The sequence below is a fragment of the Vigna unguiculata genome, chromosome 11 (genome assembly GCF_037176805.1).
Source record: "Vigna unguiculata cultivar grain cowpea cultivar isolate G323 ecotype 2 chromosome 11, ASM3717680v1, whole genome shotgun sequence".
NCBI classification, from domain to species: domain Eukaryota; kingdom Viridiplantae; phylum Streptophyta; class Magnoliopsida; order Fabales; family Fabaceae; genus Vigna; species Vigna unguiculata.
The window spans coordinates 31,942,656-32,014,744 of record NC_140802.1 but is presented as its reverse complement, the minus strand read 5'-3'; the positions used below and the strand labels follow the sequence as shown (position 1 = coordinate 32,014,744).

The window sequence follows — 72,089 nt, the reverse complement described above, 5'->3', positions numbered from 1 at the left end:
TAATATTATCAAATATTCAATATTAGAAGTATGGTTGTTTCTTTGATATCAAATACTTTGAAATAAATTATAATTTTTTACATTTTAGATTATAATACCAAATAAAATTTAATGAGAACCAAAACATTTATTAAATTTGCAAACATTAATGAAACCTAGTTGATAAACTTTAAAAATATATTTTTTAAAAACTATAAAAGGAAAAAATATTTTTTTTAAATATAAATGGAAAAAAATATTTAAATTAAAATATATTTTAAATGTTTGTTTACTTCAATTTTTTAAATTATAATGAATCTATATTTTATACACTAATAAAAGTTATAATACATCACTTGATCAAAATGACGCAAAGAACAAATAATAAACATAATAATAAAATTTTAACATAGATCTTGTATCTTTTGAACCACAATATATGTTGGATGGTGGTAAAAAAATATTCATGGCAATTACATTAAATTTTTATATTATAGTAAATAAAAATTATTTATACAATTACAGTGAAAAATTAAAGTAATATTGTAATGAGTTAAAAAATAAAAAATAAAAAATAATTAGATAAAATTTATCGAAATAGTATTCTACATGATGAAAATAAAAAAAAAATTAAAAAATTAAAAAATTATCAAATGTGTGTCTTATAAATAATTTGGAGACTATTGGAAAGAATCACACAAAAGGAAACAAATATATAATTAAGGGTATGATAAGATGAAAAATATCTTAGAGATCTAAGAAAACTTTTCAAATATCAACATATATACTCGATGGTTGATATAAAAATGACGCAAAGAACAAATAATAAACATAATAAAATTTTATCATAGATCTTGTATCTTTTAAACTCCAATATATGTTGGATGGTGATAAAAAATATTCATGACAATTACATTAAATTTTTATATTGTAGTAAATAATTATTATTTATACAATTGTAGTGAAAAACTTAAAGTATGATTGTAATGAGTTAGAAAATAAAAAATAATTAGATAAAATTTATCGAAATTGTATTCTACATGATGAAAATAAACAAAAAAATATTAAAAAATTAACAAATGTGTGTTTTATAAATAATTTGGAGACTATTGGAAGAAATCACACAAAAGAAAACAAATATATAATTAAGGATATGATAAGATGAAAAATATCTTAGAGATCTAAGAAAACTTTTCAAATATCAACATATATACTCGATGGTTGATAAAAAAAATGACGCAAATAACAAATAATAAACATAATAAAATTTTATCATAGATCTTGTATCTTTTAAACTCCAATATATGTTGGATGGTGATAAAAAATATTCATGACAATTACATTAAAATTTTATATTGTAGTAAATAATAATTATTTATACAATTATAGTGAAAAACTTAAAGTATGATTATAATGAGTTAGAAAATAAAAAATAATTAGATAAAATTTATCGAAATAGTATTCTACATGATGAAAATAAACAAAAAAAATATTAAAAAATTAACAAATGTGTGTTTTATAAACAATTTGGAGACTATTGGAAGGAATCACACAAAAGAAAACAAATATATAATTAAGGGTATGATAAGTTGAAAAATATCTTAAAGATCTAAGAAAACTTTTCAAATATCAACATATATACTTAATGGTTGATAAAAAAATGACGCAAAGAACAAATAATAAACATAATAAAATTTTATCATAGATCTTGTATCTTTTAAACTCCAATATATGTTGGATGGTGATAAAAAATATTCATGACAATTACATTAAAATTTTATATTGTAGTAAATAATAATTATTTATACAATTATAGTGAAAAACTTAAAGTATGATTGTAATGAGTTAGAAAATAAAAAATAATTAGATAAAATTTATCGAAATAGTATTTTACATAATGAAAATAAACAAAAAAAATATTAAAAAATTAACAAATGTGTGTTTTATAAACAATTTGGAGACTATTGGAAGGAATCACACAAAAGAAAACAAATATATAATTAAGGGTATGATAAGTTGAAAAATATCTTAAAGATCTAAGAAAACTTTTCAAATATCAACATATATACTTAATGGTTGATAAAAAAATGACGCAAAGAACAAATAATAAACATAATAAAATTTTATCATAGATCTTGTATCTTTTAAACTCCAATATATGTTGGATGGTGATAAAAAAATATTAATGACAATTACATTAAATTTTTATATTGTAGTAAATAAAAATGATTTATACAATTATAGTGAAAAAATTAAAGTATGATTGTAATGAGTTAGAAAATAAAAAATAATTAGATAAAAATTATTGAAATAGTATTCTACATGATGAAAATAAACAAAAATAAAAGTATTAAAAAATTAACAAATGTGTGTCTTATAAACAATTTGGAGACTATTGGAAGGAATTGCACAAAGAAAAACAAATTTATAATTAACGGTATGATAAGACGAAAAATATCAACATATATACTCAATGGTTGAAAAATAACAAAAATTGTTTTAGCGAAATAAAAGAATTCTTGAAATGAAATAAAAGTTAATAATAATAAGTAAAGATTTTTTTTATATTACCAAGTAAATGAAATGTTTATGCTATTAAACACTTAAATTAAGAGTATTAAACATTCTCATGTGAAAGGAAAATATACAATAAATAAAAATATTAAAAAATAATAGAAATATTCAAATGTTAGACATAATTTTTTTTAATTGACATACATCATTTTAACATAATTACATAAAGATTATGATAAGATAAAAAATATATTGGAGATGCGAATGAGTTTCATGACAAACCAAATATTTAGAAGAAATAAAAAAAAAAATATATATATATATATATATATATATATATATATATATATATATATATATATATATATAGAGGGTTACTTAATTAATTGTGAATATTTTAATAATTTAAATGAGGATGGAGATATGGCGGGGACGAGTATTATGGCGGGGATATATTCATCCCCATCACCATCCCCATACCCAATTGAAAAAATCGGGGATTCCCCATACCCATACTCATACCCAGTCAATGCGGGGATTCCTTGTCAAAATGGGGACGGATTCGGGCAATACCCACGGGAACGGGTTTATTTGCCATCTCTATATATGACCAACGATATCTAATTTATTATATTAGAAAATAAATTTAAAACTACCAACTTGTAAATTATTTGAATATGTATTTAATCATTATCACATGTGTTAGGATTTTAAAATAATTTTTTTACTTTTTATTTTATTGTTTTAGAAATTTAAAACTTTTAGTAATCCTTTTCAAATTCATTGTAAATTGATATTAATTTTTCTTTTAATAAATACATATTTAATTATATATTAATTGTTAATAATATTGAAATAAAACTAAACAAAATCAAAATTATTATTGTTTGGATAACTTGGAGAGTTGTGTGGAACAACATAGTCTTTGCCTACTGAGTTGTGTGAAGACTTCTGGCTTTGCTGCCACAAGTTTTATCATCTTTTTTTGTTCTCATTGTCCTTACCAAAAGGCAAGAAAGAAATGGAAGCAGCATGGACCATAACTATGAGACTCATAGTGATACTTGTTCTGATATGGGCATGGAAGATTCTTAACTAGTTATGGTTCAAACCAAAGAGACTTGAAAAGCTGCTAAGAGAACAAGGCTTTCAATTGACATAGAGAAAAAGAAATTTTATAAAAAAGGGGGTTAAACTCATCCTAACCCTATCCCAACCCACATCACTTAGGACTTTTGGGGCTGAGAGATTTTAAAAATCCCCCATTAAGTGGGTCATTAAAATAGGGTTTAGTTTTAAAAAGGCTTGGGATTGACCAATGGGTTGTGGGTTAAAATGAAAGGTCTACTTACTGAATTACTAAAAATGAATTTCATATATTAAAATTTAATATTTAACCAAATCAATTTATAATCACATAGTTTTTATTAGTAAAAACTTGATAAGCATAATTATACTGTTAATAAAAAAATCATTAATTATTTAAACAATTTAACCATATAATATATATTTAGAAATAAGAATCAATCCTATTTTTAAAATATAAGATTAAAAATAATTTTGATGAAATACCTAAAATATAAATTCTATTAATATTTTAGAAATATTTTATTATTAATTTATTAAATTTATTAATATTTGATTAAGATTTAATTTTGAATTTATTAAAATTATGATTTGGTATATATAATTAAAATTCACAATTTAGTATTTTTAATATTGGATTTAGTTCATTAAATATTTAAATTGGTATAAGATATTTAATGTAGTTTTAACTGAAAATATATCATAAGATCTTTATCTCTTATGCAATGTATGATAGCAATAATTATTTCTCGATTTAGTTGGAAGTAATCAATAACCAGTTATGTCTTTGATTTATTTTAAATAATATTTTTTAGTATTTTAGTTTAGATTCAAAAGTTTATAAATACTTATTAATCTTATATAGAATATTTAGTTAATTCTCTCGTTCATTTCAATACTCAATTATATTTTCATAATCTTCATCAACAACTTGGTGATAAACCTTTAAACATACAAGTTCAGTTTTTCAAAAATATCATTCTTTTCATCGACACTCATTTTTGGTAAGAATAAATGAAACTATTGTTATTTCTTCATACAATAAGTAAATATTAATTATTTATTAATTATATAATTTATATGCTTTAATTATGATTTTCATTGATTCTTTAAACACATTTAATTTGTATGATTTCACATAGTGAAAATATAATATTTTTCTTGTATAGAATGGAATTAGATAAAAAGTGTTTTCAAATTATTAATATGATAGATCCTTTATACGAAAAGGAGTTATTGACTTTATTGAATTTGCATTTAATGGCTTTGAGGAAGGAAAGTTATTTCGTTGTATGTGTAGGAAATGCAATAATATTCTTTTTCGATCTAAAAAACCATATACGAGCACTTGATCATCATTAGGATAAAAAGGAGATTATGTTATATGAGATCTTCATGGAGAAGTAGCAACAAAATATCATGAAGACAGTGATAAATTAACTTGTATGAATGACATTCATAATATGTTACATGATCTTGAAAATGCTTTTAAAGTCAAAAATGCAAAAGAAAGAAAGGAAACATATTATACAAAAGTCCAAAATATAAAATGAGCAACCAGACAATAAAGTTTTATAAGGTACTAGAGGATGCTGAACAAGAATTATATCCTAGTTGCCAAAACTTCTCTAAGTTATCATTTATTGTTCAAATATTAAATATCAAATTTTGGCTTGAGTGCAAAAGCAATTGATGTCCTACTTACTTTATTAGAAAAAACATTTCCATATGGGAATAAAATTCATGCCTCTTATTTTGAGGCTTGAAAAGTCATTCGTGAACTTGGGCACGATTACACAAAAATAGATGCTCGTGTAAATGATTGCATTCTTTTTCGAGGTGATTATTTGAAATGGACATCATGTCCAACCTGTAAATTTCCTCGATATAAAGATTTGAATAACAAGTTACCCCACAAAGTTATGCGTTTTTCCCTTTAGCTCCAAGGTTACAACAACTATATGTATCACTTGATATTGCAAAAGAAATGAGGTGGCACAAAGATAGACCTTTTGATGTAGATGGGAAAATGAGACATCTAACTGATTCTATTGTTTGGAAAAGTTTTGACCTAGAATATCCATCATTTGTAGAAGATTCACACAATGTTAGACTTTGCCTAGCAAGTGATGGTGTCAATCCATTTGGGAAAATGGGTACTTCATATAATGTGTGGCCCGTTGTTTTAATTCCTTACAATTTTTCCGCTTGGATGTGCATGAAGGATTCTTATTTCATAAGGTCAACACTTATTTCGGGTCCTAAAGCTCCTAGAAATGACATTGATGTGTATTTACAACCTTTAATTAATAAATTAAAAGAAATTGTGGGAAAAAGGTGTAAAGACATATGACGCGTCAATGAAAGAAACATTTCAATTACATGCATCAATTTTGTGGACTATTAATGATTTTTCCGCATATGGAAATCTATCAGGATGGAGTACTAAAGGAAAATTTGCATGCCCTTATTGTAAGGAGGATACACGGTCCTTAAGTTTACCAAATGGAAAAAAAGTTTGTTATATGGGAAGTTGCCGATTTTTTGCGACTTCAACATTCTTGGAGAAATAACACCAAAGCTTTCAATGGTACTAAAAAAAAACGTCAACTCTAAGAAAATTATCCGAGAATGATATAGTTCAACAATATCAACAATTTGATCAGGTTAATGTTATTATTTTTTTCTACTAAATATTGATTCAGTTACTTTTATTTTTTTTATTATTTATTTAAATAATTATTAAATTTATATATTATTTTCTCTCTTTTAAAATAGAATTAAAGTAAAAGATATCATTTATTTAACTATTTTTTAAAATTTAAACATTACAAAAGTATACAGTTCAACAATACTAACAATTTAATTAGGTTATTGTTATTATTTGTTTCTATCAAATATTGATTGAGTTATTATTATTTTTTTATTATTTATTTAAATAGTTGTTGAATTTATATATTATTTTTTCTCTCTTAAAGATATAATTAAAGTAAAAGATATCATTTATTTACACATATTTTAAAATTTAATATAAAAATTGTTGATATCAACCGTATCAACAATTTAATTTTGTCAGTATTCAAATAAAAATTTATTTTAGATAACTTCAAATGAAGAATAATGTTATTTTATCTTTTATTTACATTAGTTTAAATTCACATATATTATCTACTATTAATTTTTAAATTTTAAAACAAATGTATAAATAATAAGATAATTAGTTATCAACCATAACGCATGTTTGTTGAATTAATTTTGTTTATTTCAATATATTATACTTGGAACTTAAATTTAAAATATTTTTTAAATAAAATTATTTTATTGTAATTACATCTTTCATTAAGAGAAATAATTTAATGTTTAAATTTTAAACAATATTTAAATAAATTATATCTTTTACTTTAATTCTATTTTAAAAGAGAAAATAATATATAAATTTAACAATTATTTAAATAAATAATAAAAAGTAACAATAACTGAATCAATATTTGGTAAAAACAAATAATAACACTAACTTAATTTTATGTTGATATGGTTACACTATATCATCTCCGTGATGTTTAAATTTTAAAAAATATGGAAATAAATAATATCTTTTACTTTAATTCTATTGTTAACATAGAAAAAATAATATATAAATTTAACAATTATTTAAATAAATAATAAAAAAAATAATAACTGAATCAATATTTGATATAGAAACAAATAATAATAATAATAACCTAATTAAATTGATTGTATTGTTGAACCGTATCATTTTCCTATGTATAAATTTTAAAAAATATTTAAATAAATGATATCTTTTACTTAATTCTATCTTTAAGAGACAGAAAATAATATATAAATTTAACAATTATTTAAATAAATAATAAACAAATAAAAATAATTGAATAAATATTTTGTAGAAAAAAATAATAACACTAACCTGATCAAATTATTGATATTGTTGAACTATATCATCTCCGGATAATTGTCTTGGAGCTGGACGCTTTTCTTTAGTACCATCGAAAGCTTTGGCATTATTTCTCTAAGAATGTTGAAGTGGCAAAAATCGACGACTTCCCATCTAACAATTTTTTTTCCATTTGGTAAACTTAAGGATCATGTATTCTCGTTACAACAAGGGCATGCAAATGGTTTGAAACCATCACATGCTAGGCCAAGTCTAACATTGTGTGAATCTTCCGCAAATGATGGATATTCTAATTCAAAACTTTTCCAAGCAATAGAATCAGTTGGATGTCTAATTTTCCATTGTCATCAAAAGGTTATCTTTGGGCCACCTCATTTCTTATACAATATCAGGTGATACATACAATTATTGTAACCTTGGAGCTAAAGGGAAATAATACATAACTTTGTGGGATAACTTGTTATTCAAATCTTTATATCGAAGAAATTTACAGGTTGGACATGATGTTGATTTCAAATAATCACCTCAAAAAGGAATGTAATCATTTATACGAGTATCTATTTATGTGTAATCATGCCCAAATTCACAAATAACTTTTCAAGCCTCAAAAAAGAGGCACGAACTTTATTTCCATATGGAAATGCTTTTGCTAATAAAGTAAGTACGACATCAATTGCTTTTTGCACTCAAACCAAATAAACATTTGATATTTAATATTTGAACAATAAATGATAACTTGGAGAAGTTTTGGAAACTTGGATATAATTCTTGTTTAGCGACCTCTAGTACCTTATAAAACTTTATTTTCTAGTCGCTCATTCTTTTTTTGGAATTTTTGTATGATGTGTTTCCTTGCTTTCTTTTGCATCTTTCACACTAATAGCATTTTCAAGATCATGCAACATATTATGAATGTCATCTATACAAATTAATTTATCACCGTCTCCATGATATTCTTTTGCTACTTCTCCATGAAGATCCCATATAACAATCTTTTTTTATCCGAATGATAACCAAGTGCTCGTATATTTAGTTTTTTAGACTGAAAAAGAATATTACTGCATCTCCTACACGGATAACGAAGTAACTTTCCTTCCTCAAAGCCATTAAATGCAAATTCAATAAAGTCAAGAACTCCTTTTTCGTGTAAAGAATCTATCCTATCAATAATTTGCATTCACTTTTTATCTAATTCCACTCCTATACAAGAAAAATATTATATTTTCACTATGTGAAATCATAGAAATTAATGTATTTAAAGAATCAATGAAAATCATAATCAAAACATATAAAATTATATAATTGATAAATAACGATTATTTACTTATTGCATGAAGAAATAACTATGGTTTCATTTGTACTTACCAGGAATGCTTGTCGATGGAAAGAATGATATTTTTGAAAAAACAGAACTTGAACTTGGTTTATCACCAAGTTATTGATGAAGATAGTGAAAATATAATTGAGTATTGAAGTGAACAAGAGAATTAACTAATAAGTATTTATAAACTTTCAAATCTAAAATAAAATACTAAAAAATAATATTTAAAATAAATCAAAGATATAATTGGTTATTAATTACTTTCCATTAATCGAGAACTAATTAGTGCTATCATACATTGCATAAGAGATAAAGATCTTATGATATATTTTCGGTTAAAACTATATTCAAATATCTCATACTAATTTAAATATTTAATATATTAAATCCAATAATAATATACTAAAGTGTGAATTTTAATTATATATACCAAATCATAATTTTAATAAATTCAAAATTAAATCTTAATCAAATATTAGTAAATTTAATAAATTAATAATAAAATATTTCTAAAATATTAATAAAATATTAATAAAATTTATATTTTAGGTATTAGATCAACATTATTTTAATCTTATATTTTAAAAATAAGAGTGATTCTTATTTCTAAATATATATTATACGGTTAAATTGTTTAAATAATTAATTATTTTTTTATTAACAGTATAATTATGCTTATCAAGTTTTTACTAATGAAAATTATATTATTATACAATTTATTTGGTTAAATATTAAATTTTGATATATGAAATTTATATATATTAGGGTTGGCAATGCGGGTCGGCCCGACTCGTTTAGGCCCAGCCCACATAAGGCCCGCACAACGCGGGCTGGCCCGTCCTACCCTTCATACTTTATGCGGGCCGAAAACACTAGCTCGTCCCGCATACCACTTGGTCCATGGACCCGCGGGCCGGCTCACTTTTTTTTTTTTAATTTTTTTAATTTTTATGATAAAACTTTCAATGTTTAAAAATTGAGAAATTTTAAGAAGTTCACAAAATTAAGTAAAGACTTTGGGAAATTAGATGATAAATTGATAATTCAACATTTTCATCATATTCATTCTATGACCTACACAATATATTCTTTAAATTTTAGCACATTAAAAATTATATAATATTTGTCTTTTCCAGTTATACAAGAATTTGAAACGTTAATGCAAGAGTCCATAAAAGAAGTAATTAATATACACAAGAGCAATTTTTTTTTAAATTTTATGCGGGCTTGGGGATCTATGCGGGCCGGGCCTATGCGGACCTGCGGACTCACTGCCCTGGCCCCTCCACATTTTTTCCGTAGGCCTGCGGGCCGACCCGACGAGCCAGACCCTAATTGGCATCCCTATTTTTAGTAACTCAGTAAGGCGCTTTGCATTTTGGCGCTTTTGAGAGCATTCACTCTCATAAAAAAATTATGATAGTTCTACAAAATATTTATCACTTTCATAGGACTCCACTTTCTCATTTCACCTTCGTTGACTTCTCACCTTCACTAGCATTTTATTTTCATCAGTGTTATACGCCTCAACTCCAACAAATTTCATCTCTAACGAAAGTCCATCTCACGCTGCATTCGATTCTAATAGGTTTGTCTGATATAATATATATATATATATATATATATATATATATATATATATATATATATATATATATATATATATATATTTAAAATTTGATAAAATTGCTTATATATGGTTTCTACTGTGTTATACATTTTTGCCTCAGTTTTTCTATGGTATCGCTTAAGCGCTTCATTTAGGATCTATGCACACCACATGCTTACCTTTATGCTTCTTTAAAACTCTTTTTATGATTTGAAATCAAGATCTTCCACCTACCTCTCCTCTTTGTATATTAAATAATATAGTTTTAGTTTCCTTTCACAACTCTTTTCTTAGCTTTGACTAAGTTTTCTTCCTCTCGGCACCTATGTGGCCTTTTTTTTCATATAACATGTGAATATGCTTAATAATTTTGATATCAATTAGATTTAGCAATTGTTTTGAAATTCTTAATAAAACATTTTGCGTGAGAGAACCTAAAGTTGTCAAATGTGTGTACTTTATCATGGTTTTAACTTTATTTAAGTGACAAGAAAGTATGTCTAAGTACGAAGAAGAAGGACTTCAAATAATTACAAACATTAAAGCAAGATTAGAGATTTTGGGATTACCATGTTTGGCTTATCCTTTGAAATTTTAACCCAATGTAAATGTGTGATGAAGAGTGTAGACCCGAAGAGTTGAAAGAGTATCAATCTTCAAATGAACAAGATGAAACTTATAATGAAAAGAAGGTACCTAATGATATTCTTACAATAATGTAAATGTTTTTTGTTTAATTCGATCAGAAATGTAGCATTTATGTTAAATTCATATTAAAAGTGTAAAAACATAGTATTTTGTTGATTGTTTCTTTTTAAAGAACTAATTTATATTTTCTTTAATTATTGTTTAATTGTTTTCTTACATTTGATAGATTACGAGACCATTAAAATTAAATTGTAAAAGGGTTAATGCCTCCGATCCATTAATGTTGGACAACTTGAAGCAAGTACATGTACATATGTAGCATGCTTTTGTAAAATTAAATCATTATTATGAACATTGTTATTGATTGACTTTTACTCTTTTTTAGTTGAACAAGTTGTTAAGCAAAGACGCGGACATACTATTAATTCCAAATTTCCAAAGAAAAGGAAAAAGTTAATGGTATTGGGGAAATGTTTTGACATCTAATTCCCTCCCACACATTTTAAGCTTTGCGGAAAACATGTAAAAAATTTTAAAGCCGAAGCAACTGCATGTTTACATCAAAAAGCTCCATTACATTAAAAATTATGACTTGGAAAGATATATCTCATGATGATTTAAGTGCAATGTGGAAGCATATGAAAGTTAGCATAGTTTCATTAATTTAAGTGTAAATTTTAATTTATATATTTACATATTTGTAATGTATTATAAAACTTATTTAGCAATTACTATTTCATAAATTTATGACTTTTAGGATGCATTTGGTTTGATGAAAGAAAATAAAGAGTATGCAATGAAACAATTGCAAAAACAATTTAGAAATAAACACCATCATCTTTATCAAGCATACCTTCAACAGAAAGGTAAACCACATGATGTACCACCTGAAGATTGGAATTGGTTAATAAATAACAAATGAAATGATTCTAAATTTAAGGTAAAGTTATTTTGTATTATATATCTTAAATTTGAATTTAATTTTTTATTTACTTTTATAGTATAACATTAAATTATTATTTTTTATCTATACAGGAAAGGAGCTTGAAAAACAAAGCTAGTCGGAGTAAGCAAGAAATTAAGTTAATTATTGGAACAAAATCAATTATTCAAAAAGCATTTGAAATGGTAATTATATTAACTTATATGTTTTTATTTTATTTAATCAACTTAGTTTCTTCGTTATTTAATCTAAGTTTGTGTCATTTTATGTTATTTATTTTTAATAGAATGAAGAATTGGGAAGTTATGAATGGCCAAGTGCAATAGATGTGTGGAAGGCTACCTATACCAGAGCTGATGGAACTTGGTGCATTCCAAATGGAGAAGAAATCATGGTAAGTAAAAAAATTCTTTTAATTTTTATGTCAGTTTACTTTTATTAGGGGTTATATTGTTGTAATATTGTTATTAAGGATTAAAAAAGTTCCTTTTTATGGTGGGAAGAGTACATATATTATGAGAACTAGTATCTCGAGTGAACGGTTATTTGTGTTGTGTGATTTCCTACAAGATCTATCTTTGTAGTATTGTTCCATCTCATTACTCTTCTTTGACTTTATTTATTATCGGAGACACCACAATAGTTATTATTATGTTTGTGATGTCCATTTCTCCTTGTGACGCTTTAGTAACTGTAGGTGTTTATGAATATAAATATCTCTTAAATAAGTTATTGCACTAATGTAATGTTCCAGTTTTCATGAACTATTGTTTGTGAAATATTGACTATATATGTAGTGAATTTAATTAGTTTTATCTGATTTTGACATATATTGAATGAATTTAATTTTTTTAGTTTTATTTTAATAGGTAAATTGTTCCTAATTGGAAACTAAGTAAATGTATTAAAATTAAGTAGTAGTATTATGCATAACTATTTTATGATGTGACTTTTAGAGTGTCATTGTATCATTTAATTTGCTTTATTATTTGAATCTCTATTTATTTTGTTTACTAATATTTATAACAATTTTATGTTGACGTTATGACATTTATAATGTTAACTATTTTGTAAACATTTTCTAGGATAATTTGAAGAATTTGTGAGAAGTGTATGTTGAAGAAATTGAAAAGGCACCTATATCAATGGTAAAGCATTTTGAATTTGTGCTAGGAACAAAATCAAGTCATTCCCAAGGTATAGATAATATATCAACGACAAAAGGGAATGTGGTGAAACAACTATTTCAAAGTCAAGTTCATAATGCACAGAAGAGAGCACAAGATTTAGAGCTAGAAGTGTTGAGTAACATTATACAAAAGCAAGAAGAGGCTAATATGCAACTTCAAGACGAATCACAATCTCAACGTGAGTTACTTCAAGTTCAACAACTTACTATGAAGAGTCAACAAGAGAAAATGAAACAAGAAATTGAAGTGGAGATGAAACAACAAATGACTACTTTATTGGGAGGCTTATCATTCAGTGGAGTGTCTAACCCTTTGAGTATTCCATTCAATGAAATAAGTTGTTTTAATTTAAAACTTATCATTAATATGTATATAATTACATCTTTACATTTTTAGATATTAATTATTTCTTTTATTTTTTTTTTGTGCAGGATCAAAATCTTTGAAGATATCACTATTTATTGTTATTTTTTAAATTTTTATTTCATTTAAATGTTTTGAAGTAGATGTAGGTACAATGGATATCATGTTTGGAGTCATTTAATATTTTTTTTTGCCCTTTATAATGTAATGGATATTTTATATTTTATATTTGATGTTTCTTTATTTTAATTGATATTTATTTTAACATCTTAAAATTATTTATTTATTTACTATGACATGGAAGGGATGTGATAATTACGTAAAAATGATTTATAATGATAATAATAAAATATTTATTATCAAAATAATTAATAATTATTGTAGAATATTTGAAATTGTAATGAGATTTTAAAATATTATCACAAATATAATAGTGAATAGAATATAATAGTGACAATTAAATACTAATGACTATTAATTTGTCATTGTTACCTTGTGTGTGTGATGGATTCTTGTCACTATCAATAGAATTACTAGTGACAATTATTATTATTACAATAAATCTTAATTTTAGTGATATTATATTTTTGTCACAATTACACAAAATTACTAGTGACAATTATTTTTGTCACAACATGTTTTAATATTAGAGACACTTAAAAAATTGTCACAAGTGCAATAGTGTCAAAAATTTACTAACAACTTAATTATTGTCACAAAATATTATTAGTGACAAATTTATAGGTTTTGGTGACAAATATTTATATCACTAAAATTTATTTTTCTTGTAGTGCTTGCATGTGGGGTCCAGGAACATCTCAACCTGATAGAGTATGTTGAGTAGTTGCCGCAGCCGGTTAGCGTATGCAGAAGTTGAGTATTTAATAATTCTAATAATTGATTTTTAATAAATAATTATGTTAATATTTGTAAAACTTATCTCCTTCTCACGAAGTTAGCACAAAAACAAAACCTCCTTCCTTTCCCTTTTCTTTCCTCTTCAATATATCCTTTCTCTCTTTTTCTTTCTTTCTTTCTTAACCACTAGTTGCTACTTAATCATAAAGGAAAACTTCCTCAACTCTTCTCTACTCAACCTTATTTAGTGGTAAGTGATGGTCCTTTTTTCCCTTCTTAATTGTTTTGGTTCACACATGCAAGAATCTTTTTCCCCTTGCAAGTTCACTTTTAGGTCTCTTGAAGGATCTTCTTTTAACCGTGATTCCAAAGAGCTTTTTGGGTTTTTGGTGTTAGAGCTTTTTGGGAGAAGGTGGAAGATCATTAGCACACCATAAGGCGAGGGAAGCTATTTTTTTTTATAGTAGTAAATTTGTCTTGCATGTTATAATTAGATAAATTGAATTGCTTGAATTGTTGTGATTTAGTGTGTTGGATTTGTGAGTGCATGTGAAATTGTTATGGTTTTTGTTTCTGGTTTTGGATGTTGAAAACAGGTGAAAATATGCTATTTTCACTCAAGTAAGAGAAATTTACCTCAAGCAAAAATAGCCAAACTTTTACTTTGCTCTCTGCTTGAATTTTAGCTTAAGCGAGAATCTTTAACTCAAGTGAGAGCCCCTTTCGCTCAAATGAGAATGTTTAGCTCAAGCGAGAGCCCATGTCGCTCAAGTAAGAGCTCTTGTCGGTCAAGCAAGAATCTCTAGCTTAGACGAGAATGTGTTAGAGTTTTAATTCCTTATTTTTTAACCTATGATTGACTGAATTAATTTTAAAAATATGATGTATGAAGTTATGCATGAATGATGTTAGTATTTTGAGACTTGACTTGATATGTTGTTGTAAAATATGTGAGTTTTTTATATTTGGAATTTGAGATGGAATCATTGATATGTGAATATGAAAATGTGATTAAGGATGTATATGATTGTGAAAGTATTATTGTGAAACTATGATGATAATGTGTTTGTTAATATATATATATATATATATATATATATATATATATATATATATATATATATATATATATATATATATATATATATATATATATGAGCATTGTATGTGTTTGACGTAATTTCATGGGTCTCATGGGAAGATTTTATGGTGGTATTATTTTTAATGTATATATTGGACTATGATTCATGTAAGGGTGACATCTTGAAACTCTAATGATCATTCACACTCAAATAGAGTAGAATGGTTCATGTGGTAAGAGTAACAAACGTCCTAGTCTAAGACAAGATAATGACCTTAGATGATCATGGATTAACCTTATGTGTGGTAAGGTGAAACCCATCGGCAATGGCTCTACAGAGCAATAGAGTCCACCATAAGTGCAAGTCTCTAGTGATTTGATTCCAAATGCATGTATCCAAATAATTGAGTTTTGTGTTCCCTATCTGTGGGCATTATTTGTAGTTGCCCGTATATGACTTATAATTGATATTATTTAAATGGTCTTAGGATAACTCTTTTGTATATTAGCTTACCCTTGCACTTTGTGGTCTTGTGTTATGTTATTCTTTTGTGATGATCACCATTCTAGTGGAGCAAAAATGCAGGTTTAGAGACATCTCTGAAGGATGAGAAGTTCGTAGTTAAAGTTGTTAGATTATAGCAAATGTATGAGTGATTGGAACGTTCAATATAAGGATACATTTGCAGGTTTGTTATTGTTATATGAATAATATATTTTTATAGTTTGAACTCTTAAAGGACAATATTAATATATTTTTTATTCCTTTAATTTTACCACCTTTGAATATTATTATCAAATGTCTTATTTTATTAATTTTATACAACCAAAATGGGATGTCAAAATATTTGACATTTAAATTTCTTTATAATTTTGTAAGATCGGATTTTATATAAAAAGAAAACTCCAATAACTTTATTACCAATACTTGGTAAATAGTTTAAATTCACCATTTAAAATACCTCTCTTTCTTTTCTTTTAATTTATCTTATAAGGATGTTTTCTATAAATTAATAAATTCTATTCATTTGGCCACCTTAGTAAAATAATGAAGACTTTCTATTTTATCTTTCTTTATGTAATTAAAGATTTAAAAAAATATTTCTTTTCTTATTTACTTATAACATATATTAAATTTTCATTTTTATCCTTTTCTAAGCGAGATAAAAATTTATTATACATATCTTCTTCTCCTTGTAAGGGTAACTTTCACTATTTTAACTTCTTGCACATATAAAAGAAAGTTTAGAACAACCATCTCATTTTAATTAATAAATCCGCAAAAAAAGTAAACCACCATTTATTTGATAATTTATTTTCTGTGTAAAGAAATTATATCATTTATTTATTATATTAATATCAAAAGTTTCTTCACCATCATCTTAACTGGCACTGAAACAACTCAAACAGCACAGATCGAACTCCTAATTAATACCTTTCACTAGAAACTTCTAACATAGTTTTCATATTAAAAACTTTCAGCCTAATCAGATTAAAAAAAAAACAAAAATAGCTAATTGTGCAAATGCTTTTCGCAATCACAATGTGATATATTAATTTCACCCTTTTCTTAGAACCAGACAACATAAGAAGAAAGTTTCGTGAAATTTCCCAAATTGCATATTCGAATAAAATGAGAATAAAACAAAGGAATAGATAGAGGCAGTGTCAATTAAGTAATGCCACTTTCAATATAAATATATCAGAACCACGTAACAGGGACACGTTTTCTTCTTATCTCTAACCTTCTCAGCATATCTCTGCGGAATCTAATTTCAATTTAAGCCATTCATTTTGTGACACAGTAACAATGGCTGCTGCTGCAGAACAAGTTCTGAGATTGCTTGATTCCTTCTGGTTTGAGGCTTCAATTCTCTCCAACAAAAAAACCCTTTCAATCTCTCACAGCAACAAGGTGGAGGAAGTGCTTCCTCCTGATTCAAAGCTTTCACTGGTTCCAACACCATCCCTTGAAGTTAGATCCTACAGTGATCAAAACTTGGACTCCTCATCAAGTATTTTGTGTGATTCTCCTTCACCGAATTCTGTGCTTACCCTGAGAAGGCTTAGAACAATCCCTTCTGAGAGGGAAATCATGGAATTCTCTAGTGGAAACTATGAAAAGGAAGGTGCAAACTTTAAGAGAAAACAGAAGGGTTTTGGTCATGGAAGAAGGCTCATCAGGAGACAGAGAACCAGCAAAAGCCTATCTGAGCTTGAGTTTAAGGAGCTAAAAGGGTTTATGGATTTGGGGTTTGTGTTTTCTGAAGAGGACAAGGATTCAAAACTGGTTTCTCTGATACCTGGCTTGCAAAGATTGGGAAGAGATGAAGATGAAGGGCAAGGTGATGATGAAAGTGTGGTTTCTGATAATAATATGCCTTATTTGTCTGAGGCTTGGGATGTTTTGGATCAAAGGGAGATGAAAAATAAAAATTCTTTGCTGAATTGGAGGGTACCAGCTAGGGGTAATGAAATTGACATGAAAGATAATCTTAGGTTCTGGGCTCACACAGTTGCATCCATTGTAAGATGATAATGAACAGAGTTTAGATGCAGTTTCTGAAGTTCTGATATTTTTCTTCATCTTAGTTTTTTTATCAGAATTAGAATTTTATCTGAGTTACTTATGTTGACTTTAACACAAAGTTAACATTATCAGCATTACTGAGATAAAATTGGAATTCTGATTGAAGAACAACACAGCAAAAAAAACAAAAAAAAAACTTGGAAATTGCTGCATCTACATTCTGTCAACACATGACATTTAGCAGAAGAAGAACAGAAAAAGAAAAAAAACTAAAAAGATTTCATCATGGGTCAGCAAATCAGTGATTGTAGATAGTACATATTGGCTTCTAGCTGTAATAAAAGATGTACATATTTTACAAGTTTTTGTTGTAGCCAATTTTGTTTTTTCATTCTTTCTCTAAGGTTAAGGCTTTGTTTGATGTTGTTGTCTCTGTCTTATTGATCAATCTCAACGCAAAATTGATTTGTGAGAGAGATACTTATGGATTGTGGCGTAAGCCTTGGTTATTGGTTGAATTTTGGCATCTTCATAGGATGATTTGTTTCTTTTTTTTTTGAGAATCTTGATTAGTTTATTGGAAGTGCTTTCAGAAGCTGAAATTGATAAAAGACACTTTTCATTGGTTTGTCTTGTGTTCTCAATAATTGAACAATGCAATTAGTGTAGTTGACACGAGGGTTAAACCAACCCAAGTGACTTAAAAAATGTTGTTTAGTGAATAACAAGAATGATGGAGTTCAAGTGGATGAGACACATAGAAAACAGAGAATCTGACCCAGAAAATGAAAATGTTTTAATATGTTAAAACGTGTTCTGATATGTCAATCTATTGGGACACTTTTAGGACAAAAAGGATGAATACAAGGTAAAATATTTGAAAAATAATTCAATTCAAACTTAATTAATAGTGATATTTCAAAATTTTAGGATAAAAATCAATATTCTTTTTGTTAACTTTGTTCAAGAAGACACTAATTTTTTAAGTTAAGGAATGCAATTTTTTTTCCCTTCATTTTGTTAATAAGAAACTAAGGTTAGAGAATATTGATCCATTTAAAACTAGTGCATTCTACGAACCTTGATGAAGATATACTCTTACAATGGTAATTAGAGGGGACTTTTGCCATTGAAGAATTATCGAGAAAAAAAAGTAGAAACGAAGTAAGTGAAAAAGAAAAGAAAAGAAAAAGTAATTAAAGAAAAAAAAATCAATTGAAGTAAAATAGAGAAAACAAATAGTTTTTTTAGATTGATTAATTTATTATTTTCTTAATTTGTTTATTGTTATTGAAGCAAGAAAACCCTAAAAATAGTGAGTATAACATCTTATAACAGATTATGAGAATAATCTCATCAAACTTTTTCATTTTAAAAAGCATAATTTATAGTTAATTATATTGCAGTAAAAAAGTTGTTTATGCTTGTATGATCCTTTTAAGAATCCACCATTTTTTTAATATGTATTTACAATTTTTACCAAATAATTTATCTTCTCCCACCCTCAACCTTCTCCCTTTGTTTCATTACTTTTTCTCATGTAAAAACGAGGCATGCTTCAAAATTGTTCTATCATACAAATTGAGTTAGCTACATTTTTAAATGAAAACAATTAATTGGTCATGAAATCTCTTTAAAAATAGGTTTCAATTATATTGTCAATTGGAAGAAGTTGAAGTGAAACTTCAACTTTCAACTTTTGGATATGTATGTCAAATCCTTGACCAAAACCCATTGATGGTGACTTGCAGTTCTGTAATAGCATAATTTGTGCAGTGATTACTTTTCAAAACAATGAATTATGCATAAAAACCTATCAATATGAACATCATCTTCTATCTTCTGCTGACTAAAATTAATGTTTAGACTTCAAATGTGTCTAAATGTCTCTGCTAAAGCTAATAGCATACTCAAAACATTAAAAAGAATAATCAATAATTGATAAATAATTTAAATATTTATTTATAATTTTTTTAATTTAACACCATTTTATAGTCTTTTAAATATAAAATTAGTCCTTCCAATTAATATAGTTTAACAAATATCTTCTACAGTCCTTTTTTTTTATAAACACCATAAAAGTTTTCATTTAGATGATTAACAATTACGCATATCTACATAACGATTTACTTTAATTTTTTTTATTTTTATCATAAAACTCTTAATTACATATAAGCATTTCATAAAGTTTGGATACAGTATATTTGAATACAGAGACTAAAATATATTGTTTTTAATTTATAAAAAGATCAATTTAAATTTAAAAGACCTTGAGAATCTAAAAACAAGTTTAGTTCTTAATAAATTAAGGGAATTTTTATATATATAGTAAAAGGGTTGAGTCGCGTGTAATGAAAAAACATTGTTATGGTGTTAAAATATTTCTGTTGCTGCTGTATTAATTTTTTGTGAGTAGCAAAACATATTTTGTTGTGTGGATAAAGACAATAATTATGTTGAGTAGTTGGTGAAAGAATATTCTAGTATCATATCCTAAGTTCTCCTATACAAAATTCTTTAAACTGAATTATGCAATTTGATAACTAAGAAACAATCCTCATATATCCTTTAAATGATTTGTTAGAAAAATACAATCTATGGGCTGTGTGCATGCATCAGTTCCACTTATTTTTAGTATTTGTTTAATCATTATCACCTTTTATGACAACTATTTTCTACTTATTTGCTTCAAATAAAAATATGATTATATATATATATATATATATATATATATATATATATATATATATATATATATATATATATATTAAAACCAGCTCATATGTTAACACACAAAGTCTAAAGATTTATCTGAAAAAACTACGAAAGTAAATGAGTCAAAGAAACAAGCAAATCATGATTAAATTGATTTTTTTATATTTTACTTTACAGATTTATTTTTGAATTAAATAAATTTAGGTTAACCGACTTACTGATGTATTGGTGGAACCTTTTTATAAATTAATAAATCATTTTTAAAAATAAATAAAATAATATCATTTTTTAAAAGTTTATATTTATTATAATTTATATTTACCATATTACATTATTGTATTTGAAATTAAATTTAAATTCAATAATGTTAATTAAATTTTAATATATATATATATATATATATATATATATATATATATATATATATATATATATATATTTACTTTTTATCTTTTAACTTTTTAGAATGGATCAAAATAACTTAATGACTCAAGAGGAGATCGAGTTAAATAAAAAAGTTATGGTCGCTAGAAAACAGTCAGACTAAATAACTTTTTTTCAGTTGTTCATTAAACCAAACTGAGCCAATCGGTTTTGAACGTTATAGTTAACGCTATATCCTTATGATTTATTTTTAAAATATAGTGTAATGTATGTTTTCAAAAAAGAAAATGCTTGAATATTCTGTACCTACCAAATTATTGAGAGATTACCTTTCATGCATTCAATAAGAAGATATTATTTTGGTAATAAAGAAACCAATATATATTTCTTTCCAAAACGTGTAGCCGGAAGTGTTTCAAAATTTTAATACAAGAAAGAAAACAAGTCCCGCAAATTATGTGCTGTTTGTTGTGGTGTCATTGACTTCATCAACTAAAATTTTCTTAGTCATTGACTTCATCAACTAACATTTGTTTAAGTTCGCATTTATTTAAATTCGTATCATATCATGTACACTACAAAAATATTTATTTTTAACGTTCGAAAAATGACGTCAGATGATGCTTAGATGCATAAAGCATCGACTTAACCCACGCAACATCGATTCTAATAATAAAAATTATATAAAAACAAAAATATTAATTTCCATCCACTTTAATAAAATGAAAAATATTATTAATTATACATAGTGTCGGTCTAGCCGACGCAAAAAATTGAAATCGTTGGCGTCAGATGACCGACGCATTTAAAATGCAATTGTTTGCATCGGATGGCCTACGCATATCTTTTAGAAATTAATAAAATGATTTTATTATTAGGTTAACTTTTTTATTAGGTTAATAAAATGGTAGCATCTGCTGGTTTGCCAGAGGTGTTAAAGGTCAGGTTGGGGGTTCGATTCCCACTGGCAACAACCCACCCAGTATGAATGGACGGAGAAAGGTGATGGGTTGGGGTGTATTGGGCTGCAGACCTAACACAATCGGTTTGAGGGTGGCAGGTGGGATGCTTGGTAAGCCCAAGAGGATCCGGGGGTGTTACAAACTATTGGGGTGAAGTAGACACTTGGAGTGGATGTCAAAGTTGTGTTGGCAGTTACACAAGGTCAGCTTTTTTTTTGTGACTAATTTTTTGGTTGATGGGTGCTTTAGATTATTTTTTTTCCCTGTATGATGGATTATGCAGAAAAGTTGGAAGCTTGTGTTAGTGGGTTCTGTTTTAGCTTCCCAACAAATAAGTAACTGTGAGGTGCGATGTTAGTGCTTGTGTGGGATACATATATTTTTTTTCCGCGTCCTTTGATTTAAAAATCATGTCAATGTAGACACATAGTAGTCGATTAATCTTTTTCTTGAGAGAACAATTTTGGGTCTCATCTTTATCTCTTTGTTAAATAAAAGCCCTTGGAGTTAAAGTAGATGAAGAACCTTGAGCAGAGACCTCAACCAACTTTTTCTGCTAACAATTGGATGTTTATAGGCCCTTTTTTTCTTAAAAAATTGGTGTGTTTTGCTTGCATATAATGTAAAATACAAAATCCATGATTGAATAATTAAATAACATGTGGAGTTGAATCGACACCTAAAGATACTTCAACCTGTGTTTCTTTCAGTATAGCTTTTTCTAAGAGTCTTTGACTTTATCTTTTACTGATAATACTCTTGAATAGTTTATAACTAGCAGTGTGATATGTGGTTGTTTGAGTGCACCAAAAGATAGATTGTTTATTAGCATGTTTGTAAAAAATTTTCACTTGGAAATTTTTTTTACTTGTTCTTGTGAAAAATTATTTACAGAATAAGGTAAATGATTGGATTAAAATTTGTGATTATTATATATCCATCACAGAAGGGGCTACAATTTTTTCAATGCAATCTGAGATTATAAAACTAGATTATATAATAAAAGGAGCATGTTTATCAAAAGGCAAAATCTTCTTTTTCTCTTTCTATACGAACATGAATGCAATTGTTATTGCTTTTTAATTGGAGGGACAGGGGAGAAAGTATAACAATTATTTTATGCTTTTTGTCACATTATGATAATTTTGACAATTACTTGATTTCGTGTTAAATTTTGAATTATGTAACTTTCCATAAAGCTCACCAATTTCATTAATTCAATATTTCAAGTTAAATTCATCTTATTAATTGCTTCAATTCTTTAATATTTGTTTGAGTATCGTTAAAGCCACTTTTGAGTTCCGTTTCAACTTGGAAGCAAATTACTTAAGTGGTGTCATCACTTCTTTTGTGTAGCTTTGCATGTTTTTATTTTATGTATGCATAAATCAGGGGTTCACATTTGAGTGAAATGATGTTTAAGCATTTGAGTGCAGCGTAAATGCATGAGTACTTCTTTTGTTGCAATTGTTTCTCTTTCATAATTTTTGTATACGCCATGCATCAAGGTCTTTTACTTTTGTTGAGAAAAGTCGGCCCATGTGCATTTAAATGAACAGGGTGCATGAGGATAGCTTGAGTGAGTTTTCCTAATTAAAGTCACAATTTACTTAGATTTTATGTTTGCAATTTCAGTTCAAAATGAATGAAATAATATCCTGGATTACTGGAATGTTGGATTGTTTGAAATGTATCTGGATGCAGGTTCTGATAGTGGATCCTAGTAGTGGGTTCTAAAAATGGATGGAATTTTGTGTCTGGAATGTAACTGGAAATAGACATTTCATTTAAAATTTAGTAGGTATTTGCGTCGGCCAAACCCACGCTAGGCTGACACCAACTATTAAAATGACAATTGTTTGCGTCGGTCTAACCCACGCACAACTCCTAGTTTCAGATTTTTAATTCAATCATGTGTGGGCTTAGCCTACGCACATAAAATTACTTCAATGTTTCATGGGTTTAACCCACGCAAAGCCCATGCAAAACTGAGAAGATACGTTGAATTATCCATGTTTGAGTCGTCCTGTTCGACGAAATTTTTTTGAAATTTTTTCACGTTTTTCTGGTGTTCGTGGGTTTGACCCACGCAAAAAAAAAAAATCTTATTATATTCTTTATTAGTTTTCGTCGGTTGAGCCGACGATAAATATACGGCAAAGGTTCGTCCCCATTAACAAGCTTTGCATCGAGGAATTGGGCGTGGTCATGTTCCCATCGTTGGACCGACGCCTTCATCCCTTTTTCGTCGATTTTATGCTTGTGGCATCCGTTTTTTGTCGACAAAAAAACATTAAATTCTTGTAGTGGTATAAATCCGCATTTGAAAAGAAAAAAAATTGGATCAATAATTGTATGACTTTATTTTTATAAAAAATTACGTAAAAATATTTGACTTATTTTCTGTAACATTTTGTTATAGAGTGAAAGAAAATATATGAATAAAATAAAATAACAAGTTTCTCCTGTAACATACATTTTATATTTATCATATATCTTATACCTCTCATATTTTTACAATTCCTTCAAATTGTCAAGAGTCACAAGATTCCATATTGTAATTATATGACACCTAACATTCTATATTGTACTATGACTCTTAAAATTCTATATGTTCGCATCTCAATTAAGCATCAAACTCTCAAGATCAAAATGCGAACTTAAGTAAATGTTTACTGTAATACCCTATCAACTAACCTTATCAATTTAGCATTTTCATTTCAACTAATTTATTGAGGTAGTTGTGTTAAGATACTGGCAACACAATATCTGTTTTTCTGCTTATATATATATATATATATATATATATATATATATATATATATATATATATATATATATATATATATAGACACACACACACATTGTGGGCCTACTTCGTCAACCAAAAACAAATGTCACTAAAAAGAAGATCATGTCAGTCTAGCGACAATAAGGTGACCTACGCCGATTACATGGATACAATGCTTGTCTGCGTCGACTAAGAGTATATATATATATATATATATATATATATATATATATATATATATATATATATATATATATATATATATGCACACACACACACACATGTAAGCCTGTTTCGTCAGCCAAAAACGGACGCCACTAAAAAGAATATTGCGTCAGTCTAGCGACAATAAGGTGGTCCATGCCAATTACATGGATACAATGTTTGTTTGTGCTGGCTAAAAGGGGAAGGACATTTGCAGGTTATTTATTGTTGGCTTAACAGACGAAAAGGGATAAAAATTATAATAATAATAATTTTCTATGCGTGGGTCAAGCCCATGAAAGATTGAAATAAATAAAAAAACTTAAAAAGGTTTTCATTGATCAAAATGATGCAAAAGGGGAGAAATTAAGTCATTCGAGTGAGGTTTTCATTGGCTAAGCAGACGAAAAGGCATAAAAATATAATAATTCCTTATGCATGGGCCAAGCCCACAAATGATTCAAATCAATACATATTTGAATGGAGAATTTAATGTATTTGAGTGGGTGTTAAATGGGTTAAGCCGACGCAAACTATTTATTTCTAGGAACATACCAAAACCTGCATCCAATCTCGGAACCTACATCTAGACACATTTCAAGTAATCCAACAATCTAGAATATCATTTCATTCATTTAGAATTGAAATTGCAAACATAAAATTAAGTACAATGTGACTTTAATTAGATTAAATTACAATAGTCACATATAATCCATAAGTCTATGATCCAAATAAGACAAATCCAGTGATATTATCATTATAGTCACATTGGCATTACATTCTAAATTTTAATACTTAGCCTATACTACTTAGCCTATAGAACCTAGTAGCAGCCACATCGAAACCATAATTTCTAAAGCTACACTATGAGTATCCTATAATATAATTAAGAAAGTAAATTTTTAAAAAGTGTATACATAATTTGAACAAAAATAGAGATGTACCATCTTCAAGCATAATTCTTCTTGAACGAGAGCATATTTCTTATTAGTTTCACCAGCTCTTATAGTGGCTTGTTTTACTTCTTCTATAAGCCCCTCTGTCTCAACCAACGGTCCTAGTCTTGGATGAATTTTGTAGGCTAAAGTAAAAGGTTGAGTGAGGGGTGACACACCATAATGAATGTTGGCAGTCATATTACTATTTTCTCTATCGGAACAAAGGGGTAGAAAAGCAAAGAGTAGGGTAAGAATATCAAAGACGTGGTATAAAAACAAAGGGTGGTGTGTGTGAATAAAAAAATGGGCTAAAAAATAAAAATCAAAGTGTAAAAGGAAGACACAAAAGAAAGATTAGAAATGTCAAGAAAAGATTAGGCTTAATCAAACGAAAAACTTTTCCTTTTTCTTTTTCCTTTTTTCTTTTTCTTTTTTATTTATTTTTATTATATATATATATATATATATATATATATATATATATATATATATTTATTATTATTATTATTATTATTATTATTTGTGTATTTTATTATTTATTAAAATTTAATTTTTTTTAATAGAAATTTAAAATTTTCATAAAACCTTTTATTTCATTCTTTTTATTTACCATTAACTAAAAACATTTTTTATATTTTTTCGAAAATAAATTTATTCATCCGAACAAAATTGAGTGTTGACAGTTGCCCCTCTTTAGTTAGATTTTACAAGATAATATGAGAGTTTAACATTTTCATATTATCGTAAAAAATTATAAGTAAAGATAGAAACACAAATTTATGTTATTTTCATGTTGATTTTGTAAATCATTTGAGAGAGAAACTCCATAGTTAGCTTTAGTTCTTATTGTACATCTTTGTAAAGTTATGGAAGGAGGAAAGTTATTCATGCTCTTATTCTATATATCATCATAAGCAGCTAACTTCTTCTCTAGGTGGGATTGAATGTAACTTCTGAAGTCTCTATACTGCACTTGATTATATATTTATTATGTTCTTGTTTTATTTGTTGGTTATTTAATTTGCTTTTATTGCTTTAGTGACTTGGTCAATCATCATACTCATCAGCACTAGATGTAGAGACATTTGGTCTAGTGTTTAGATTCAATCAAATTTCCTAATGTTTGGCATATACCAGAAATGGATATGCAACTTTAATTGGTCTAAAGAGTCTTGTTCTTAATGTAAGGGTTCCTCCACTTGGATGGGGACATCTTACATCTAACACCGTTAGGCTCTAATTCTCAAACATGAGGTTAGAATTACAAGTAAGCATACTTCCAAGAACATTAAGATAAAGAACATAATTTATAGATAATTAAGAGTAGTGCAATTGAGTGAAAGATGCCAAGTTCAATCCCAACGTCTTTAATCATCATCACTTCTCTTAATTTTAATTTCAATATGTTTTTAAGCTATTAAACCAAATATTTGCTATTGTTTCATTGTCAAACTTGAAGTAGATTATAAATTATTTTTTTATTTACCAAATCCTTGTGGATAAGACCTTGTTGTGCTACAATTGACCTAGTGCACTTGCTGAACAAATTTATAGACCCTCAGGTTAATTGTAGCACCAGAGATTTATATTGATTCACCTTCGTCTGAGGTTACGTCCGGTCTCTTAAACAATCTGCTTAAGAATTTTTACTTATAGCAACGAGTATCACTCTCTCTAGGTTACACGAGTTTCAACCTCTTCAAGTATCTTTCTCAATCTCACCATGAGATAAAAAAACTCTCAATTACAAGGAATAATCATAAAACAATCTCACAATAGAAGTGTGCAATTCAATTCACATGTTACAACTTCACCCAATGAAGGATATACAGTATGGGAGCTCACAACCAAATTCATTAATCGATAATGATATGAAAGTTTCTCAACATTTGATCTTTTGTAAACGACTTCATTTTTTCCTTGTTCTTCTCGTTTGGCTTGCATCTTTTATATAAATATTGCATTTGCTAGCCGAATTCAAATTGCTGCTCTTTATCATAATCTTCTTCATATGGAATGACTTGATCAATTCTTTAATTTGATTTTTTAACTCGAATCTTCAACACCATTCTTCAAGACTTTAATTTTGAATCTGCTGATGCTCTTCAATATATATTATTTCCTTTTATAATTGATCACAAACTTGATTTGAATTATACTCTTTCTTCAAAAGTCACAAATGACCTATTAATTAAGGAATCTTTGTGCAATATGCTTTTGCATTTGAATTATTAGAGCACTAATGTTTCACATTCAATCAACAATTTGTTCATCACTCATTTTTTAATATTCATTTGATTTGAATGTTTGATTCAAACTTTTCTTCTTTCAAAATCTAATCTACTATATATCTAAGAAAATATAAGTATAATGAAGTTATTGAACTAGACATTATACTTCATTGACACGTTTTTTAAATGAATGGTATTTTCGTCAATTTCTAATTGTAGTGTTTTGGCGGTGAAGGATGTTTAATGGTTTGATAGACGTTAGTTGACAAATTTGAAAATCCATCTTCTCCAAGGCAAGGTCAACTGAATCCTTCTTCTTCAAGTAACCTTTTCTTCTATGTTCCTCCTTCTTCTCCATTTCTCCTTCTTCTTCGTTCATGCTTCTTCTCTGTAAGTTCATTTGAGTAACTTCTTACATCCTTCTTCTCCATTGATCATTGTTCTTCATACTTCTTTGTTATTTTTCATTGAAACTTAAATATTTTTGACTTCTTGTTTATTATTCTTCATGCATCCTTCTTCTTTAAGCATGGTTTTTCTTCTTCATGTATTGTTATATTAAACCTTTTTTATGTTGCCAATGATGAAAGGTTTTGTTTTTATACAATTTTTTTTTTAGTTTAGCATGTTGTACCTGTGTTTTAGTATTTTTTTTAGAATACGTTTACAGATGTTGTTCTTAAAAAGAAGTTTGGTTTTTTTAGTTATTTTGTGTTAAACCTTTTGTTTTTGTCGATGTTGTTATATTAAACCTTTTTGTCTTTTTAAGTTTTTTTTTTTATGTTGATCTTTATGTTACCTTTGTTTTTTTTGTTGTTGATCATTGTCTTCTTCATCAAAGGTCATGTTGCACATCGTCATTACGTTATCTCTTTCTTTTGTTCCTTTTTCTCTCTTCCTTCTCGTAACATTGTTTTTCTTCTCATTTTGGTGTCGACGGTGCATTTTGGTGTTCATTGTCATCTTTTTGTGTTGGGGCGTTGCAACACTGCAGGTTCGTGTTGGTCTTGATCTGTTGCGTTTGGGACGCCACATCATTGTTGTTGTCTTGATTGTTGGTTCGCGTTTGAGCAGTTAATCTTGGTCTCTCTCATTGTTGGTCTCGCTCTTGCTCTCATTTTCGTTCTCGTTCTTGCTCGCATTTCATCGGAACTATTGCTTTTTTTTAATTGTTTTATGCTTTTGTTGTCTTACCAACCATTCCCTATTCCTAAAGTATAGGCTTCATTTGAGAGCCAAAGCCTAAACTCTCTTTTTTTACCTCACTTATATATGCTTTGGTTGTAGAAACGAAGTATAATGGCCAAAATAATCTATGCCAAAGCCCTTTCGTCGCACTAGTGTTAGGTCGTCTAGCACCTTCATCGTCTAATGACTTTATTGGTTTGGGTCGTCTAACACCTCATGTTATTCACTTACTTAGGTAGTCTAGCGACTTGGGTTGTCTAATGGTTTAACCTGTTAATTACCATGGTGTACTCATCTAACACACTGACTCGTCCTCATTATATATATTAGACTTTCTCCCTTAGTTGTCCAATGTTGTTTCACTTCTAACCAGAGACTTACTTGTTGGTCAAGTGGCTTTTTTGTTATCGTCAAAACCTTATTGGTTAATGGGGCTCGTCTACTTTAGCATAAAAGAGGTAGCTTAGAGAAAGTGTTTTACATTCTCTGGTGAATGTTGCAAAAAGACAAAACAATTGGAATAACATAAAACAATTGGAAATCATGTGAAAGAGGAAACAATTGGAGGAGTCAGGGAATATAAAGAAAATTTTATTCTAATAATGAAAATAGTGTATCACAAGATGAATCATACTATAGGTGAATGCTACTCTAAGTAGATAATTGAATATTCTGCAAAGAATTTAGAAAAGGAAATGAACAATTGTGCAATCTCAACATAATAAATTCATTTGTGCAAGGTAACCATAAAATCTTGAAACAAGAAAGAAATCCTTTTACTAGTGAACAAGTTTAAAAGCTCTTTAATCTTATGTAAGAATCATCCAATCATAATATGAACTAGATACACAATCCGCACAAGAATCACAAACAAGTAAAATTTCTTAGTTTTTATATAGTAGTGCAACTTTCTCACATCAGAAACACATTTTATTACCTTTTATAAGATTAAACTCGTTCATGTTAAGCTACCAAACGATTCTTATTTTATAGATAAATTATGCATGTACTATTCAATTTTCTAAGAATTTCACAATTTTCAATATTTTCTATATGTACCTGAGTTCACTTTTAATATTTCAATTCAATGTCTAATTAAGGATGTTTTAGTCAGATTATTATATCATTGATTAATAGATTAGGTTGAATGTTATTAAATATGATAAATGATGAATGAATGACAATATTGACAATTGAATAGAGATGAAATGAGAGTGTAGAATGTTATGATTGTGATATAACAAATGGTGTGTGGTGAACATAGTTATTTCTAGGGAGTGAATATTGTGTGAGATGACTAAGTTATGTGTTAAGTTTGGGATTCTAAAGGAGATGATCCTGTTAGAGAAAAAAAATTCAACATCCTATGATTTTGATTAATCGTTGAAAACAAACAAGTGTAAAACATGATCATACTTCATCTGGAAGACGATGTGACAAACAAACAACATATCATGTGAGACACAAGAATTTTGTTTTATAGATGATACAACACTACACAACCTTAGTTTACATTTGATAAAGCATGAAAGCTCTTAGGTGATAAGACATATAAAAGTAAACTAACATCATATTTCACGAAAAAAAATATATGCCTTCTTACTTCTATTTGACAAATAGATTTGTTGGCCAAAAGACGAAACACATAAGAAGATCTCTCAGACAAAGAGCTAAAAGTTATTAGAAATAAGAGTCCTTAAATTCTACACATGAAAAAACAGTTGTATTCACCTAGCCAGCTAAGCAAGCTAAAATGTGATTGGTAATAAAAAATTGCTCAATTTATACAACTTATTTAGGAGCAGTTGTTTTGCAAAACAAGGCTCGATTATTAGCCAAGAGTGAATGCTTTAATAAAAGAATACTCGGGATTAAGCCATAAGTGGCTTGCGAAATTATACTTACTTAAGCCAAAAAATACTTACTTAAGCCAAAAAAATACTTGTAAAAAGAATACTTGAATGGGATTATCTAAGAGTACTTGAGACTTAAGATAATCCTCATGTTGAGCCAAGAATGTAGGCTTGAGAAAGAATACTTGCTTGATCTAGGAGTGACTTGTAGACATAGTATTAAAGGGGCTAGTTATGAGTGACTATAAACTGAAACAATACTCAAAGGTTAGCCAAGAGCGACTATGAGTCCAAAGAATACTTGTATTGTACTTCACAACATTATTATACTTAGTGAAACTCACTTATTTAATTAATAATTGACCGTAGTTTGTGTAATAAGATGAATCGATATAAAATGCTATGTAGACTTTCTCTTTTAATCTCTTCATTTTGCATGTTATTCTACTAATCTATAATAATTTATAAGGAAAAACATTACTTAATAACTTAAACCAAAAAGTTTCTTCGAACAAGTATATTAGTTAATTAACTAAAATCACATCAACTTCATTAGACAAAAAATATGTGACTTATTTCTTGGCAAGTGTAAAACCATTGTCTGAACAACATTAATCAAACAAAACTTGTGAAAAGAGTTTAAAATATTTTCAAAACACAACTCAACCCTTCATTCTTGTTTTTCCTTGATTCACAAATATTGACTCTATTGATATGGGACTTACATAATAAGAAAATATCAAATGGTGAGAGTTGAAAGATGTTCTTATTACCTAGTTTGCATTGTGAAAAAGAAATGTATCTAATGGGTCATAGGAATTTACCCTACCATGAGTGGACTAAGTTCCTATTGTGTAGCCTTGTTGTGGTGACAACATGTGTAGTATGATATCTGCAGATCTTTGATTCTAAATCAACGTATGAGTCTTTTAGAAATACAATCAAGTGTTTGTGATATGTGATGTCAATAACCTATAACATGATGTAGACGATGAGTTGAGAGTTAGGCTTTTAATTTCATGAATGAATTCAAATTGTATCCATTAGAGTATATATAGATGTGATGTAATTGTAATATGTGCACAATTATATACATGTATGAAAGTTTTTAATATTATAAGTTACACTTTCGTGTGATTGTATTGTTCATCAATTATGAATCATGTGTTACACAAAGTAGATGATGTTGTACGAGAACAATCTCATAAGAGATGAGTTGATAATTGATAAAAAAAATATATTTTGTAATTAATATATCAATTTCTTAAAAATGTGTATATGTACATGTATTTTGATTCTTTATCAAGAGAGGTAAATTTTAGTTTGAAAACTTTTAAGGAATATATATATATATATATATATATATATATATATATATATATATATATATATATATATATATATATATATATATATATATATATAACGGCAGACCATCAGAGGGACAGGGGGAGCCACGGCTCCCCCAAAATTTTTTGGATTTTTTTAATATATATTTACATATATTTTTTAAATTATAATTATATATTATTTATATTAAGTTTATATTATGAAAAATAATAATAATAAATAAAATAATAAATGTAATGGGAATATTGATTTATAAAAAAGATTAGGATTTTGTTTTTGTTATAAAATTTTTCTACCATGTAAGTTATTATGAAAATGTGTGAAGGCGAAAAAAATATGAAGAGATAGATTAGAAACAGAGTTTAGAGAACACATAGATTGAGATTGAAATATACATTTATGTATGATCTCTCACATATCAAGCTTAATATCTTATAATGATTTATGTATGTTAGATTTATGATTCTTCTTAGGATGTTTATCCCAAATTAGTATAAACCCTAATTATGATTTTATGGATTCTTTTATGAAATTGGTATGAACCCTACTTATAATTTTTTTTCCAAATTAGTATAATCTTTAATTATGAAATTTAGGGATTTTGTGCCTATGGTAAATTTGGTAAAGTTTTGAATTTATACAAGAGAGATGATAAATTTATATTAGAAAGATTGTAATAAAGAGTAAAAGAATTATTTTTTTTAAGGAGGAAAGTTTTTGATAAAGGTGAAAAAAAATTGCATCTACGTTAATTAAACTTGAGAAATTTCATGAGAACCAAAAATTCAAGACAATTAAAAACAAATATCTAAAGTTCCTAGAGTTACATATAATGAATTTAAAAATTCATTAGAACACAATCCGGAAAAAGTATCTTCAAATTTCACAATACTCACCAAATAAAATTGATGAGGTACGAAGGGCTTATCTAAAATGGTATTCATTGTTTGGTATTATGATATAATAATGAATGATAGTCATATTTTTCTAAATTCTTTTATTATGTGTGCTTGTTTTAAGTAGAAGAAATGAGAAAAGAAAATGAAAATATTTTTCTAACTATATATATATATATATATATATATATATATATATATATATATATATATATATATATATAATATAATTTGACATCTCCAAATATTTTGTCCAAGTTCCGCCAATATATATATATATATATATATATATATATATATATATATATATATGAATATGTTATTCTTGAATAAAATAAAAAAATAAAGAACATTTTATTAAAAGTATAAGAAGTCTTTTTTTGCTAAAAATACTAGAGATAAAATTAGAGAAAATGTGATTGTTAACTTTATTATATTTTAAAATATTTATGTATAATCTCATTTTATTTTCTTTCGACCAAGAACTATAAAATCTCATAATCCACACTGACCAGTGACGAGTAATAAGAGATTCCAAAGAACATTAGACAAGTGCTTAGTAATCACATTTGTAATTTCAATCTTTTATATATATATATATATATATATATATATATATATATATATATATATATATATATATATATATATATATATATATATAGGTTTCGCAACTGAAATTTAGAAAATAAAATATATTAAGAATAATTTATTGCTAAATCAATGATTCACATTAGAAAACTTATTAAAGAAAAATAAGAGGATAAAGAACACAAGAGTTTCAAAACCCTTACAACACCATCAACCTTAACAAAATATCTACCGTTACGATATGACTACTTTCTTCTAGATAAAACAAAACATTACTTTCCCATCTCCATAAAGTATCTTTGTTGTTCCTTAATATCAAAGATTGTTCCAGCATATCAATGATTAACACTTGTCACCCATTACACCATCACTTGATTCTTTAGACTGTTATGAAATTAACATTCTCATCTTTATTTTTCTTCTTTTATTATATATGGGTTATCAAAACTAAATTTCCTGTCTTTTAGGGTTTTCCTCAGATCTTACTAGATCTGCACATTTGGCTCAGTTCATAGGATCGATCCTGATCCACATGGATGAAAGTAAAAAAAAAAAAAAAATCACAAAATTAAAAGAAAAAATTACAAATGAAAAAATTCACAAAATCAAAATAGCAACAAAATTTCCATAAATTAGAGTCAGATGGATCAGATGGATCGTTCTGTGTAAACCGATCTCAAGTTAAGGTAAATAAAGTTGAATTTAATCCAAGTAGGTAAGTAAATTTGATTTAGGTCAAATTGTGTCTAGATCAAACCAAAATTAATAAAATCCACATCAAGTTGAATCCAGTTTACATGGGACATATCGAGTAAAGTCTATATCTAGAAAAATCGAGTTAGACCCACAAGAGTAAGATCATCTTATTCTTCGATGGGTGATTATATTTTGACAAACAAAATTTTAACAAAATTTAACAAACTACTTTTTTAGGTAAAACAATACTAATTTATTACTTTATTTTTATTAAAAATAAAAAATTAATCTATTTAATTTTATTTATATAAACTTTATTAAATTTATCAAAAAAATTTGTCAAACAAATAATTTTCCTTCTTCGGTTGAACTTGTCATATCCTTAGGATTGAAGGGCAATGTTCCGCATTTCTCATGTTTTGTTACTCATTTCAGCAATACATCTCGCTGCACTGCTTGTTAGTTTGATTTAGTTACGCTGAAGGAAGCAGCAATTCAAAGGAAACACCATAGATAAAGGAATTGTACCACTGCTTTGAACTTAACTTTCTTTTATTTTATCCTTGTATTTTCTATAAATCACCCACTAGTATTAATTTTACTTTAATTAGTGTTGCAGCATATACAATGAGGAATCGTTAAATGGGAATTAAGCTTATGAGATTCATTGAGATGCTATGGATGAATTAATTACATGGGAATGGATGGTATAAGGAAGATAGTAGTCACTAACTAATCCATGGTGGAAGCTGCCTCTGGAAGTTTGAATGTGGGAGGCTTATCAACACCCCTTCTTGAGTATTCCCTCCATCTTCTAGCAGCAGCTGCAGCCCTCTTTGCTCTTTCTTTCATTTCCTCCTCTGCATAATGGTTAACATTTTCAACACTGTAACTGTCATGAACACTATATAACCTTCACATAATAGTACTCAGAAATTTAATTTAATTTGAATCCACTAATAATGTATATGTTTCTTCACCTGTCATCAAATCATAGATTTCCAGTGTTAAAAATGTTTAATTTTTTATTAACTGCTTTAATGTTTCATCTAGAAAGTTTTCTGATTGATTGACAGTGTGATGTTGGTAATAGCTACAAGCTAGTAAGATTAGAAGCTGCAAATTTTCATCCACTAATAAGGATTTGCTGAAATAAAGTTCTGAATGCATTGGCAGATAAGAACTGTATATAATCTCCAATAATATTTGCAGAAACCTTTTTGAAATTTCACGTCCAGTACCTGAACTTAAGTCTTTTTGTTTACCCCAAAGATTGTTCCAGAACATATCTGCTTTCTCAGAACCTTTCTCCTTCATCATTCTCAATTTTGCTTGTTCCTGCAAAAGCACTCATAATGCTTTATGATGTGAAACTAACAAAGAATCACAACTTTTTCTACCCAAGAGAGAGATATTGCAGATGGTGTGAAATACTTTTGTCAAATGGCACTTTCTATCTTTCAAGAAATAGATGAATGTCAGTAAAATTTCTTAAGAGACCAAACTAATGTCAACAAATTTTTCAGTGATCTTTAATTCTTAATACCACAAGAACCTACATTTTTCAGAAGATAGTTAGACAAAACAATGATAATTTGCAAATAACAGCATGCAAATAAGTGATTCCCCACTAAACTATGAAAAGAAGGTGATTGAGAGTGAGTTCTTACCAGGACTTTTGCCTGCCTCTTTTCCCATCGCGAACTTGCCTAGTATGGTTAAATTGTGTTAGAGGAAAAAGTACACAAATAGTACATTACATATATGCTAGAAAACTACAATCTTAAGCATAGTGATTAAAAGATTTTCAACAATAATACTGCTACCATGAAATATTGTGAAAAAAATGCTTTCGTCTGCCATGCTTTCAAGACCTTTTAACCATTGTTTCAGAAGTCAGAAAGTCTCCGCCATAATGTAGCTAAAAATTTGGAAAGAAAAAAATCTCTGAACATTTAAATAACCCAGTAGAGTTATTCTCACCATTCTGAAAACATCATTTGATGCTGATCCCATTCCTGAAAGCATCAGGGCAACCTGTTCATATTTCTCTGCTCAGTAGATGTATTAATGGTATACAAAAAGCTTAACCACAACATGAACAATTTTGTTTTACCCCATTGGTTATCTAAAAGATTGAACTTTCAGTTTACAGAAAGAGCATTATCATTACATTACTATGAGGGACAAACTGCATGCATTTTTAAAAAAAAAATTACATTAGGTAAATTGAGGCTTACGAAAATTGATCAGAAACAATCAAGAAATATTAAGGTTTGAAAACTTAAAACCATATGCTGCTTGGTTAAACTGTTTCTGTTATATCAGTAGCCATCTGACAGAAGAAAAATAAGAAGTGACCACAGAATATTAAGAACAGAGACTACAAGGACAAAAGGATCCAGAAGAAGCAAACTTTGTAAATTTTCCCTTACATTGACTCTTTCTACACGGCGCATTTCGTCTTCAAGCAATGATAGTTGTGCGGCTGATGTCCAATGAATGCAGTCAACAGGGCTAAAACACAAAAAAGTTATTGTTAAATTATTATCTGAAATCTCCTTTAGCCTAGTAAGTTCAAAAGCAGTGCTTTTTTCATACCAATGATCTGAAAACTCAAGTACCCCATGACAACAGTAGAGATTTAAAAGGTTAAATATATTTTTAGTCCTTAAACTTTGACACAAATCTGGAATCCGTTCCGGTCTGAACTATTATACATTTTAGTCTCCAAACTTTAAAAATGAATTGATATAGTTCTTTTAACCCAATTTTTAAATTTTTTTAGACATGTAAAATATGTTTCCCAAATAACATTATGGTGTGGGAATGTGTCAAATAATATAAACAACTCAAATACTAGCATGAAACACGTCTAACTTGTCAAAAACATTTAACCTAATTGTATTAAAAAGACTATATCCATTCATTTTTCATATTTGAAGATCAAAATTTATCAAAGTTTAAGGGACGAATTCTAATTTTACAATAACCTTCAAGGATTAAAAACATATTTAACTAAAATATCAAATGCATTGAAACAACATTAAAGAGAAGAAGATGGTTTAAATAACATCTAAAGTGTTCAAAATTAATGATGTTAATGGAAACTAGGGACACAAAAAGTGAGTGATATGAGCAAATAATGCTTATGGATTATACCAACTATCAATAGCCTGTTGAACTAAGTCAGGTTTCCCGCATTGGCTGTACACTCTGGCTCTTCCAAACTCTTCCTCTATTCCAAACACATCACAGGCTACATTGGCACAATTTTTGCATCCTGTCAAGGATTTCAAGTACAATTACACAACATGCCTTGGAATTGTTCTAGTCGAGGATCAAACAAACACAATGAAGCAACATCTAGGCCTATCAAGACATGAAGCATTGTAAATTTTAGATATCAGTATTGTCTCTTTGGCTTTACCAACTCCTGGTAGATTAAGAACAGTTTCATATGCATAACAATATGAACATATAAGATAACATTATAGTTTCTAGAATGAGAAACAGTACCTATGCAGCTGAATTCATCAACAAAAACATGATCCTTCGGACTAGACTCGTCCCGAAAAGGGTTAATGGAAGTCAAAGAATACCCATGAATTTCATCATAAATCATGCGCTGAATGGGATCACTAAGCACCTGCACTGAAATTATCAGTTTACTATATACATAAACAAAAAACTTGAATAACAATTTTCACAAGATTTAAACTTTCTAATATTCAAATCAAAAACCCACCCCATACACTTCATTGATGAACGTGCAGAAGTTGGTTGTCTCAGGATCATTGCCACTCAAATCTGGGTGGCAAGCTTTCATGCAATTGTAATAGGCCTTCTTGATCTGTGCAGGAGTGGCATCTGGAAGCTGGTGAAATGGAACAAACAACAAAACTGTTGAGTCTAATTTTGATGTATTATCAATAAATTTTTTACTCTATCCACTAATACCAAATCATAAAAAGAGTATTTTTTATTCATTTCACTGTGTAAGAATATTTTTGGCAGAATGAAACAGAGGAAAGAAGAAAGTGTGATACATTACCAGACCCAGAACTGCATAGTAATCATCTGCAACAGTGTCACTTGTTGAAAACGATTTTTCCTCAGCAGCAACTCTTACCCTGCCACACCCTCTTCGTTTGCCATTGTGTGTCACAGAGTTCATGTGGGTTGCAGTTTTTGGCAGCAACCTCCATGAGCTTCTGGAACAAAATTTCTGTGATGGGTTATGCAGTTTGAGAGGTTCTGTGTACACTGGAGAGAGTAACTTGGCCATTCAAAAGACCAAGAAGAGAAACTTCTCCAGATGAAATTCGAATTGAAGAGTTGAAACTAGAAATCAAATCACATAAAAAGATAAATTAAATTAATAAATTGTTGATATTTTCTTTTGGTTGATAATTGGAGATTTTTAGTTCTAATTTTTAAGGAGGAAGAAATTTGGGTTGAGAATATCAGAAGCTGTGTTGCTGACGTGGCTGTGACGACCAATGACATCCACAGAATTTGGACGAACCAAATATGAATCTAAGAGAGTGAGAAAACGAATCCAAGTTGGTTTTACATGAGAATGGCACGTGTCACCATGTGCAATCATGTGGCATCGTGTTCCACACCTGCTTATAGAAAAAATCGATGCCACGGATATATTTTGTTTTGATTGTTTTAAAATTTTACTAGCATTTATCCATGCAACGAATCAAAATATATTTTATGAGAATATATTTTATTATATATAAAATAAAAAAAATTATGTGATGTTTATTTAAAATAATAATAATTATTAAAATAGTGAATAATAAAAAATTATGTTAACTTTATTTATAATAATATAAATTGTTTTTAAGTATTATGATTTAATATAAATAAATATGTTAAGTTTAAAACCACTTGAATAATTAAAATATATTTGTGTTCTAAACAGTGTTTATTAACACAAAAAAACCTTTTAACGTCTGATTTCGATGTCGTATAAGGTGACGTCAAAATTAATGTCTAAGCAAATATCCACGTTAAGTAACGTCGGTGGTGTGCTAGCTAGATATTAAGTAACGTTGGAGATGGATGATGGAGACATTAAATTTCGCACATTTGAGAGTGATGCAGTGTCGATGTTATGTAATGTCGTGGTGTGCAAGAGTATACGTTAAAATTGTCCATTTATTTACAAAAACGCCACCGATCATTTTTTATGTTGGTGTTCTTTTGAACAGATGTTAAAGAGGTGACGTTAAAGGCCTTGTTAGTGATTATTTGTAATAATGATTATGTTTTTAGAATATAAACAAATAATTGTAATGATTCAAATTTTTTTTTCAATTTTTTTCAGTAGAAAATAAAAAAGAAATTTAAATTGTCTCTTAATAGATGATATGGATATCTTTTTGAAGTTGTTATTGACATTTAGAATTTAAAATCTTTCTACTTAATGAATTTTGTTTTGGTGGATCAATTAGAACAACTTATAATAATATGAAATAATTTGTAAAATTTTGTTTCCACTATAGAAACATTTATATATAGATGTGTATAATGGACTATGAATAAATATAAATTCAACTTTAGAAAGTGATTTATTTTTCGCTCTTATTTATTGTCACAAAAAATATAAATATGTGGGAAATTATTTTCTATGAAGTTTAAATGACAATCCTAAATCAAATCAATTTTTATTATACAATATTTTATTTTCGATATTTTTACTTGTAATTATAATAGCAGTTGCTCAAATCATTTACTTGCAACTTTATTTTATTACAACTATCAATTAGATATCATTTGTCTAATTGGGTAGTTTTTAAAAGTACTGTAGTTATACTTTCAATTTAACCTAAATATTTATTGTCATTCAAAAAGTTCAATATCAACTATTCGGCTTGAATTTTGCTTGAATTTTGTGATCTTCATCTGATTGACTATGTGTGTTTCGATTTCAATTGTTTTATGCATTTTGCAATTTAAGATTTAAAGCTTTGCAATTTTTTTTAAGATTCAAAGTAATGTATTGATCACTTGACTATATCACATCTTGATTCTTTTATAACAACAACCAAAGTTAGATTAAAATCACCTTACAAATAACAATTTTACCACTACATAATTATCACTCTAGGATTAGATTTTTAACTTTCACGATATATTTTAAGTTCAATAAAATTTCTCAAAACATAATTATTTAATTATCGGTGTTTAGTATCCTATAATCAATTTGATATTCATCAATATTTCAAGTAGGTAAAATTATAATAATTCATATATTAGACAAAATTGTAACGTCCCATTTAAGTAATAAAATAATTAAAATAATTGCCTAAGAGACAGACAAATACATGGGTTACAGTCCTAAAGAAAACTCATACAAGCAGGATCTGATCCAAGATGAACTAGGTAGCGAGATCTCTATTACCCTGTTGACCACGAGGAGTTCTCGCATCTGCTCACATCAATAAATTGATGATCATCGCAAAAAGAGAAAAGCATACACAGAACATACAAATAAGCAGAAAGGGTAAGCTAGCGTAGAAAAACTTTTTATCATACAATTCATACATTTTCATAGTTAAAGATACATACATCAACCAATCATATGATGACTCGCAAACAATACATTAAGACTCAAGACGCAACTTATCTGGATACATATAATTAGTCGGATTCACCGGATACTTGCACATGTGGTAGCCTTTACTGCTCTATCGAGCTAATTGTCAAAGGGTCTCATCCTACCACTCACAAGGTTAGCCTTAAAGTGTCATAGGCCTCCTACTACTCTCACCACTTGAGTTAGTACACTCTACGTGAGATTAACTAACTCTTTAGAGTGTCATGATGCAATCCTTACCTTGAATCCTTACTAAATTATATAATGAGGCATCACCACGAACTTCATGAAATTATGTCCTAAGTATGAGGAATCACCATGAGCTCCCACTAACAGGGGTCATGGAATTATGTCCTGACCAATGAGGCACCACCACGCAACCATTGTGGAATTACGTCCTGACCACTGAGGCACCACCATGAGATCTCACATAGAGATTCATCGAATTATGTCCCGACCAATGAAGATACTACTAATTAAATCAAATAGGATCTCCCCCATGGAATCTCCTATATTCTCACACAAGCATTTGAAGACAAATGTTAAAATCATACAACATATTTCTCTCTTGGAAAATAACTAATTCTTATAAATTTTTTTATCCAATCCAACTTAACAACACATTATGCAAACAATTTGGGATTTTAGAAATAAAACTACAGCTTGTGTAAAACTCCAAAAATTTTGTATTTATATTCAAATTAAATATGATTGAATCAAGAACCAAATGAAACAAGAACAACTTAATTGAATAACCATAAAGAAAGTTATGCACCAAACAAGCAACAAAGGTCAATGTTGTTAACAACCAAACTATAGTGATCTTGCGATACAAACTTCTCTCACTACAGAGCTCTGATTCAAGATTGGACCGGTTTAAGTCAGGAACTATGTGTTAAGGATCCGATTTTAAAATATCAGCTCAATCCAACGGTTAACGAAATAGGAACCTTCATTTTACGAAACGTATGTTGTGTTGTCAACAACCAAACCACAGTGACCTTGTGATAAAATCTGCTATCACTACAGAGCTCCGATTCAAGATCCGACCGATCAAAGTCAAGAATTATGTGTTAAGGATCAGCTGTTAAAATTTCAGCTCAATTCAACGGTTAACGAAGTAGGAACATTCATTTTACGAAAAATGTGCAATGAAGAAAAAAAAGTAGCGTCACATCAATCCAACATACTCATTCCAGAACGAAAATAAATACATTGTATTTCAAACAAAGAGGAGTTCTAGCTTCCCTTACCTGAAGTGAGCTAACATAAGACTTCGACACCAAACAACGGAATACAACAGCTCTAGGGGCATATTCAAGAGGTGGGCAGAAAAAATGGTTGAGCTAACTTGAAAACTGCCAAAGTCCAAACCCTAGCAGAAGGTGGCTGCAACTCTAAGAGAAAGAGAAGAAGTTGCTTTTTTGAAAAATGAGTGGAGTGAGATGATTATGACAGTTTAGGGTCTTGGACACCCTATGGGCCAGCCCTTAGGTCCAACAGATAGACTAGGTCTTCAAATTTTAGGGCAAAAAAAAGAAGGTTTTACAAATTCACATTTGCCTGAAGAAAAAAAAAAAATCTATTCACCGTATTCATTGTACTATTTCACCATATATAATAAATTACTTGACTTGATTATTAATAAATATAGTAAACATATTTATTTTTCAAAAATAACATTTGCATGAACAGACAAAATTTAATCATATATAATGATTTTTAATTAAACAAAATTGCATTTAGTATTAGTGTTGCACCCATATATTGTAATATATTGTAAGTGCAAGTTGGTAAAACTAAAAAAAGAAATCAATTTACGTTGTAAACAAATTTTGTTTACATCAAACAATTGATAAAAAAACATGTTTTATTTCATTTCTTCGGTATATATATAAAAGGTGTGATTTTTAAAATATATAATTAAATTATAATTATGGGATGAAAATTATTTTTCTTGATAAAGATTGAACTAAATATTTGAGTAAAACAATTCATCTGCAGATTTATATATTTTTTCTAATTTTTTTCTATTTTCATAAAACTAACATATTCCTTTACATGCTTAAAGTATTTTTAAATGTAAACATTTTATATATTTTCTTAATTCATTTATTCAAATACATTTAGTGAAGAGTTGAACCACCAATCTGTCACCTCTCTCCCATACTTATCAAACAAATCTCTCTTCCTCTTCCTCAAATAAATCTTCAAAAGTAGACACGTTATTTTTTAATAAAAAATACTAACAATATAATTTGTAATAATAAATGATAATAGTTAATATACGAATAATATTAATAATTACTATTAATAAATATAAATAATGAATAGTAATATACTTATGATCATATCATAGTACAAATAATAGTTGATTTTTTAATTCATTCATATTACATAAGTTTTGCGCTTTTCTATGCTTCTATAGTATTGTTGAGTGCATCTTCAATGACAACGTCACCAACTCAATAACTCCTTCGTAATAAGAACTAACTACCAATACATCACAAAACCATATAGTTATTCCAGCTTCCTTTCATCAACCTTCTAAAGAATTTCATTTGTACATGTTAACAACTTCTTCTTGTCCAATTCTATGAGTTATACTCAATGCCTAAAAACATAGAAGTAAAAGTAAGTACCAAATATTTTATTGATTATAGAAAAATTAAATTAGCAAAATACATGTAATAGTCTTTCTGAGGATTCCAGAATAGTGTTGGTTGCTCAGGTTTTGCAATGGCATCTAGCCTTTGAAATTGAAATGTCAAATTGACATATTCCATCTGTATATTCGTATATCCAACATCATAAACATCTGCAATATTCGTATATCCAATATCATAAACTAATCCTTACAAAATATTACATATCATAAACTAAATCTATTACCAAATAAATATTTTTTATTGTTACAATTTGTTACAATTTTATCTTATCCTATGTCTATGTGTAAGGTTCGTTACGTACAGATAAGGTTTGTTATGTACGGATGATTCCTTCATCTTGATATATATGTAAAGGATAGAACATTAATGAATGAGAAATGTTTTCTTTGTGAAATCTGTGATACCTATGAATTCTATGATGGTATGGGAGTTTTGGTGGCCAAAATATTCTAAAGTCTTTGTCTTTCCTTTCTTTTCTTAAATCATGATGGCTTACCAGAGGTCTCCTGACAGTGATTACCTCACCAACCCTTCAAACCCTCTTTATCTTCATGCCAATGAATCACCCTCACAAGCTTTAGTCTCACCACCTCTAAATTGATGAAACTACCATGCTTGGGCAAGAGCTATGAAGCTCGCTCTTCTCTCCAGAAACAAGTTGAAGCTTATAGATGGCAGCCTTCAACCTCCGTCACCAACAAATACCTCCTACGGAGCATGGGAGAGATGCAGCAATATGGTTCTTCTAACATCCTAGCCGGATATTACGAATTTAATTAATAAAATAAAGAAATAATAATTTAATGTCAATTAATAAAACTTCATTTTCCAAAAACACGGGAAATTTAGAACTTTTATTACTTTCAATAATAAACCAAAATCCATAAGTATAAGTAAGATCGTTATTATCCAAAAGTCCAGTAATATCCATAATAAAAATTTATTTGAAATCATAAAACTACATAAAAGCTCTGATAAAAATCTCCCAAGATTAGCCCCTCTCCGGCTCTACGCCTCACCAGTCTCACTTGTAACATCATTTGCTCACGTATACCGTGTATATGATCATCGCCACACAAAAGCATATAGGGTGAGCTAACAAAATAACCATATTATAGCACACACACACACATATATCACAACAATCACACCAAAGGAATTCCATCCTTTGATTTCATACCACTTGGCCACAACCATGTTAACCGTGTTCTACGTCTTCTAGTGACTACCTCAAGATGTCTTGCTGCCATACCAATAGACCACAACCGATAGAGCACGCACAAGAAACTATGCTACGGATCACACACCGTAAAGCTAGGTGGAGTTCCCAAATACGAACATAGTTCGTAACGTCCCAAGACTACCAAACTCGTCAGCTAATCACTGAGGAGGGAGATCCATCTGGACCCATCCGTACTGGCCACAATTAGCACACTCACACCGGCAACACTTGCTAACCCGAGCTCAACTCAAGGGTTCCTCGTGTTCATCCTCCATCCCGAGCTCAACTCGAGGGATACCATTCTGAGTCACACTCGAGGAATGCCACGTGCTTAACCCCTATCATGAGCTCAACTCAAGGGATACGTTCTGAGCCACAACTCATGGAACACCAACAAGCCGACCTTCAAGGCATCACTAAAGCTTTGTAGATCACGCACGTCAAGAGTAAGAACACCAATACTGCTGCAGTAAAATCGCCTGGCGGGGGACACGTACCACCAAACGCTGCCCATTTCCAGACCGTCTGGCGGGTATGATGGGTCGAACCTTTGCTCTCATTAAGTGGTTAAATTTTGGGGATTTAATATCATTTTTACTCTTAAGAATTATATTTAGTTGCATACTATATTATTGGATATTCTTGAGTTTAATAATGCAACTGTAATTTAATTTAGGTCCTTAAGAGTGTGAATTAGGAATATTTCAAGTCATCAAATAGGTCCCAAAATCAGAATTTTGGAAAGGAATAGTTCAAGTGCTAAATGCACTCCCAGTTTTCATTTTCACACACCCTTCTGCAATTGGACTATCTATTTCTGAAAGGGAATATTTCTGGAGCTAAATGCACCTCCAGTTTTCATATTTTACACCCCATTCTGCAATTGGGTCATAATTTCTGAAAAGGGATATTTCTGAAGCTATTTGCACCTCCAATTTTCCTTTTCACACCCTTCTTCTAGAATTAGCCATTTAATTCTGAAAAGGAATATTTCTTGAGCTAAATGCACCTCCAGTTTTTATTTTCCACACCCCTCCTGGAATTGGGTCTTCTGACTCTGTTCTACACCCCTTCTTTTTACTAATTTGCACCCCTAATATCACTTAACCTCCACTCAACCAGATTACGCCATGTGGCATTCCTCCACTTACTAAAATAACCAATTAAAGTTTGTCACGTCCTCAATCCTCCACTCACTAAAATACCCAATCATAGATTGACACCTCATCACCCTCTCTCTTTCACACAACCAAAACCCTAACCTTAATTTTCCTTCTCTCCCACCATCTCCATGCCGCAGTCGCCGCCCCTACGTCGGTCGTCACCACACCACCGTCGACTTACTCCTTCGCACCTGCAACACACCGGAACAGCCCCCTTTCCGTCGTGCCATCATCTCCACCGTCTGTAGCAGCCCAAAACGAAACTCCATGGCTTCCTCTTCGCGCCACCTTCTCCTTTAATTTATCACACTACCAGAAAACCACCAGGGCTGCACCACCCGAGCTCGTTGGAACAGTTCGCGCCTGCCCTCATCTGCAACAGTCTGCACACCACTCGCAGCCATGCTCAACGTCAAACTAGCCATGCTCGTTGTTGTCCACCACTGCACTCGTTGTTAGCATAAAAAGGAAAGAGTCGTCTGTCGACAAATCATCACCGACAAGATAGTTTCTGGAAATTTCCAAAAATACTAACTTAATGGAATAAAATCTTAAGCATAATCATACTAAATTTAGCATGCCAATCAGACTTAATTGTAAAATTAACGCATGAAGTTACTCTATTTAGCATTTCAAACTTCAAATCAAATTAACACGTAGAGTTACTCTATTTAGCATGTCAATAAGACTTAAAATAAAATTAACGCGTAAAATTACTCTATTTAGCATGCCAATCAGATTTAAACATGAAACTAACGCGTAAGGTTACTCTATTTAGCATGCCAATCAAACTTAAAATAAAATTAACGCGTAAAGCTCCCCTAACTTGGATTCCTCTAACTATGACACAATGACAAGCATAAAAACCCTTCTTCTCACCCAAAATTTGTCTTTTAATGGTGCCTTAACGATATTTTAATGTTCTAAAACGAAAATTGGCATTTAACTTAGCTTAATGGTCATTCAATGTTTGTCTTATCATGGTTTTTTAGCCCTCCCTTGGATGCTAGGGTTTTATGGCTTTTCATATTCATGACAACATAATTCTACCAAAAAGAAAGTTTAATGTGGGTCTACCAAGATTCGAACCCATAATCATACCAATGTCAAATTAATGCATAACCATTCGACAAATTCATGTTTCATGATAATTCATATAATTCTATAATTATGTTATCACTCATCATGATCTAGCACATTATTAAAATAATTATAAATTAAATAGCACATAATTGGCATACATAGAACTTGAACACAAGTCCTATCACATAATTAAGTACTCTCAACCAATTGAGCTAGTACTTCGGAGGTTTGGCAGGATCTTCATGATCACTTTTCTCAAGCTGATATATTTAGGGTTTTTGACCTTCAAGAAGAAATTTTTCGATTGCAGCAAGGCACCCTCAATGTTAGTCAATATTTCACTCAACTGAAAAGTCTATGGGATGAGTTTGACAATTATAGATCGATTCTCATTTGGAAGTGTTCAATACCCTGCACATGCGAAGCAACCCAAGCGTATAAGAAATACAGAGATCAAGACTATGTCATTCGTTTCCTCAAAGGGTTAAACAAACAATTTTCACATGTTAGGTCCCAGATCATGCTCCTGGACCCTCTTCCTCCAATAAACAAGACTTTCTCTATGGTTGCTCAACAAGAAAGGCATATGTCTAATACAAGAATGATTGAACCTCCATCTGATACAAAAATTTTTGTTGTCAAAACTGATCAACACATTGGTTCTGGAAGGGGTCTTCTTGTGAACCCAAACCAATACACCGAAAATGGCAAAGGTCGTGGAAATAGAGGCAGAGGTCGTAACAATACTGGAAGAGGTAGAGTCTTCTCCAACAAACTATGTACTCATTGTGGCAGGACCAATCATACATTTGACACACTACAAGAAAACAATGTATTTGCAACGGTATAATCTCTAGCTAATCCCTCGCTAATCCCTCACAATGATTTAGCGAGGGATTAGCTAGGGATTTATCCGTAGCTAAATTATATGTAGCTAAATAGTGAGAGAATGATTCCCTCGCTGATATCCCTAGCTAATCCCTAGCTGATCCCTAGCAATTTTTTCCCTAGCTAATCTCTAGCTGATCCCTAGCAATTTTTTTCCTAGCTAATCCCTAGCAATTATTAAAACAAAAATAAACATCATCATTTTGAGTATTTCTCCCCATGTTTGTTGATTGATGTTAATGATAGTATCTTTAATATTGTTTATGTACTTGGCACCTGCAAATAAACATTATAGTAACATCAGAAATGTATAATTATGTGTATGTTTCGTTCAATTTATTTTGAACATTATGGTTAAAGTTAAAAGAGCAAATAATATTGTAGTTACCATTTCATAGATTGAACAATGTGATAAAGTGTTAGAAAGCTTTAACAATTTTTAAATAAGAAATACCACCCTGAACAATTGTACTAAATAGCATTGCAAACTTAATAAAGTGTTAGTTATCTTTACATCAAAGAATTAGTGAAGCGCTTAAACTATATATTCAAAACACTTAAAACTTACCTATACTTAATCAATTGGATCATTCCAAGAACAAGAGCACGAGGTGCAGGACAGACAAATCTTCCTATACAAGAAGAATTCAAGCAAATAATTTTTGTAGTGATTCAACAATGCTTCACTATCATCTCATATAAAACCTACATTTAAAACTCATCTAAAAAATGACTCAATCAAATAAAAAATAGTTGAACTAAAACTACTTTTGTTTAGATTTTAATTAAATATATCTTATGTTCAATTTTTTAATATCCCCAATTCCGGATACCAATCTCCAACCTCATTGTTTAGATTTTAATTAAATATATCTTATGTTCAGTTTTTTAATATCTCCAATTTCGGATACCAATCTCCAACCTCGAGACTTACCTGTACGTGCTACTCTAACTCTTTTCTTACCAATTATGTTTATAACTATTTTTACTACACAATCCTGCATTTTCATGACTAATATTCTCCACACACAAGACCCCAACATAAACCTTTTATGATTTTTAAACGGTGAGATCAAAACCAATTAACTACTGATAACTAATGATTTTTCTGTTGAATATCTAATAATCAGTATTGCTTGCATAGGGTTTTCTTAGAGTTCACTCCAAATAGGGCAAACAAAATGCTTACGAGACAACCCTGCCATTAAGAGAAGCCCAAAAACATGACCCAGACTACAATACAAAAACAAAACATTTGCCCTAGAAAATAACTTGGGAATTAGATTATAGGTACCGGAGACTATCCAATCAGACTCAACTAGCAGCAGATGGAAAATAACCATCGAATCATATCAATGGATGTAGATGGAATAACTTTGATATATCAGACCCATTCATTCTACTCCACATGTAAATATACAAAGGTATAAATATACTCAAAGCAAGTGTATTCACACCTCACTTTGGAATAATCCTGCATAATGATACAAATCATCAACTTAAAAGGATTATGCATACAATTCAAGGATAAATAAATTGCAAAAATAAGATAGTCCTTCTTACCACCGACTCTAGGCAAATCAGACATTCTGTACTTTGCTCGATACCTCTTTCATTTTGATGTCTCTTTTTTCCTATAGTCAAAATCTCTATTTGTTAGAAGTGAAAAAAAAAACTTACATGCACTGATAGTGCTTATTGTGCAGGTCAGATGAGAATTCACTTATGGTATTGAAACAAGGAGAAAGGCCTCTTGTAAGTCTCATGCGACTGCATTAAAAAACCTTGCATAATAATCCCTCTCACTACCAAGTCAATGCAGCACCTATAACATTGATGCTCTCCGATGCTCAAACACAACTTAACAATAATCCAACTTTATACCTGGGCTTTCCAAACCTTGTTGGTCCCTTCTATATACCATCGCTCGTCCTCAATCAGCCGTTGGATGCTCCTCACCTTTCCCCTCCTCGTCAGCGCACTCAACCTCGCATGCTTGTTCTTCGACGCCACGTCGTACGCAGTCCTGCCTGCGAAGTTCCTCACATCCTTGTTCGCCATTGGCGTCTGCAAAATTCGAAAGAAACTCCTTCACCTGAACTGGAGAAAGAAAAATGAACCGAATCGAAACCCGTGAACAATACAATCCATAAAGCAAAATAATTTGAATAGAAGAACTAGACGAAAGTTATAAAAGAAATCCAAATGAAATAGAAAAGAAACCTAACTTTTTCATTCAACCATACCAAATTAAATTCTAGCTTCCGCAACGATCTAAGCTTCGATAAAATAATGGTAGATGCAACAACGCAGCACAGGTGCGGGTACAAGGCACTATGAGTCTTACGAAGTCAACCTAAACGTTCAAAAATAAACAAAGAGAGAGGGAGAGAGAAGACTAGAAACCTGAAAAAAAGGGTTCTAGAGGACATTGATACGAATCTTGAGAGGGCCATCAAAGACACAAAGAAATTGAGGGTTTCGTAGAGTGGAATCTAAAAAGAAACGACGATCGTGAAAGGGGAGCAGAAGTTTAGCTGTGGTGTCTCGTGAAAGGAAATGGGAGAAGGAGTTCATCTGGTATACTTTTAAAATTACTAATTATTACATATTAATATTATACTTAATACTCTTTATTTCTATTCTTAATAAATTCAAAACTAATATAAAATAAGTATAAATATTCAATAAAATAGTTAAATATTATAATATTTTTAAATCTATGCTTAAATTAAATTAAATATTTTATATTTTATAAATAAAATAGTTATGTATAATTTATTTTAAATTTTACAAATGAATTAAGATATGAAAAATTGTAATGTCAAATATAAAAATTTTAGTCATGTAAATTAATTTAATCAATATTTATTTTGAAATTTTTACATGTAAAAAAATTTTAACGTCACTAATAATTAAAAACATGCAAATGTATAAATAATTTTGCTAATCCGTTGCCAAATAGCGAGAAATTAATGAAAAATAATTTTCCTCATAAATTAGCTACAAAATATTTTTTCGCTGATCCATCGCTAAATAGTGAAAAATAATTTCCCTAGCCAATTTTTCTCGCAAATTTGCTACGAAATATTTTGATCGTTAATCTCTCATTAAATAGCGAGAAATTAATGAGAAATAATTTCTCTCGCTAATTTCCCTCGCCAATTAGCTATGAAATCTTTTTGTTACTAATTTCTCGCTAAATAGGAGAAAATAGTGAGAAATAATTTTCTCGTTAATTTTTCTCGCAAATTAGCTACAAAATTTTTTTTATCACTGATCCCTCGCAAAATAGCGAGAAAATAGTGAGAAATAATTTCTCTCGCTAATTTCCCTCACAAATTAGTTACAAAATATTTTTTTCGCTAATCCCTCGCTAAAGAGCGAGAAATATTTTCCCCCGCAAATTTGCAATTTTGTTGTAGTGACACATGCTATTTTAAACATGGGTTTCCTCCTGGTTACAAGCTGAGACAAAGCAATGCTAATGTTGTAACTTCCAATGACAATTGTGCCACGGAAAAGGGCCTTCAAACCCAGTCAGGAATGAGTGCCTCAAGTTCTGGTTTTACACAAGAGCAATATCAAGGTCTTCTTAGCTTGCTTCAACAGTCCAACTTAGATAGTTGCGGTTCTTCCTATCTTTCCAATCTTATCCACACCACAGCTTTGCACACTCATTCTCCTTCTTCCGCAGGTATACAATGTGACCAATGACTCATTGATACAAGAGCCTCTGATCACATAACTTTTAACCTTGCAAACTTTCTCATTTTTTCTGAAATTTCCCCTATTCTCATTACCTTACATGATGGATCCAAAACTCATGCAAATATTTTTGGTACTGTGCACCTTTTACCTTCTTTAACCTTAAAAAATGTCATGTACATTCCTGACTTCAAGGTCAATTTAATATCTGCTACAAAACTTATTTCTGACTCCAACTGTTATCTTATTTTTAACTATGCTTTTTGTTTTATCAAACAGACCCTCAAGCAAAAGATGATTGGTACAACTAAGCAGCTCCAAGGACTGTATGTGCTAATGTCTCAAGTAGTTAATCCTCTTCTTACCAACTCAACAAATTCCCTTTGTGCCTGCAATACTATTGTTAGTCATAGGCTTTGGCATCTACAACTTGATCCTGTTTTAGATTCAAAATTAAAGTTGTTGTCTACACAGCTTCCTTTAGTAACCTTCCAAAATTCATATCCTTGTGATGTATGCCAATTTGCTAGACAAAGGAAGCTCCCTTTTATTTCTAGTACAACTAAATCAATGCAAATCTTTGAACTTTTACATGTTGATATTTGGGGACCATGTTCTACCACCTCCATTACGGGTTATAAATATTTTTTAACCATCATTGATGATTTTTCACGGTTTACATGGATTAAATTAATGAAACATAAAAGTGAAACCATATATCAGTTAAAGAATTTTGTTAATTACATTGAAACCCAATTTGATGCAAAGCTTAAGGCAATCCGAAGTGATAATGAACCAGAATTTTGGATGACTGACTTTTATCTTGCCAAAGGAATTTCTCATCAAACAACATGTGTTGAAACGCCACAACAAAATGGTATTGTTGAGCGAAAGCATCAACATATCATGAATGTTGCAAGGGCTTTGATGTTTCAAGCTAATTTACCAAAACTCTTTGGTCTTATGCTGTCATTCATTCAGTTCATCTCATTAATAGATTGCCTACACCTTTACTACAAAATAAATGTCCTTATATTGTTCTTTATAAACAACAACCTGACTTAAATCACTTAAAAGTTTTTGGTTGTTTGGCTTACTCAACCACTTTGGAACATGGTGGAACCAAATTATCTCCAAGGGCTAGAAAATCTGTTTTTATTGGATATAAAGATGGGACTAAAGGATACTTGTTGTTTGATATTCAATGTAGACAAATATTTTTCTCAAGAAATGCGGTTTTTTATGAAACTTCTTTTCCTTTTAAATCAGAAGTTGAATCTGATATGATTAGTTAAAGTATGCCAAAACCAATTTGTGATAATATTGTCTTCTTTGATACAAATGAATCCATCATTTTTCCTAATCCAGAAGAAGAAGTAGATGACTCAAATCATACAACTGATCCAACATCACACCTCCCTGCTCCACAAACACCTTGACACTCCATGTGACAAAAACAAAGACCACACTACTTGAGAGATTATCACTGCTACTTGTCTGTTGCTTACAATATTGATATGTCATCTGGTAACAATTCTTCTTCCCTTCCTTATCTTTATCTTTCTTTTTTATCTTATAAAAAATGCTCTCCCAAAATTTTTTGTACTTTTGTATCTTCTTTAATTGAGCTAAAAACATATACTCAAGCTTCTAAATTGGACTGCTGGGTGCAAGCTATGAATTTTGAGATTGCAGCTCTGGAGCAAAACCACACTTGGGAAATAGTTGATCTTCCCCTTAATAAAAGGCCTGTTGATTGTAAGTGGGTTTATAAGATCAAATTTCATGTTGATGGTAGTATGGAAAGGCACAAGGCTCGATTGGTCGCTAAAGGATATACACAACTTGAGGGGTGGATTATTTTGATACTTTTTCTCCTGTTGCAAAACTCATAACAGTAAGGGTCATCCTTGCCATAGTTGCTGCCAAAAACTAGTTCCTTGAACAGTTAGATGTTAATAATGCTTTTTTGCATGGTGACCTACATGAAGAAGTCTACATGAATTTACCCCCTAGCATGGCACCTTCCCATCCAAATAAGGTCTGTAAATTGTAAAAGTCCTTGTATGGGCTGAAAAAAGCTAGTAGACAGTGGTATGCCAAGCTCACCATAGCCTTATTAGCTCTTAAATTCACCCAATTATCGGCTGATCATTCTCTCTTCATAAAGAATACATGGGCATCTTTCACTACTTTATTAATCTATGTTGATGACATAGTTCTTGCAGACAATGATCCTATAGAAATTGAATATGTCAAGACACATTTGGACAATGAATTCAGCATTAAAAATCTAGGACAATTTCGTTATTTTTTGGGGCTTGAAATATCACGTTCTTCATCTAGTATTGTGGTCAATCAGAGGAAATATGCACTATATGATAAGTTACTATATCATAAACTAATCCAATTACATATCATAAACTAAACCCTTAAACTAAACGCTTAAGACATGAAAAACCAAAAGATGACAATGCTTATATTATATAGCTCATATGTTGAATGAGAATCTCAGTACCAAGGAAAACATGACCCTTCTCACATGACCACGCTATTGCTTCCTACACATCCTTCCTAGAAAGTCACCCTAAAAACTTTCATGGCCTCCAAAAAAAGTCACCTTGCATAGAAACCTAAAACTAATAGAACGTAAAATGTGTTTTTTATACTATGATTCATGGATCTTACTTGGTTAAACTTTGGTTTAAGTGACCTAAGTACTTGATAATCAGATTAAAACAATTAATTATTTTGAACAACAATCATGTCCTAGAGGACAACATGTACTCAACTAGGTTGTGTAGCTTGTGGGACCAAGTACAATACATATAGATTTGTATATTTATTTATAATAAATTATTTTATTCAAATTTAATATTTTTTTATAAACTCATTTGAATATAAATTTGAAAAATATATTTAATTTAATATTCATAAATTAATTGGGAATAAAATATTTGAAGACGGATTATAATAAATAATATAAATTTAAATATATTATAATTATGGTAATAGAAAATCACAATAAAATATTGTAATTATGGTTGCTTTTTGTAAAATTAATTTTGATAAACAAATATTTATTTGATTAAAATAATTTATGTAATAAACTTTTTTGTGTGTAATAAGTTAGAAAAATAAAATAAAATAATAATAAGATGATTCTTGGAAATATTTAAAAAAAAATTAATCTAAAGTTAAACATTGGTAACATGAATAAAAAACATTTAGGTTTATTTACAAAAACTTATTTAAGTAAATATTAAAAAAATAAAGATTTTTTTTTTTAAAAAAAGTTTTATTTAAAAAAAAAAGATAAAAATTTAAAATGTAGCAAAATATAAAATTTCTTAATAAAATTTTATAAAAAATTTAAAATACAAAGATATACAATTCAAAAATCAAATTTTTAAATTCGAAATAGATAATTATTTGTTTAAGTTATTAGTTATTTAAATTAAAGTTAAAAATCAGAAAAGTACATCATATTTTTGGAGATTTGTTTTTAACAAACTTATTTACCGTGACAAAATTAAGTATTGACACTTAAAAAAAATTACAATTAAATAATTATTTTTATTATTATTTTAACTCAATTTATGTCAATAAAAATAATTTTTAATTAAAATACACATTCATTTTATTATAAATTGGTTTCATTTTTTTAACTCATCAAGTCATGTACTTTACCTAAATAAAAATACATTTAGATATATTATTTTACAAAATCCTACTATACATATAATTATTATTTCATCTTATATACATTTAACATTTTTTTTAAAAAAATTCTTCATTTTTTAAAAAAAGTTCAAAATAAAATAAAAATAAAAATTTTTAATGCAAAGATTATAGGTTTAATTATTGGTGAAAAAAGTTAGGGATGATAAAACGGGATTGGGTCCAAAAGACTAGTCCGTCTACTTGTATTAAAGGAGAATGAGTTGTGTTGAAGAATATTTTAATTTGTTAATATGTTCTAATTTATCCCGTCCAACACATCAATTTGACAAACTCAGTCTGACCTGTTGATCCATTTTTAAATAAAAATGAAAATAAAAAATAATTTAAGAATAGTTTTATTATATTATATTTTTTAAATGTGTAAATTTATAATAATACCGTAATTTAAATCATTAACACTTACAAACTAAAGTTCAATTATTAATTATAGTAGAGTAATTTAACATGTAAATGTAATAAGTATTTCAATTTATCTAATTAAAACATTAACAAATTAATTAAAAAATTTAAAAAATATTTTATACAATTAAATATGTTTTAATATTAATTTATATATACATATAAGCAGTTTTCAAATTAAAAAAATTTAAAAATTTGAAAATAAATTAAAAAAATTAAAAGTAAAAAGTAACGGACTAGTTTGGCCGACTTGTTAGCCCGTCCTCTGCAGAACGAATTATGATTATCTATCTGTTTCTGTTTCAGGTGTCCGCATTGTACAACTGGATAAGAGGGACCGGTAGCAATTCCACACAAACCTTCCTTGGCATGTATATCTCTCTTCATCCTTATGTACCCTTTCTCACCCCATTCAGTTCCCCATGAATTCTTCACCAGCCAATACTTAGTACCATCACCACCTTTTCCATAACCAACCACTGTAACTGAATGATCAATTTCAGTTCCACACTCTCCTGTAAATATCCCACCTGAATAAAACTGGAAAGCAGATCCTCCAGCTTCAATAGAAACTGACACTGGTTGATGTGCCACCGCTTTCAGCAGTGCTTTTTCACTGTTTGCTGGAACTGCCTCGTAACCTTTGATCTTAGCTACACCATCACTTTCCTTCTTAACCTTACAATTCTTGTTCACCCCTTTGTAGGGGTAGTTTGTTTCACTTGCTATTCCTCCTTTCTTTGCAAGAAATTCAAAGGCATCTTCCACATAACCACCGTTGCATCCGTCGCTGCCACCTCTCACACAATCTACCAGTTCTTGTTCTGACAGCGACACCAATTCACCTTTCGTTATATGATGGAGACCCTCGATTGTAGCCACAGCTGAAAAGGCCCAACAACTTCCTGTTTGCACAAAAAAAAAACCGAGTTCATGTATATCAAACATTATTTAATGGAATATAAATGGAACTAATGGAAAACAGAATCTTACGACATGTGCCTTGGTCCTTGATTGGAGTAACAGCACCTCTTTCCCTCCAGTCCATGCTAGCAGGAATGTTAGTGACACTGTCATACATAAACGATGTTTCTGTTTCTTTTGCTGTCCACACGCTACGTTCCTTCTTCTGATCATTAATCAGTAAAGCCTTAAACTCATGATTATGGAGGTCAGCAAACCGGTTAATGCTGAGATTGAAAGGTTTGTCCCCAGCAGCATTGAAGGAGTCGATGAACTGCAAATTGTTGTTGAATATTTGGAACCGTTTTTCCCTCTCAGCAGCATCCTTGTACACCTTACCATGTTGTGCCATCCACTTTTCATGTCTCTCCGATAAGAAGGCCTCGGGCAACCTGCGAGACACTGCATGGCATGTCCACAAAGTGAAAACAAGCAACAAAACTAAAATATTGCTGTTTTGGCTAGATGAAGTCATCATGTAGTCAGAAGATTGGGTTTAGAGTAGGGTTGTTGAAGTATTGTCTTTTACATACACAAAAAGGGATTGGTCAAGTTTGGAGCAAAGGCTGTTGCAACTAAAAGTAATTTATACTGGCGAGGGTCTCTAAACACCTAAACTCGGTTGGGAATTTTATAGCTTTTGGAAATATGAAAAGTATGAGCTACACTAGAGATATAAAAGATATATTTTATCGAGGTACGTATTTGATTGATATATTTTATATATAACTATATATATAGATATAGATATACAACAGAATGTAATATCTAATATAAAATATTTATAATATCTTAATATTAATCTAAATCTATAATATCGATCTTAATCTAAATTTAAAATAATAACACATTTATAAGACCGAAAGATAATTTGAAAATTGAAATATTTCTTAACAATTATTTTTAATAGAAAGGATATTTTTAAGAATAATTTAAGAATGAGTCAAAGTCTCACGGATAAAAATCACAAATTTAAATACTATATAAAATAAAAAATTCTATTATGTAAAATAAAACTCATTTGATTCTCTAATTGTTTAAAAATGTTCAATTTTTTAAATTTTTTTAATTTAATTTATTTATTGAAAATTTTGATTCAATTTAGTTCTCTTACTTCTTAAAATAATCAAATTTTACACTCTTCAATTTAAAATCAAATTAGTAATTAAGCTTAGTTATAATTTATATATAAATGTTAAAATAATATTTTTATAATTTATACATCAAATCACTCACTAAGTACTTAAATTATTTTATTTTTAACATTCCATCTAAATACTCAAATATTTTACATTTAAGTGAAGTGATTTGATATATAAATTCTAATTTTTTTAACATGTATATATAAGTTGTAATATTAAACTTAATTATCAATTCAATCTTAAATTGGAGAAGACAAAATTATATCATCTTAAAAGATATAGGTGTTATAAAATAAAGGTAATAAGAGAGACAAAGGAGAGGAAGAATAGAGAATGAGAGAGTAGGGAGCAACTTCTGTTTGTATGTCTATCTTATTACTGATAGGACGAGTCCTATTTATAGGTACAATATGGTAACCCAGAAAGGATATAAAATCAAATAGTAAATACAAAATATTACATCATAAAGAGTAATGAATAATATGATTATCAATCATATGAGTAATTGTATAAATCAATGGACGACCATTAATTCATAACACTCCCCCTTGGGTGTCCATTGATAAAAGAATGTGCCTCGTTAAAACCTTACTAGGAAAAACCCTTTGGGATAAAAACCTAGTGAAGGAAAAAGAGTACATCATTCTATATAATATTGTTCTTTGCATCTTCTATTTCTCCCCCTCATGTAAACTTACATCATTAAGATGGCGGAGTCCAATCCTATGAACCAATTGCTCAAAAGTTCTCCTTGGTAAAGATTTTGTAAATAAATCTGCTAGATTTTCACATGAGCGAATCTTTTGGATCTCTACATCACCATTTCTTTGAAGATCATGAGTGAAAAAGAATTTTGGAAGAATATGTTTTGTTCTGTCTCCTTTAATATATCCTTCTTTCAATTGAGCAATGCATGCACTATTGTCTTCATATATCGTTGTTGGTTTCATTTTTCCCAAGGATAAACCACAAGTTTGTCGCACATGTTGAATTATAGACCTTAACCAAACGCATTCACGACTTGCCTCATGTAATGCTAAAATTTCTGCATGATTTGACGATGTTGCTGTTATTGTTTGTTTCACAGATCGCCATGAAATCGCTGTGCCACCACATGTGAACAAATATCCTGTTTGTGATCGACCATTATGAGGATCTGATAAATAACCTGCATCTGCATAACCCATTAGATCTAATTTTGAATCATTTGGGTAAAACAAGCCCATATTCATAGTGCCTTTAAGGTAACGAAGTATTTGTTTTACTCCATTCCAATGTCTTCTTGTAGGTGAAGAACTATATCTTGCTAACAAATTTACAGCAAATGCTATATCGGGTCGAGTATAATTAGCAAGATACATTAGTGCTCCTATAGCACTAAGATATGGTACTTCAGGACCAAGTAGTTCTTCATCTTTTTCTTGAGGTCTAAAAGGGTCTTTATCAACATCTAATGACTCACCACCATTGGAGTGCATAGTGAATGTGATTTGTCCATATAGAACTTTTTAAGCACTTTCGTTATATAAGCTTCTTGATGTACAAGAACACCTTTGTTTAAATACTCAATTTGTAATCCCAAACAAAATTTTGTCCTTCCAAGATCCTTCATCTCAAATTCTTTCTTTAAACAATCAATTGCCTTTGTGAGCTCATTAGGAGTTCCAACTATGTTTATGTCATCTACATAAACAGCAATTATGGCAAATTCATTCTCGGATCTTTTCATATAAATACAAGGACAAATAGGGTCATTTTTATACCCTTCCTTTAATAAGTACTCACTTAGACGGTTATACCACATACGTCCTGATTGTTTCAATCCATAAAGGGACTTATTCAATTTTATTGAATAATCCTTTTTAGAATTTGCTTTGTTGGGCACATTAAATCCTTCAGGGAGTTTCATATAAATATCATTTTCCAAAGAGCCATACAAATAGGCTGTAACAACATCCATGAGGTGCAAATTCAAACCTTCTTGTGCAACAAGGCTAATTAAATATCTAAATGTTGTTGCATCCAATACTGGAGAATATGTCTCCTCAAAATCAATACCAGGTCTTTGTGAAAAACCTTGAGCAACTAACCGTGCTTTGTATCTAACAATTTCACCATTCTCATTTCGTTTTTGTACAAAAACCCATCTGTACCCAATAGGTTTTACACCCTCAGGTGTGCGAACTACCGGTCCAAAAACCTTTCGTTTAGCAAGCGAATCTAATTCTGCTTGGATTGCATCTTTCCATTTTGGCCAATCATTTCTTTGCCGACAATCTTCAATTGTCATTGGTTCTTGATCATCATTGTCACTTATGACATCCTTTGCTACATTATATGCAAAAACCTCGTCAATATTGACTTTATTTCGATTCCATATTTTATGATTCATGACATAATTTATTGAGATCTCATCATTTTCAACAATTTCAGGTACCTGAGGTTCTTCTAGAACCGAATCATTGATTATGTCAAAAGAATCTTTTGGGACTTTTACCCCCTCGATTAGGCCATCTTGCCTTTTTTTCCCTTTTTCTCACACGAGGATTTTTATCTTTGGAACCCAAAGGCCTACCACGCTTTAGGCGTGTTTGAGATTCATTTGCTATATTAGATTGTCCAACAGGAATATCAATTCTGATTGGAGTATTAGCAGCGGGTATATGCGACTTAGTTACCCTTTTTGTGTCAGTAAAAGCATCTGGTAATTGGTTGGCCAATTTTTGTAAATGAATTATCCGTTGAACTTCTAGTTCACACTCTTTTGTACGAGGATCAAGATGAGATAATGATAATTCATTCCAACCAATATCTTTTTCCAGTTTCTTTCTTTCTCCCCCTAACGTTGGAAAAATTGATTCATCAAAATGACTATCAGCAAATCGAGCTGTAAATAAGTCACCTGTTGATGGTTCAAGATATTTTATTATCGATGGAGAATCATATCCAACATATATTCCCAAACGTCTTTGAGGACCCATCATAGTCCTTTTTGGTGGGGAAATTGGGACATATACAGCACACCCAAAAATTCTTAAATGAGAAATATTTGGTTGTTGACCAAAAACCAACTGTAAAGGAGAGTATTTGTGATAACTTGTTGGTCTGATGCGAATCAATACTGCAGCATGCAGAATTGCATATCCCCAAGTAGTCATTGGAAGATTAGCTTTCATAAGTAAAGGTCGTGCAATCAATTTTAGACGTTTTATCAATGATTCTGCAAGTCCATTTTGAGTATGAACATGTGCTACTGGATGTTCAACTTCAATTCCAATTGACATACAATACTCATTAAAAGCATGAGATGTAAATTCACCAGCATTATCAAGACGAATTTTCTTAATTGGATAATCTGGGAAGTGGGCTCTTAACTTGATCAATTGTGCTAATAACTTAGCAAATGCTTGATTTCGAGTTGATAGTAAACAAATATGTGACCATCTAGTGGACGCATCAATTAATACCATGAAATATCTAAATGATCCACATGGTGGGTGTATTGGACCACAAATATCACCTTGTATTCGTTCTAAAAATGAGATTGACTCATTTCTAATTTTTTCTGGTGATGGTCTTATTATCAATTTTCCCTGCGAACATGCAGTACATGAGAAATCATTGGACTGAAGAAGCTTTTAAGTGGATGTCCACATGAGTTTTCAGCTATTTTTCGCATCATGATATATCCAGGATGACCCAACCGATCATGCCAAACAAGAAATTCATTCTTATTTGTAAGCTTCTGGCTTACAATAACATGCGTCTCAATCGCATTAATATATGTGTAGTACAAGCCATAAGAGAAGGCTGATAATTTCTCCAATACACATTTTTTATTTGACTCAATTTGAGTGATATAAAGATATTCAACATCTCCTTCATTATTTGTCTCAATATGATATCCATTTAGACGAATATCCTTGAAACTTAATAAGTTTCTATTGGACTTAGGAGAATAAAATGCATTTTTAATATGCAATCTTGTACCTCTTGGCAGAAGTACTGTAGCTCTTCCAGAGCCTTCAATTATATTTGTAGTACCAGAAATAGTACTAACATTGACTTCTCGCATTACCAAAGTAGAGAAAAATTTATTACTCTTGAGAATTGTATGAGTTGTTGCACTATCAGCAAGGCACAGATCCTCATCATTGGTGTTAATGCCAATATTCATTCTTCATATAAACATAAATATCAATATTAGAGATTACTTTGTAAGAGGAGAGAAAGAAAAAAAAAATAAAAATAAAATAGAGGATTTTATTCATAAAAACATAAAAACTTGTACATATAAAAGCAACATGAATTAAATATAAAACATTGTCTTAAAAATTAATCATAAAATAAAACTATTTTCTAACACTCCCATCACCAATAAGGTGATCAATGCTTCCATCGGGTTTAGAAAAGAAATCACCAATATCAAGATGAGTAGTATCCATATGACCATAATCAGAATCACCATCTTCATAAGCAAAGTGTGTTTCTACATTCTTCTTTTTAAGTGATTCTTGGTAGAGTTCAACAAGATGCTTTGGTGTATAACAGGCACGGGTCCAATGACCTTTACTACCACAACGGTAACATATATTTTCAGCCTTTTTGCCATTATTTTCACCCCTTTCTTTTTCCTTTTTCGCATTCTTGTTCCACTTCTGTTGATGAAGTTTCTCTTTGAAATTTCCTTTATAACCATGTCCACGACCATGATTAATAGCACGACCACGACCACGACCATGGCTACGACCACGGCCAAAATTACGACCACGATTATTATTATGGTCTTGACCTCGTCCATGATTATATGGATCAGATGTTGCTGCATTCACTTCTGGGAATGGAGCAGAACCAGTTGGTCGGGCCTCATGATTTTTCATCAAGAGCTCATTATTTTGTTCAGCCACAAGAAGGCATGAAATCAATTCATAATATTGATTGCTCCATTCACTTCTGGGAATGGAGCAGATTAGGCGGATCTCATGATTTTTCATCAAAAGCTTTATTGCTTTGTCTAGCCAGCCATGCATAGGCATGAAATAAATTCACAATATTTGTGAAGTCTCTTTTCACAATATTTTTGTTATGAGCAAATTAGTTGCTTTATTTCTTTATTTAATGGTATCCCAATATCCATTGCATCTAAATATATTTCAACATTTAAAATCCAATATAAGGAATTCTTCCTTACAATATCAAGGGTCACAAATCCAAATTTTGCAACGTTTCGCGTGTTTAAAACTAACACATAAAATAATAATATTAATAATAATCATCATCATCAAAATAATAATATTAATAATAATCATCGTCATAATAAAAATATTATGACAGAGAATTTTGCAACGTTTCGCGTGTTTAAAACTAGCACATAAAATATTAATATAATCAAATTTCATGTATGAAATTATTAAAATCAAATAATAATAATAATAATAATATGACAGAGAAAAATAAATCAAACAATTATCATTACACAAAAAAAAAGAAAATGAGATAAAGTTTGTGAATGAGAAAAAGATTAGAAAGAACCTCGGTTAAGGAATATAGAGCGTTGTTCTTAGGGAGAAAAAAAAAATATGCCTTCACGCTCAGTTGGATAACCCTCGTGCTGATAACGTGTTATAAAATAAAGGTAATAAGAGAGACAAAGGAGAGGAAGAATAGAGAATGAGAGAGTAGGGAGCAACTTCTGTTTGTATGTCTATCTTATTACTGATAGGACGAGTCCTATTTATAGGTACAATATGGTAACCCAGAAAGGATATAAAATCAAATAGTAAATACAAAATATTACATCATAAAGAGTAATGAATAATATGATTATCAATCATATGAGTAATTGTATAAATCAATGGACGACCATTAATTCATAACAATAGGGACTAATTGAACAAAAAAAATAATAAAAGGACCAAAATGAACTAAACCAATAAACTAGATGACTAAATCAGTAATTAAGCCTATTTTCTTTTCTCTTCCATCTAACTTTTACTTCTTTCTTTTTCTATATTTTACTCATATAATTTATTCTTTCTTTTGTAATTGAAGTTAAAATTATATTTTTTATATAAATTAATTCATCACTCATCAATACCAAATTTTCAAATTTTGGTAACATAAATCTTCTCTAAGAAAGATCATCCAACTCTCTTGCATAGTTGAGATCATAGCGAAAACAAGCACAGCACAGCACACAGTATCTTTGTATTCATATATCTTATGACAACAAAGACATTTTGAAAGAAAAATATAGGGTTAATTGCGATGATTTTTGCTTACAACAGCAGGGAAACATGGTGTTTGTGGATTAATCATGTGTCAATAGTTTACCCTATAACCCGCAATAACTTTTTTTCTTCTCTAATAAGAAACTATAAATAAAATTTTCTATCGTTTGAAAATTTATAAATCTAATAGTTAGGTACCATCTATTTACTTATTTTAAAAGTTGTAGTGATGATATACTAAAATTTTGTAGTAAACTCTTAATATTTTATAATAAATTTAAATTATTAAATTATTTTGCACTTGGTATGATTTGATTATCCTGTATACACGGAAACATTTTAAACTATTTTATAGATAGCGAAAATAATTTAGTACGTGAGAATTATTATTTTTATTAGTTTTTACGTATAATAATAAAAAATATTTGAGAATTACGTTTCTAAGAAAAGTTTCGCATAAAGAAGAATAAGAGTGCCGTTTGAAAATAAAAATATTAATAATTTATATTTATATATAAAGATGATATATTTTTTTTTTTTGTAAATTTTTTGTGTTTTTAATTTTATCCTTTTAATAATTATTTTTTAAATTTAAATAATTATTTATTAGTGAAAATACATGTGCAAAGTATGTATGCTTTATTTTTTTACAACAAAAAATAATGAAACTATAATTATGAAAATAAATATAAGCAAGTTTTATAATTTAAGTAAATGTTTTTTATTTAGTTAGTAAGTGAATCTCCTTTATATACACTAGGGTACACACAGGCTGTCGCGCATATGTATACACATTTTTTAAATATACGTGATATTATTTAGTAGGTGATGATAATGTAATGTTATTAAGTTAATATATAAAATAAAATTATATTTATTAAAAGTAAAGTGAAATATATCAGAAAAGATGAGAGAATAACTGTTGATAAATAGAGAAAAAAGAGAACAACAAATATAGACGATTTTATAAAAAAGTTTGTAAAAGTAACATGCCATTTTCAAAAATTTAATAAATAATTAAATTGTAAAGGGTAAAGTTGGAATTATGAAATGTGGACACAAAAGAGGGAATCCCCTTTATATATAGTTATAGATTATAGATTATAGATGTATAAATAAATAAAAATTCCCTTTGTATATAAGTATAAATAAGAAAAAAAAACTATTATCCAATTTTTTAATTTTATTATTTTTTTTTAAATTCAAATAATTATTTACTTAAGACATATTTACAATTTTATCATTTTACTTATAATATTTTTTTTTATTTTAATAAGTAAAATTTATTTTATTTCTATAACTATATCTATGAATATTTACATTTTTTTTTAATTTTACCCTTTTAATTATTATTTTTTAAAATTTAAATAATCTTTAAATTTTTAAAAGATCATGCACACATACAAGTGTTTATAATAATAATAATAATAATAATAATAATAATAATAATAATAATAATAATAATATAAATTCTAAACACTGATACCATTATGACAAAAATGTTATATATGGACTCTAAATTTATAATTATATATAAAGAAAATTTCATTTTACCCTTTACATTATGATTATTTGTTAAATTTTAGAAAATTAACAGTTATTTTTAGATGTTTTCTATATAACTCTTTAACTTCTCTCCTTTCTTTTTTTTTATATTACTAATCTTTTCTCTAGAGTTATCAAAATGGGTAATCTGGTCCGATCCGACTCAATTCACCACGGGTTGATGATTTAGTGAGCTAACCCAATTTGACTCCCTTTTTAGCGAGCCAAAAAAATTCGAATTCGGCCCGACCCACCATGGATTGGCGGGTTAAACGGATTGGCTCACAAATTCATTTAATTAAAAAAAAATACAATTTTTTTTTATTTTTTAGTCAAAACTAAATTATAATTCTAATACAAACCAAAATAAAAAAAATACAAATTATTTATGTGTTGGCTAAAAAAAACTAACATGACCAAATGTAAAGCTCAATTTAATAAAAAACACTTGTGTGACCCTTTTATCTGCGGGTTGGTGAGCCAATCCGGCTCACCACGGGTTCAACCAGAATGAGCCGGGTCCTAGATGAACCGGATCAAAAATTAACCCGTATTTAAATTTGTAAAAAACTTTCAACCTAACCTAGCCTGAACCCATGGTGAGTCAGGTTGACTCACGGATTCCAACCTATTTTGACAATTATAATTTTCTCCATTCATTTTACTTTATTTTAATAAATATAAATGTATATTGTATATTAACTTATTAATATTTAAAAAAAATCATATACACATACATTATAATACCTGCTGTATTTATGTTAGTAAAGAGATAAAGATAATAATTATCGGTTCCTCTTAAAACCTACAAATTAGTATTTACTTTTTGTATATATGTTAGTGTTTGATCCTGTTAAAGTTGGAAAGGGCTTAAAGAAGATAGAACATATTAATGATATAATGAAATCTTAAAGCATATCCAATTTTTTTATAAGAATGGTTTTCTTGATAAAAATATTTTGATAAGAAATATAAATTAACTAGTTATATAAATAATTTTAATTATTAAACTAATTTTACACTAATTTCTAATATGAAACTAAAAAAATAAGGACTTTTAAAATTAAAAAGAATTATTTATATAGAAAAGAATATTTTCAATTTTGAGATAATATAATTATAGAGTCCATACTAATTAAAACAATATTATCATGGACAAGAAACTATTCTTAAAATAAAAGAAGAAAAGAAATTCATGAAGATGTTATTAAAGAAAATCTATCATAATATAAATACAACTCAAATGTTATCATAGAATACGTTTGAAACGTATAAAATTTGCTTAAAAAATTAAATCCACATTTAAGTTAATTTATTTTATTTTATTTTATTTAGTTTATTACGCTTTTTTAGTGAAAAAGATTTATACTTCTATATTCATTATAATATATTAGTAATATAATTATTAAAAATATTATATGCAACTTTACGGCTGAGTTTATTTGTAATTTTGTTGAAGTAACATATAAGATTAATTTACTAATGTCGTTACATATTTCAACACATATTTCTTACACATATCTTAACCGTGATATTTAATACGTATTAAATTTTAGAAAAATTCATAGTTAATTATAATATCAAATAAATTATAATTTAATAATTAATGTATTTTTTATTTTATTTAAAAGATAAAAATATTAATAAGTATTATTTAAATCTATAGTATTTTATTTGATACACACTAATAAAAAAATTAAAAAATAATAAAATAACTATATTTTAATATTAATAAAATTTAAAATATAATTAAACATAAAAAAGTTTAAATTAATAAAAAAATCAATAAAAAATAGTATTAAAATCTAAAAATTTTAAAAAAATAAATTAAATAATAAAAAAACTATATTTTAATGTAGTTAAAAATTTCAAAGAATTTTTTTTTTCAAATTTAAAGATCCTAGTTTTCAATTTTTCAAATCTTCACATAATTTTAAAAGGTCTTTTTGTCTTTATAAAAATTGTTATATGAATTTATAACATAATTAATTAATAGAGTTAATAATTACAACTTTCAATATAAAAATAATAAAATCAATAATAATTAGATATACCTTAATCTGAAGTTTTATGATTTTGCAAACATAAATTCTTTCTTAAAATGGATGTCCAGGTAGTTGAATTTCCGTGTCATTTATACATAAAGTTGTTGCTAATAAATTTATTTAAAGTATAAATAATTGAGTAGATTTATATTATTTAAGTAAAAAATATAATTTATTGATTTTTAAGAAAATACATAAAAGTAACTATTTATTAATGACACATAAAAAGTATATAATATGTAATAAAAGATTGAATAAATAATAACATCATAAATGCAGATATTCAAATTTTGTTATTATAGTGTATGATATGAGATATTGAATTTTTTTGTATCATTTTTAATGAAAAACAATGAATATTTGCATTGTTTTATGTAAATTTAAGCAATTATACAAAAAATAAAATCTGCATATAGTACTTATTTATCTTTTGAGAAAGTAACTTTTATTAAATTTTAAAATGTAATTTTATCTATATTGTTATTATGGAGACTCACTTAATATAATGAAGTTATAAACTATAATGAAAAATGTGATCTATATGAATAAACAATGGAATTGTCATTATCTTATATAAAATCATTATACAAAGAAAATATATACATAGCATTCGTGTTTGTCTATTTAAGTGTGAGACACGCTTATAAATAAAATTTTATAAGAGATTCAACCACAAATTTGTGTTGCATCCACATGAGTAGTCGAGATGCTATTGCTACAAAATGAATTTTTCATGATGGTTAAAATAATGGTATAATTACTGATTTTGTACCCCAATTTTTTGGTTAAGTTTAATTTTGTTCCCATACTTTTGATTTGTTCAATTTAGTATCCAAATTATTTAAAATAATTCAATTTGGTCATCTCCGTTAAGTTGGAGTTAACATAGTGTCCGAAAAGAACGTGTCAAGCCATGAAATTTTTTATTTTTTAATTTTTTTTAAATTCTAATTTTTTTTCAAAAAGTTTTAAAAAATGCTACGTGTCAGTTTACAATCGTGCCACGTGGCAGCTTACAATCATGACATGTGACAATGGTAATAATTGTTTTCAATTTAGTCCTCTATTTAAATGTTTGGTTCATTTTAGTACCCTAATTCTTTAAAACGATCCAATTTCGTCCTTTCCAATTTGAGACCAAATTAGTAACTAAGTTTAATTAACTTATATATACATGTTAAAATAAGTGTTTTGAATTTATACATCAAATCACTACACCTAAATATTCAAATTATTTTCTTTTTTACAAGTGTAAAAAATTACAAAGGTAAAAAATGTAAAAGAATAAAATAATTTAAGTGAAATGATTTGATGTATATATTAAAAAAAGTTATTGTAACATGTATATATAAGTTGTAATTAAGCTTATTTACTAATTTGATCTCAAATTCGAGAGGACGAAATTGAATCGTTTTAAGAATTGAGGTACTAAATTGAACAAAAAATTTAAATAAAGGACTAAATTGAAAATAACTATTACCATTGTCATGTGTCATGATTGTAAGCTGTCACCAGGCACGACGGTAAACTGACATGTGACAGTTTATAAATTTTTTTAAAAAAATTAAAAACAATCAAAAAAATCAAAAATTCCACGGCTTGACACGTGTTCTGTATGGACACGATGTTAACTCTAACTTAACGGAGATGACCAAATTGAATCTTTTTAGATAATTGAAAAAATCAAAAGTTTGAGGACCAAATTGAACTTAACCAAAAAATTGGCCTACCAAATCAGTAATTATACCTAAAACAATCATACAATAACGATTTTTGAATCTTTGTAGATATAATTGTTTTTAAAAGTTTGATTAAACAACGATGATTAAATGACCATCGTTAAAAGATTACAAGTCACGATACTTTGGTCTTGTCTGTCATTAAAAAGTAAAAAAAAAACAAAAAATAAGTTTTGCTAGCTAAAATATATGGCAATGATTCTACGATAAACCGTTATTAAAAGTCAATCAAAAAAAGAAAAAAATGCAATATAACATGACAATTCACTTTATAACTGTCGTAAAAATTATGAAACGACGATGATTCATGTCTTAATCGTCGTTAAAAATGATATTTCTTAAATTGAAAGATTATTTTTGTGAGAGCCACAATCCTGCATAAATTTCCAAATACATATTCTTTTTTCAATTATTCAGGACAACATTTCAATAAATTATAAGCAAAGCTTAATAAACATATATAAATTCTAAACAAAGATTAATGAACATAGTTTTAAATAAAGATTAATAAACATAGTTCTAAATAAAGCTTCATAAACATATACAAGTTCTACCAAGTAATTGTCCACTACACTAAATTGTTATATCTATTGTTCCTACAGAGAACAAATAAGATCAGTTAGGCACAAGTATCACCTTACCCATATCCGTTATCTCCTCGGTTGACTTCTTCCCCTTTGGCATATATCGGCTTGGACCCGGGAGGGGTTACCTGCAGAAGGGACTCCGAAACTTAAGTCAGTCAAAGCTTTCAAAAGTCAAATCAGGTGATTAATAGAGTAATGAATGCGTACCTTTAATTTGCGGGGTCCATGTATATTTATAGATTATTAATTATGTTTGCCCATCGTATGGGTTGGGCCCTGGTTTGGGTTATAGGTGGGCCTGGGCCTTGGCCTTGGCCCAGGCCTTTAGTCTTGACTGTTGGGGCTTTGCTGGATATTAGGAGGGCCTTGATTTTACTGAGTATTTTAAGGTGGTCGACCTAAATTGAGTACTTCCTTTGTGTTAAAAATAGATCTTTCTAATACTCTTAACCACAAAGGGATCTGTGTTGATTAATGAGTTTCTCACTTGTTTAAAGTGTATCTTGAAGGAGTCTTTAAGGTTTAAAGCTTAGTTAATCAATCACACAGTTCTGGGTTAATGGACTGTTTTAAAACAATCAAGGAGAATTAAAAGAGAGAAGAAAGAAGCAAGACACACAATTTATACTGGTTCGATTCAAAAAGAATCTACATCCAGTCTTCTCCTAAGTAACACACTTAGGAGGATTCCATTAAACAGAAAGGTTCCAAGAATTACAAGCACACCTATGTAATTCTAACCCCCAAAACCCAAGAACTTGATTCAACAATCAAGAACTTCCCCTAGGAGCAATGCATCCACACAATTGCACCTAGGTCCACACTTCAACCACTGAAGCTACTGTAATCAAAGACACAGAAAACAAAACAAGAAACGAAAACACCTAAGTTGTGCAGATTTGACTTGATGCTCCTTGAATCAAGCAAGATCCTTCATGGTAGAGTCAACCATCAATCATTCTTGGATCTGTGCTTGGGTTATTGCAGAATCTTCTGAAGCTCTTCTGTCTCTCAGATTGCTCTTTCTCAGATGAAGACTGCGTGATCTCTCTCAAAAATTCCAGACCCAAAACAGATTACAAAACAGCTTTTATACAAAGGTTTTTGCTGTCACTAATTCAATTAGCCATTTACCTAATCGATTATCGTGAGTATATTTTCACTTACTTAGTACAATACTCACAGCTAATCAATTAGTCAAGGAGCTAATCATATACAGAGTTACACAGCAAGCCTGAAATACAATTGATAAAGAGAAGCTAATATCCTAATGCATATCTTAACTGGACCAAGCTATGTTTTATCCCAGATCAGTAGACATCATCAAAATTGTTCTTCATTTATGGATGAAAGGCTCCCCCTTTCAACAATCTCCCCCTTTTTGATGATGTCCAAAACATGGACTATGATAAGCCTGCCTGCAGCACATTAAGCAAACACAACAGCAGTACAAGCACGCAAGGCAAACAACAGCATAGGCATATAACAGATATCACTTTAATTTTATGCTCCCCC

At 28.9% G+C, this 72,089-nt stretch overlaps 3 protein-coding genes and 1 long non-coding RNA gene across 10 annotated transcripts; 1 reads left to right on the top strand and 3 right to left on the bottom strand.

The window, feature by feature from the left end:
• Positions 1-17,208: 17,208 nt before the first annotated feature.
• LOC114168442 (DUF1685 family protein) lies at positions 17,209-18,396 on the top strand. Its single transcript, XM_028053255.2, has one exon. The coding sequence runs from the start codon at positions 17,316-17,318 to the stop codon at positions 18,039-18,041; it is 726 nt and encodes a 241-aa protein (XP_027909056.1). The 5' UTR covers positions 17,209-17,315; the 3' UTR covers positions 18,042-18,396.
• A 16,972-nt stretch (positions 18,397-35,368) lies between these two features.
• On the bottom strand, positions 35,369-39,216 carry LOC114168931 (chaperone protein dnaJ C76, chloroplastic-like). 2 transcript variants are annotated; one of them, XM_085668532.1, is made up of 10 exons: positions 38,889-39,216; positions 38,583-38,711; positions 38,354-38,483; positions 37,997-38,117; positions 37,270-37,351; positions 36,818-36,871; positions 36,661-36,708; positions 36,505-36,543; positions 36,076-36,172; positions 35,369-35,694 (listed from the first exon to the last, which is right to left on the bottom strand). In XM_085668532.1, the coding sequence occupies exons 1-10, from the start codon at positions 39,120-39,122 to the stop codon at positions 35,567-35,569; spliced, it is 1,062 nt and encodes a 353-aa protein (XP_085524658.1). In that variant the 5' UTR covers positions 39,123-39,216; the 3' UTR covers positions 35,369-35,566. The 2 variants fall into 2 exon arrangements, with proteins under 2 accessions (XP_085524658.1, XP_027909711.1); XM_028053910.2 differs by lacking the exon at positions 36,661-36,708 and having other exon boundaries at positions 38,889-39,206.
• A 4,860-nt stretch (positions 39,217-44,076) lies between these two features.
• LOC114168634 (uncharacterized) lies at positions 44,077-51,041 on the bottom strand. Of its 6 annotated transcripts, none has more exons than XR_014986117.1 (4): positions 50,719-51,041; positions 50,357-50,572; positions 44,613-50,106; positions 44,077-44,265 (listed from the first exon to the last, which is right to left on the bottom strand). It is a non-coding gene; the product is annotated as an uncharacterized LOC114168634 (long non-coding RNA). The 6 variants fall into 6 exon arrangements; XR_003600725.2 differs by having other exon boundaries at positions 44,077-48,748; positions 49,041-50,106; XR_003600724.2 differs by having other exon boundaries at positions 44,077-49,946; positions 50,036-50,106.
• A 5,154-nt stretch (positions 51,042-56,195) lies between these two features.
• On the bottom strand, positions 56,196-57,761 carry LOC114170292 (senescence-specific cysteine protease SAG39-like). The gene is made up of 3 exons (XM_028055774.2): positions 57,317-57,761; positions 56,574-57,228; positions 56,196-56,205 (listed from the first exon to the last, which is right to left on the bottom strand). The coding sequence occupies exons 1-3, from the start codon at positions 57,759-57,761 to the stop codon at positions 56,196-56,198; spliced, it is 1,110 nt and encodes a 369-aa protein (XP_027911575.2).
• Between the last annotated feature and the right edge of the window lie 14,328 nt (positions 57,762-72,089).

Bases quoted from the DNA above. Each gene is read 5' to 3' on its own strand.
- LOC114168931 (XM_085668532.1), bottom strand. From the start codon at position 39,122: ATGGCCAAGTTACTCTCTCCAGTGTACACAGAACCTCTCAAACTGCAT. The intron at 38,484-38,582 runs GTGGGTTTTTGA...ATTTCAGTGCAG, and splicing joins TCATCAATGAAGTGTATGGG to GTGCTTAGTGATCCCATTCA. The intron at 38,118-38,353 runs GTACTGTTTCTC...AATCCTTGACAG, and splicing joins TGATGAATTCAGCTGCATAG to GATGCAAAAATTGTGCCAAT.
- LOC114168442 (XM_028053255.2), top strand. From the start codon at position 17,316: ATGGCTGCTGCTGCAGAACAAGTTCTGAGATTGCTTGATTCCTTCTGG.
- LOC114170292 (XM_028055774.2), bottom strand. From the start codon at position 57,761: ATGACTTCATCTAGCCAAAACAGCAATATTTTAGTTTTGTTGCTTGTT. The intron at 57,229-57,316 runs GTAAGATTCTGT...TTGTGCAAACAG, and splicing joins CAAGGACCAAGGCACATGTC to GAAGTTGTTGGGCCTTTTCA.